This window comes from Polistes dominula, unplaced genomic scaffold, assembly GCF_049000335.1.
Source record: "Polistes dominula isolate Pdom_NZ unplaced genomic scaffold, Pdom_raw_medaka contig_281, whole genome shotgun sequence".
NCBI lineage: Eukaryota > Metazoa > Arthropoda > Insecta > Hymenoptera > Vespidae > Polistes > Polistes dominula.
Window position 1 is genome coordinate 26648 of NW_028301067.1, and position 72089 is coordinate 98736.

The following is a 72089-nucleotide window of genomic DNA, read 5'->3' on the forward strand; positions in this document are numbered from 1 at the left end:
TTTTAGGAGAGTTCGCCATTCAAATTTCCCCTTTCAATTCTGATTCTTTTTCAATCTGTTCAGCATTTTGAAGTCGAGTAGAGCTTCTCGTAAAATACTTATGTTCATGAGTTTCCATTTTCACCATCTGTTAAGAAAGCCATTTAACAGTATCTATTCTCATTATAGCCTATCCCGTCACTACTACGATTATCAGACTTGAATTCAATTTCCCAGAAAGGCTTGTTATATATCCCTGTCATAAACGACTCACAAGTCTTTGGGTCGTAAATATCAATTATTTTATCATTTAAATAAACTTCTAGACCCTTTTCTACTAGTTTTCTTAATGAGAGCAAATTTACCGATAGATCTTTAGCATATATGACATTATGCAATTCGCGCGTTTCTCCATTCTGAAAGTTCAATTTTACTGTACCTATACCATTTGCTTGCAAGTTCGCCTGAGAATTTCTATTAGCACATCTAATCCATTTAATGTCTGATTCATTTAATCTTTTGAAAATCAACTTAGAATTCGACAGATTCTCTGTAGCACCAGAGTCCGCGATAAACCGTTCTAGTGTATTATTTCTGTAATTAAAATTGAAGTTACCCGGATATTGCTGACATTTTTCTACACACAGAACATTACCTTTTTCATTTGACTCACACTCGAGACTCTCACCTGAAAAGGTGCTGGCACCTTGACTACCTCCTTGGCCATCTCTTCGGCCACCACGAATACTAAACCTGCCTCTCTTTGCTCCACGACGACCTAGATTAAGCTTGCGCTCACCTTCAGATTTAGACCTACCCTCGTGCTCACGTTTTTGACTAAATTGACCTCTAAATCTGCCTGATCTGCCTCGGTAATGAGTGCTAGTATACCCGCGGCCCTTACGGTTCGGTGACGAACCACCTTGCTGTCGATGAGCTGGTAATCTAGCTAACGAACAATGTTTAGTTATGTGACCAGGTTTATCAAATACAAAGCAGTTGGTTCTCTTTACTTCTCTACATTTCGATGCCAAGTGTCCTGGTCTTTTGCAGTTCTTGCAGTAGCTCTTAAATTCCCTTTGTCGTGACTCAGTCCACAACGCAGTGGTTGTTAAATGTTCTTTGGATGACAGCCTTTCTGTCTCCTCTTTAGTGAGAAAGTCCTTCAATTGAGCATATGTTAAACCACTTCCCTGGTGGCTTTTTTGAGGAAGTCTACACCTTGCACACTTTGTACCGACTTATAAACCGCGTTGTAAAATGTATCTCTTTTCTCTAGTTCTGATATTTTTTCAGATCCAGGAAGGTCGTCAAATGTTCGTACAATCTCTTCAAATCTATTACAAAAATCTTTAAATCTTTCTTTGCTTGGATTATATTGTATGTTATACAGCCTTTTACGAATAGAACAATTCGATACGGTGTTTTCAAGAGCCTTTAAGTCTTTTAATTTAGCAAGGATCTCAAGCAGACTTTCAATGTTTCTCACTTGATCAAAATAAAATTTATCGACCCTTTTTCTTATTATATCCTTTACTTTAAAAATATCGAACTGTTTTACATTATCATTTTTATCTAGAAAAGGCTTAATGCTGCTGTCGATAACATACAATATATCATTTGCTCTTAATTCCGATCTAAGATCATCAAGAAAGTCATCAAATTTGGTTTTCTGGCAAAGTTTATATACACGGGGTATGCTATGATCAGGATTGAACATTTGAAGACTGATTACCTGGGCCGAATTCCGACTATTATTATCATGACATCCTGTCTGAGCAGTGTTTTGATTACTAGAATTTATTGTTTCACCAGCGTGTGATTTATTACTCAAAAAATTACTCGATTCTAAACCTGAGTTCAGACCGGACCTTTGCAAAGTTAAACTATCTATTGCTTCACTATTAAGTACTTTCAAAATCTCATTTCTAATCGCTGTACCAAGGTTAACTTCATTTATTTTCACTGGTTTTCCGTGAGTATGAACAATACTCACCGGAGCACCAGAAACCCTATCACGACCATTATCTTGAGTAGCTGTACTACTACTTCCAACAGAAAACTATTGAGCTGTCGAGACTGCATCGTATAACTCCGAAGCAGACTCTTCAACTGTAACGATAGTGCATTTATTTTTGAGTTTGCTTTATTTCAGCTACTTGCTCCTGTAACCATTGATACTTTTGTTTAAACTCTTCAGCCCTTTTCTGACTTTCGGCCACTGAGTTTTTAAGCCTTTAACTTGTCTATTGAGAGCATCGTATTCTTGCTTGTGTTTGTCAGTAAGCTTTTTGAATACCTTGTCTTGCCTCTCAATTTTCTCTCGAAGAGTTGCAATGGTTTCCCTTTAGATATTAATTAGGTTCCTCATAACATTGACCTCTATATTGTCAACCGCATCTGAGGTACTCTCGGGGTTTTGTGCAGGAGCAGCCGCGTTTACCAATGCCTTCGTTGTACTATCTCCTCTGTCCTTCTGTTGAGAAACTAAATATTGCTCAAAATTAGATATCTCAATCAAACATTCTGTTTGATTTACACTCTATTATATTATACCGTGGCTTTCAAATAACGATTTTACCTGATCCGTGAGACTAAGTATACATCATGCCTTAAAGCGCATGAGGAAGCGGTACACACAATTACTTTTCTCACCCATCAGTAAAATCCCATTCCAAAAAGGACAAGATTTATTTTTCCCTTTTTTTTCTTTTTTTTTCTTTTTTTTCTTTTTTTTCTTTTTTTTTATTTTTTATTTTTTTAAATATTTTTTTTTATTTTTTTTATTTTTTTTAATTTTTTTTTTTTTTTTAATTTTAGTCCAACACATTTAAAACAAAGGACTTACTTGATGCAACTGGACTATTTGTCTTTGAGACCTCCATTATTACATTTGCTGCTCGTGGGCCTCTTAATTCTTTGTCCGACACCTCTAATGACGAATCATTTTGTAACGACCTGCTTGAGTCATGCTGGCTTCGACCAACATCCACTCTGACCGTATTACCTTGTGCGTCTGATAGTACTGACAGAATCAAACTTTGCTCCTCAATGTTTATCTGGTCTATATTTACTGCCCAGCAGTTTTCGCTATCATCTTCAAGCAAGAAGCCATGTTCTTCTGCAGTGAGCCATGCAACTTGGCTTTGACTACCAACTTTCTGGAGCAAGGTTCTCGACAAATCAACTAATTGTCCCAATTTCGCTAAAAAATACGTATTCAATTAATTTGGTGCACCTTTTAGTTTTGTTCAAACCAAGTTTCAAACATGTTTATGAATCGATTCCAGCTTTTATTATTATCATTCTTCTGTATTTAAACCGCTATACATCTAAAATGTATCAATTTAGCTACATATCTAAAATGTGCCTGCTTCCACTATTTCAACTATAGTGACATACAACTACAATGTATCTATTTAGCTACACGTCTAAAGTGTGCCTGCTTTTACTATTCCTTTTTTTATTAATGGTTGAGCCAATGAGAATAGCTTTGCGCGGCCTTTTCAAATTCTCCCGCTCTGCTAGTCTTTGTATAACTGAATATACCATATGTTGCTCGGAGAGGAAGTGGCAACATCGCAACCATACTATGCGACTATCTTTCTCCCTCTCTCTCGCTCTTCAACACATCCTATACTACCTTCAGAGCGGAGAAGAGAAGCACACTTGCGTCTCTCTCCCTCCAACCCCACGACCCAAGATGGAAAGAAGAGGAGAGGCAACTTTACCCCCTCTGTCTCTCTTTCCTTCTTACATAGTGCGTTGCCATGCTCTTCACGACAAGATCGCCTTGTGTTTACACGCAAGGGCGTTGTTTTTTCCCTTTACTTTTTATTTTAGTTTATTTTATTTTAATTTTTTTTTTTTTGAATTGCAACACGATTTTAAGAGAGAGATGAAAGAATAAAGATTTACAAGAGCTCAGAGTCTTGCACACCTTTTCTACCTTTTTTCCTTTATATATATTTTATTATTAATTTTCCAAGCACACTTTCGATAAGAAACAGTTATCGAACATGTATTTACTTTTTTTTAATATATATATTTTACTATTAATTTTCCAAGCACACCTTCGATAAGAAACAGTTATCGAGCATGTACTTACCTATTTTTTTAATATATATATTTTACTATTATATTTTTTTCAAACAAACTTTCGATAAAAACAGTTATCGAATATGTACTTACTTTCACCTAGACTGGCCAGTAGCCCTTGACTACCCTGTTCTTTTGTCTCACCCATGTTCGCGTTTTCATTGTTCTTGCCACCTTCCATTGTTCTTTGCGTATTCTTATCTCCTCGTGCCAACGCTGTACAGATACGTGGATTTCTGTCGGTATATTTTCCCTTTTTTTTTGCTGCTTCTGAAGTAGTTGAAGCTGAGATTTTAGCAGGTTTTTACTTCTTTTCCTTACTCAATGGAACACTGGTGCAAGTACACACACGTGCAAACCGGCGATAACTAGGTTAGATTTCTGTCTTTCAAAATTCACTATTAAACTAATTAACTTTCGTTCACTTGCGCAGTGTAAGCGTGTCTGGGGCTCATAACCTGTTAAGGTATGGCTGATAAATAAGACAACGCAGAGTTAATATTAAAAGTAAGATATATTATAAGAAACGGTGGAAAAGAAAGAACTGTTGAACAAGCCTAGAGCGAGACCGAATACAGAATAAGGAGAGGGCGCAATAGCGCCCTGTAATAAGGGACTGTGCGGCCCATAGGAGAAGTAGGGGTAAAGAGTAGGGGCAGCGGAGTGAGAAGACATACCGTCTCTTATATACGCTATTCTTAACATTTAGCAATTCTGCACTGTATTACACAATTCATACCTTATGTATACGGCCGACACTTTAAATTCATAACCGACAACAAACCTCTCGTGTGGCTAGATTCAGTAAAAGATAAAACTTCCAGACTAGTGCATTGGCACCTGAAATTAAGCGAATACGATTACGAGATAATACATAAACCAGGAAGGGTGAACGCGAATGCTGACGCACTTTCGCGAAACCCAGCAGAACCTATAGTCCCCTGGGACACAGTCGGAAAAATTTCTAGAATAATGCAACTTTACCGTTATAATCATGGTCAAGGACTTTGTAAGAATTCCGATGGAATAATTGTCCCCATTCAACCGACATCCCTACCGCCGAGCTGTGGAATCAAACCCGTGCTACTTGGGAATAGTAACGTAAACATAATCGCCCCTATCTATACCCGTTCGAAGCGTAACACCCCCTCCGCCTCACATACCGAAGAAGAACGTCCCTCTCCCTCTCATCCAACGAAAAAATCAACCATTAAGGCCAACACGCCTATCGAGAGCATCCATGACCCCTCCGACCATCCCCTCTCTTCTCCTGTCCAATCTCCACCACAGTCACCACTGTCTTCTAGATCTCCATCCCCCTCTTCTTCAATCTCCTTGGACTCAGACAAACCCGAACCACGTCCCGTGTCTCGCCACGCAGCTCTGACCTTTCTATTTAAACTTATCGATTCCAGAGATTTTTTGAAATTCAGAAAAGATAACTTAGTAATATTTGTATCATACCAAGGCAAACCGCTTGATAAAAGTGCCTTGGAACTCCATGAAAGCAAAATACTGCCAGTATACAAAGACATCATGCCCGAAAGATCAAAAGTAACGAACACCACGAAAGAAAAGAAACATATATCACTACCGTTAGCCTACCCTTCAACCAAACAAAACATAGTTGAGGCGTTGAAATTGCTATTCAATGTAGTCACTGAATTAGGGATAAATTCAGTTAGTATTGCAAAAACGAATTACATTGGTGATCTTCCGTGGAGAACTATAGAGAACAAACTCAAACAAATATTTTCTGAAACCGACTAAGCCGTAATCATTTGCAATTCATTGCTTCGTACTCCTTCAGAGAACGAAAAAATCGCTATATTACAAGAATATTACTCATCCCCTACGGGAGGTCATAAGGGCGTGAGCAAAACATACTGCCGCATCTGAAACTATTATTTTTGAAAGAATATGAAAGGAGATGTAAGGAATTACATTAACAAATATAAGACCTGTCAAATGAGAAAAATGACTCGAGTAAAACCAAGAAGGCCAATGATTCTCATGGATACTCCCGGTCGTGCTTTCAATAAAGTAGCGTTAGACATCGTAGGAACAAAACACACTCCATACGAATTGGTGTTCGCTCAACTCGCCCGTCTGCCAAGCTCTTCCCCTCCTTTAGAGGAAAATGTAGATGTCACTTACGCGCAATATTTAAACGACCATTTCGACGAAATGGATAGATTGCAAAACCTGGAGGAGGCAAAGATCAAAAGCAAAGCATATTACGATAGAAAAGTTGTATCACAGGAATTAATAGTTGGTGATGATAACTTGCTATTAGCAGTAAAGCAGGGAAAATTCGGCAACACTTACAATTGTCCCTTTAAGTTGATAGAATTGTTAGAAAATAACAATGCGACCATAGAAATCAAAGAGAGTAAAACTAGGAGATTACACGTTGACAGATTAAAATTATATAGAAACTAAAATTCAAATTTATATACTTTACACACTATGGTATTCGTCATTTCTCTAATCCTGACTAAACTCAATTTTTATAAAAGTTACTTTCAAAATAAACTACTCTGAGACTAGAGAAGCGACGAACCCCACCCGCTATAAACCTCAGACTCTCTCCGTAAGCGAATCGTTATCATATACGAATGCCAAGCCTCTCCTCGATCATAAATATGTAATAAGTACGATATCATGTATTAGAAAATGTTGCGTCACATCGCTCTGGTTCTTGCCACCACAAACATCGCAGAAGAATTCATCGGATTTGATCGCAATATTCAGCCCGACGTTTGAACGCCAAACGCACCCATATTTAACTGCTCCGAACCATCGAATACAAAGTTATTCGTTACACTTGATGCAGAATAATGGCTACGCTGCAGAACACGGATGGAATGGACTAACATCTAACCCCATAGATGTACTCTAGGGTGGGTCAGAAAAATGACTTTTTTTTTTCAAGTGCCACGCAAAAATGGGTTGCTAGACACCTTAAAAGAATTCTCACCCAATATGAGCTCTTAATTTTAATAGGAAGATCCTCCGCATCGTTGTTTTCTTTTTTCAGTCCAATAGATTAAAATTCATACCTTATTATTTATTGATTGTACAGAAAAATGGTAAAGACGAATTTTGTAGGAAATTTAATGTTCTATAAAAAGGGTATCTCATACTTTTTTCGTAAACCTTACCATTTGAATGATATTGAAGATTTTAATTAGATGATTTTTAGACAAATCTCATTTTTGTTTATGAATTTTATAACTCCACAATATATGACTATTAAAAAGTGCACAATACAAATTTTTGTAGGAAATTACTTGCTCTATAAAAATGGTGTCTTTTGTTCTGGCGAATAAATTATGCGTTCAAAAGATATTCATAGGCAGAAATCAGTACACATGAAGGTTTGATGATATATATATATATATATATATATATATATATATATATATATATATATATATATGTGTGTGGGGAGTGTTGAATATCAAAGAGTAAACACAGATAAGTAGGCAGGCAGCGAAAGATTATTAAAATAAACAAAGACGGTGTCTGGACTGGTCTTTGTAAATGAAGAAGTTGTGTGTGCAAGTCGGTATGAGCTAGAAGGTTCTCGAGCGATATCAGTAATTTGTTTATTAGACCGAGCTGGACGTTAGGAAAATTCGAGAACGATTCGAAAATGTTTTGTGCCTCGGGCATGCAGGGTGGGGGAGAAACCTCATAAGGAGAGGACGGTCACGCGTGAGGAGCGTTTTTGATGGAGTAGCGTAGAGAGAATCGAGCGATGATAGCGAGCGATTCGATACGAACGTGATTAGCGAGTGAAGAGTGAAAGAATAGCGAGTGAGTAGTGACTGTGTGAGGTCTAAGTGAGTGTGAGAAGTTGCAAAGCGTAATTATATTGTAACTGTAATAAACAATAACTTGTGAAAATAAAGAATATTTTTTATATCTCAAATAGTGTAGGCAACACGGGGAGATTAGCCCCGTTTTTCAATTACAGCAGTAAAGCGCATTATGCGGCATAATGTTCAACGTTGAATGTTTCAACTAGAGCATGGCATCGCACAATCGAGCACTGTAAAAAGTGTTGCTTTCGCGTGATGCCTGCAATCGATACCAACTCAGTAGCAGAAAATAACCAAGTGTTTTTTCTTTAAGTTGGCATTGATCAAAATTGTATGTATATTATCGTTAGTAATATTGTTTATTATTGAAAAAATTCTTAAAGCTTTCTTCTCGTCGTTGTTTTTTGGAAATAATAAAAAGTTAATTCAGACTGTTAAAAAATAAATATAAGTATTGATAAAGGTATAAACATTAACTATTTTTTTTTTTTATATTCTACACATAAAATGTGAATACAATTTCATTTTAAAATACAAAACTATAAATAAATTTATGAAAAAACAGAAGGGAAAAAGTATAGAGACAAAGGAAGGGAGAAGGGTGAGAATAATGGCATGGAATGTAGCAGGGATAAGGAACAAGGAGAAGGACTTTTGGGAATATTTGGAGAAATTTGATATATTGGGACTGCAAGAGACGTGGTTAGACAAGAAGGGGTGGGAGAAGACGGAGGATTCATTTCCAAGGAATTACAACTGGATAGTGCAAGAGGCGAGGAAGGATAAAATGAAGGGTAGATACAGGGGTGGAATGATTGCTGGAGTAAGAAAGGATTTAGAGATTGTGAAGGCAGAGGCAGGTAAGGAGGGAATGATACAGCTTGAGATAAGGATGGCGGAAGAAGAAATTTGGCACATAATAATTGTATACAACAGAGGGGGGAGAGAGGAAAAGCTGAGAGAAGTGGAGGAATGCATAGAAAGGAAGGAAGAAAAGAAGTTGCTAATAGTGGGTGATTTCAACGCAAGGATTTCGGATAAAGGAGGAACATGCTGGATGGGGGAAGAGGAGAAAAGAAAATCAAAGGACAGGGTGATAAACGCACAGGGGTATGAATTGCTGAAGATGGTAGCGGAGTACAGTCTGGGGATACTGAACGGAAGTAAGAAAAATGATGAAAAGGGGGAATGGACTTTTGTAAGCAAAATAGGAAGCAGCGTCATAGATTATGCGATAACGGATGAAGAAATATGGGATAAGATAGAAGAAATGCAAATAGGAAAGAGAACAGAATCGGATCACATGCCGATAGAAATAAGGATAAGGGAAAAAATAGTGGATAGTCTAGAGGAAGGAAAGAAAAAGGAGAGGATTGAAATAGAAGACTGGTCAGAGGAGGGAATAAGGAAGTTTAGAGAAAAGCTAGAAAGTGTAAAGTTTGGTAAAGAAGGAGTGCAGGAAGAGTTAGTAGAATTGATAGAGAAAATAAAGAATGCAGTAACGAAAAAGAGAATAGAATCAGGTAGATGGGGAGAGGAAAGGAAAAAATGGTGGGATAGAGAATGTAGAGAAAGTAAAACGAGCCTGAATAGAAAATTGAGAGGATTTAAGGAGGGAAAAGTTGAAAGGATAGAATATGTTGAGGAAAGGAAAAGACACAAGAGAAAATGCACAGAGAAGGAGGAGGCATATAGGCAAACAGAAATTAGGAAGGTTATGAAAATAAAAGATGAGAGGGAGATTTGGGGATACATCAGAAGGGAAAGAGGTAAAAGAAAAAGGATAAAAGAGAATATAACAATAGAGGAATAGAGACAACACTTTATGAAGCAATATGAGGGGACGGGTGAGAGGAAACGACCGGAGAGAGGGATAGAGATAGAAGGAGAGGATACGAAGGAAATAGAAATAGGAGAAGTGGAACAAGCAATAAGGAAACTGAAGAAAAAGAAAAGGTCCGGGTGTAGATGGGATAAGAAACAAGATGTGGATATATGCGAGTAGGGAGGTTAGGGAGAAATTAAGAAAAATCATAAATGATATATGGAAAGGTAAAGGGTGGCCAGAAGAATGGAAAGAAGGAATAGTATGTCCAATTTTCAAGAAGGGAGATAGAAAAGAAGTAGGTAACTATAGAGGAGTGACATTGATGTGTACAGCATACAAGATATATGCAGCGATAGTGGAAAAGAGATTAAGGAAGGATGCAGAAAGGTTAAAATTAATTCCAGAAACACAATCAGGATTTAGAAAAGGTAGAGAGGGAATAGATAATATATATATTTTGAAGACGGCAGTAGAAAAGGAAATAAACAAAGAGAAAGGAAAGCTTTTCGTAATGTTTGTAGATTTGAAGGCAGCCTTTGACAGGGTAAATTGGGAGAAATTGATGGACTATTTGGAGAAAAAGATGATGGGTAAAGATATAATTTACAACGTAGGGAAGATATATGAAGAAACGAAGAGCAGGGTAAGAGTAGGGAAGAAGATAACAGAGGAGTTTTGGACTGAGAAAGGTGTGAGGCAGGGGTGCCCATTGAGCCCACTCTTCTTTATTATATTTATTGCGGACATAGAGGAATATTTACGGAGAAGACAGGAGGAAGGAATAACGATAGGAGGGAGGAGAATATACACCTTGGCGTACGCAGATGATCTGGCGATAATAGCGGATACGGAGGGGGAACTAGAAAAAATGATGGAAAGCGTGGGGAGATATTGCAAGAGGAAAGATCTGGAAGTAAACACGGAAAAAACGAAGGTGATGATGTTCAGTAAGAGAAGGAGCAGAAAGAAAAGAGAGTAGTTCTATAATGAGAAAGAGATAGAGGAGGTAAGCGAGTTCAAATATCTAGGATACACGTTTAGGTACAATAACAAGGAAGAGTCGCATATTCAGGAAGTAAGAAGGAGAGCAGCAGCAGCTATGGTACAAGTATGGAGCATTGGAGAGAGGAAATTTGGTGGAGACTTTAAGAGGAGAATGATTATGTTCAATGCGATGGTAAAGAGTATATTCATGTATGCAGGGGAAATTTGGGGGATAGAGGGGAGGAAGGAGTTGAAAAAAATACAGGAGAGGTACTTAAGGAATATACTAGGACTGGATTTAAGTGTACCGGGATATTTGATAAGGGAGGAAACGAAGGTGGAAAGAATAGCAGTGGAAGCAGGAGTAAGGGTAATTAAGTATGAAGAAAAGATTAAGAGGGCGGAAAATGAACTTCCGAGACATTGCAGGAGAAAGATGGATAGGGAGAAATGGGAGGAAACGAGAATGGGTAGATTTAGGAAAAAAATGTATGAAAAAGCAGGACTAAACAGATGGGAAGCAGAGGCAAGAGATGATAACAGACAGAGTGTGGCAGAGATATGGAGAAATAAAGTGGTAGAAGAGGAAAGAAAGGAAAGGGATAAAAGGATAGAAGAATCAAAGTACAACAGGGAATATGGAAGATGGAGAACAGAAGAGATACCAAAATATCTGCAAGAAAAAAGTAAAGGGAAAAAATTGGAAATGATGGCAAGATTTAGATTAGGGAATGAATGGAGGACAAACAGATATTGGGTAAAAGAGGATGAGAAGATTATGTGCAGATTCTGTGGGATAGAGAAAGAGACAGGAATGCATGTGATGAAGGAATGTAACTATTCGAAAACGGAAGAGAGGATAGAAGTGTTGATGGGAGAGGAGGGAAAGGGAATGGAGTGGATGAAGGAATTATGTAGGAGGAGAGAGCGGTGTTAAGTGGATCTGGTAGTAAGAAGAAGTTAATAAAGGTCTACTTGTGTATAGGTGTATTTGTAAAAATGTATATTTGTAAAGAGGTATTATATTAAAACGGGTCGACGCACCCCATGTATCCCGAAAGGGAATCATTATTTTAAATAAAAAAAAAATATATCAGGAAAAATAGAAGGGAAAAATAAAGAAAATTTATAATATTATCAAATACATAAATTTAGAGAAAGTTATAACATAATTAGAAATTATTAAATATAATTTAAAGAAGAAATCTTGTTAACAAATGATACAGCCGGTCATTTTGACCAGTCGGTAGTTCTAGTGTTAAACATAAATATCATTAAATATAATTATATTATCAAATAAAAAAAATAAAAATAATTATAAAATATTTCTTTTTAATGTACCAGCAAGTTAGAGACGCATTTATCTGGCTCTTGAGGTTTAAATATTTAACAACTAAACGCATAGCATCATCACGTACGTTGTACTCCATCTTTTACCTGTAATGATTAATATAATAGAATGAAATATTTCTCGATGAATTATTCGGTGTTATTATCAAAAAAAAAAAATAAATCTCAAGGTCTAGTATAAAATTAATAATATTCTACAGAAATTTTTATTACAAGAAATTAAAACGCACACAAACTTTTATGTACAATGCGTAAGCTTGAATATCAGGATTGTGCAAAATTTTGATTTAACTGTATTATTATCAGTATTATAATGTATTTTTAATTATTTTAAGTATTATTATATTATAACTGTATAATATTGTAGTTAACTTCACTTTGAATGACTAATTTTTGTCATTAAAAGTCAAACAATGTGAGACTATTAAACAAATAAAGGCAACACTTCTTCTTCATATAAAAAAATATTATTTACATACTACTTGTTTTAACACAGTATTTATACAATATTCGTATGTATCAATAATTGTTTGAGTTTTGAACAATCAGTTTCGAATTTCTTGAAAGGAATCATAAGATAACAATAATTTTAAGATAACGTTAATGCAATAATTATTGTTTTTATTCTAAAGATGTTGCTTATTTGCACCATTACTTAGGTTTTTGAGATTTTGTTTAATAGTTTATTAAAGTCTTTGATATTGTTATGGAAAAAAAATCTCGTTTGAATAGTTAAAATTTGAATCATCCAGTAATAATCTAATTTGTCAGGTAGATTTTCTTTGTACTACATTTATTATTTACATAAAATTACTCAGTATTTGTCCTTTAATATTTTTGTTTAGACGATGCTAATCGAAGTTTAACACAGCACACTACGGTTACTAGTATAAACTACAGTTTATGTTCTGAACAGAATTATTTATAAATTTATAATAAATAAATGAAATGGTTGATGCTATCAAAATAATTAAAATTCGTCAAAATGTATTTTTAGGAAATTATTTCTCATAATTTTTTATTATTCGACATATTTTTTTCAACATAAATTAAATGATTAAACATGAAAACAATTATTAAGTGTAAGTATAAAAATTATCATTTAATATATTTTTTTTCTTACCGCAAACACAATAAATTATTATATTTTTATTTTTATTAGTATTATATTTTGACAAAATTTACACAATTTATATGAATTCATTAAAGATAAGGAAATAATAATAAAGTTGTAACATTAATTGTTTCGTGTGATTTGATATTCTTTAAATCCGTAAAAAATTCTGAAATAAAAGTTATATAAAAATCGTTTTTATTTTTACATATTTTTATGCAAAAAGTTATTATAACCGCATTCTATTTTTTTTTCTAATAATAATTTTACAAACCTTTGAGATTCTCTGCTAAGAATGGTCTTCTACTGAAAATATGAGCCAGATGTACTTCAGGAAATATTTCTCTGAATGCAGCTCCTTCTATTTGATAAAATTTTTTATAACGTGCAACAGATGTGCACATAAAAGCTATTGAGTATTCTTCATAACGTGCTACACTTTTCAAATCTTCAAATTTCTTTCGAATTTTTTTCCTCGGTATTACAATGTTCATTTAAAATTAAAACCTCACTTACCAAGTTTTCGCCAGTTATATAAATTTGTATACAATTTACTTGAAAAGATTATGGTCCTTTGTACATTGTATTGCGAAATACCTCAGCTGAATTTATTGTACATCCCCAAATATAACCATCAAATGAATGCCTATGTAGAAACACAAAATATGAATTTTTTTATAAATATGTTACGCCAAAAAATATTTTTTTAGAAAAATTTTAATCAAATATACAGGGTGGGTCACCACATTTTTCCATCTAGATCTACGTTATTATTATTACGCCTAGCGGACAATGTCTCACATGGAGTTGAATGGCTTTAAAAGGGGCTCATACTGATAGTACTTTTTGAAGTGAAAACTTCTTTAGAGTGGGAGTGATCTGAAAAGTAAATAAACGGAAACGGAGCTATGTAATATTACTCTATAACGAAGCTATGAAAGAGCTGCTATACTAAAAAAAATCTACGTATCGAGAAAATGAGACGAATGCACAGTTTCAAGAGTAAGATTAATTGTGGGGTTTATTTATTATAATATTATTACTATATATAGTAAAGGTCACCGGTATGGTCTCTGGATGGAATAGCAGATAAAAAGTGCACTTTTCACAATTCAAGCAAAAAAAACCGAACGCTAAATGCGATAGTTTTTTTTATTTTTTTTTTTTTTTTTATTTAAAATAATGATTCCCTTTCGGGATACATAGGGTGCGTCGACACGTTTTAATATAATACCTCTTTACAAATATACATTTTTACAAATACACCTATACACAAGTAGACCTTTATTAACTTCTTCTTACTACCACATCCTCTTAACACCGCTCTCTCCTCCTACATAATTCCTTCATCCATTCCATTCCCTTTCCCTCCTCTCCCATCAACACTTCTATCCTCTCTTCCGTTTCCGAATAGTTACATTCCCTAATCACAAGCATTCCTGTCTCTTTCTCTATCCACACAATCTGCACATAATCTTCTCATCCTCTTTTACCCAATATCTGTTTGTCCTCCATTCATTCCCTAATCTAAATCTTGCCATCATTTCCAATTTTTTCCCTTTACTTTTTTCTTGCAGATATTTTGGTATCTCTTCTGTTCTCCATCTTCCATATTCCCTGTTGTACTTTGATTCTTCTATCCTTTTATCCCTTTCCTTTCTTTCCTCTTCTACCACTTTATTTCTCCATATCTCTGCCACACTCTGTCTGTTATCATCTCTTGCCTCTGCTTCCCATCTGTTTAGTCCTGCTTTTTCATACATTTTTTTCCTCAATCTACCCATTCTCGTTTCCTCCCATTTCTCCCTATCCATCTCTCTCCTGCAATGTCTCAGAAGTTCATTTCCGCCCTCTTAATCTTTTCTTCATACTTAATCACCCTTACTCTTGCTTCCACTGCTATTCTTTCCACCTTCATTTCCTCCCTTATCAAATATCCCGGTACACTTAAATCCAGTCCTAGTATATTCCTTAAGTACCTCGTCTGTATTTTTTCCAACTCCTTCCTCCCCTCTATCCCCCAAATTTCCCCTGCATACATGAATATACTCTTTACCATCGCATTGAACATAATCATTCTCCTCTTAAAGTCTCCACCAAATTTCCTCTCTCCAATGCTCCATACTTGTACCATAGCTGCTGCTGCTCTCCTTCTTACGTCCTGAATATGCGACTCTTCCTTGTTATTGTACCTAAACGTGTATCCTAGATATTTGAACTCGCTTACCTCCTCTATCTATTTCTCATTATAGAACTACTCTCTTTTCTTTCTGCTCCTTCTCTTACTGAACATCATCACCTTCGTTTTTTCCGTGTTTACTTCCAGATCTTTCCTCTTGCAATATCTCCCCACGCTTTCCATCATTTTTTCTAGTTCCCCCTCCGTATCCGCTATTATCGCCAGATCATCTGCGTACGCCAAGGTGTATATTCTCCTCCCTCCTATCGTTATTCCTTCCTCCTGTCTTCTCCGTAAATATTCCTCTATGTCCGCAATAAATATAATAAAGAAGAGTGGGCTCAATGGGCACCCCTGCCTCACACCTTTCTCAGTCCAAAACTCCTCTGTTATCTTCTTCCCTACTCTTACCCTGCTCTTTGTTTCTTCATATATCTTCCCTACGTTGTAAATTATATCTTTACCCATCATCTTTTTCTCCAAATAGTCCATCAATTTCTCCCAATTTACCCTGTCAAAGGCTGCCTTCAAATCTACAAACATTACGAAAAGCTTTCCTTTCTCTTTGTTTATTTCCTTTTCTACTGCCGTCTTCAAAATATATATATTATCTATTCCCTCTCTACCTTTTCTAAATCCTGATTGGTTTCTGGAATTAATTTTAACCTTTCTGCATCCTTCCTTAATCTCTTTTCCACTATCGCTGCATATATCTTGTATGCTGTACACATCAATGTCACTCCTCTATAGTTACCTACTTCTTTTCTATCTCCCTTCTTGAAAATTGGACATACTATTCCTTCTTTCCATTATTCTGGCCACCCTTTACCTTTCCTTATATCATTTATGATTTTTCTTAATTTCTCCCTAACCTCCCTACTCGCATATATCCACACCTCGTTTCTTATCCCATCTACACCGATTTCACACAAATCAATATATATATATATATATATACTTTGTAGTTGGTTCTTCTTCGTGTTTTAATTTATGGAAAGACTACTGCTAGAGGATGTATATGTAAAATGGCATCTGCTTTATTGACTAAAAGGTTTAAAACATATTATTCAGGCTCGGGAAAAATTATAAAAGTAACTGGAAAACTCAACTTCAGCAGTACTGAAATTTTTAAATGCATGAGAGGCACTGTAAAAATTATCAATGTTTATCAAAAGTATTCTTAAGTTAAGTATGTAGAATTGAATTTATAATTTTTTTTTCTTTTATTACAGATGTAAATACTGAAAAATTTGGTGATTCGGATAAGTGCAAAAATTTGCTGAAAAAGTTGGGAAATGGCTTTCTGGATATAATGACCGAGAGCATGGGCGAAAACAAAGATCTCTCTCGACCCAAATTTTTTCTATTTTTCTATTTTAGATTTTTTTAATTTAAAACTTAACTATAAGTTAAAGAAATAAATTATTTTCAACTTGTAAAAATTAAGTCTTTATTCATAATATTCACTTTAATAAGAATTATCTAGACTAATAAAAATTTGAAACAGACAGGCAGTTAAATTTCTATACAATTATCAAATAACTGTTCTAATTAAGTAATTAAATTATTTCTAAAAACTTATCAACTATGTAGTTTATAAAAGAAATATAACAATAACATAATTATTAATAATAATAATAATAATAATAAAATATTATAAAAATATTATTATTATTATTTTTTTTTTTTTATTATTTCTCTCAGATTTCTCGGGAATATTAACATATCAGACAGGACTCTTGCCAGGTCTGACAGCTTTAATCTCCTGGATTTAGGAAGGCTCTGGTTATGTTGCATGTTTTTAATATAACCGCCTTTTGTATTTCTTGGTGTATATTTGGGTCTAGTTGTAGTTGTGTGAGATGTGATTTAAAATTATTCGGTATAATGCCTGTTTCTGATATAATGAAAGGGATGATGTATACCTTTTTTTGTTTCCATATTCTGTGTATTTCTTGTGCCAGTGGTGTGTGTTTTTTTATTTTTTTCTGTATTTCTGTGTGATGTTGATGTCGTTTGGTACTGAGATGTCTATTAGGTATGTTGTCTTGTATTCTTTCTTTGTAAATGTGATATCCGTTCTGCTGTATTTTACTGTTTTGTCTGTGTGCAATGTTGTGCCCCAGTATAGTTTGTACTTTTTGCTATCTATTATTGTTGTTGGTGTGTATTTTTACTATTGTGTTGTAGTGTTCTACAGTTTGTATTTGTTCACTATTGTTTTATGTATGATTTTTACTGCCGTGTTGTGTCTTTCCGTATATTCGATGTTTGCTAGTATTTTACAACCCCCTGTTATGTGTTCTATTGTTTCGGCTACTAATTTACATTTCCGGCATTTATTATCTTGTATGTTTATATCTTTTATTATGTATTTAAGGTAGTTTTGTGTTAAGATTACCTGATCTTGGATTGCGATTACGAATCCTTCGGTTTCTGGGAAGAGGTTTTCTTTTTTAAGCCATTCGTATGTGTCGTTTTTGTTTATATTTTCGTCTGTAGTGGTGTAGTAGTTTTTTCCGTGTAATTGTCATGTGGCCCATGCGTTTATTTTGCTTTGTGTATGGTCTATGTCGTTATAGTTATCTATGTCTGTATTGCTTGTCGATAGATATAGTGGTGTGTGATTTTTGTCGACTTTCGTTATTGCTTTATGTATTTGTGTTTCTTTTGTGTGGAAGTATTTGCGGAGATTTTTTGTCTATTATGTAACGCTTTTATGTCCGTTATTCCCCTACCACCTTCTTCTCTACTTATTGTTAATCTCGCTACACATGATTTCGGGTAGCTTTAGGTACTTTGTCAGGTGTGTTCTCGTTATTCTATTGGTGTCATCTACATCTGTGTTTGACCAATTGATGATTCCGAAGGAATATGTAAGGACTGTTATTCTGTATGTGTTTATTGCTTTGACGAGGTTTTTTGAATTTAGTTTGGTTTTAAGTATTTTTGTGTGTCTTTGTAAGTATTTTTTAATTTCTGTGTTGTTTATCTTAGTATTTTGTTCAAAGCCGAGGTATTTGTAAGTTTCGTGTTTTTCTATGTTTTGTAGTGTTTCGTTCTGTAATGTTTTTTGTGTATCGTCTGTGATCCATTGTCCTCTTTCGATATGTGTTGTCTTACATTTGTCTATTTCGAATTGCATTTTTATGTCAGATGTGAAATTTTCTGTGATTCTTAAAAATGTATTTGTGTTCCTGTTGCTGCTTATAGTTTTATGTCATCTACATACATTAAGTGGTTTATTGTGTACTGCGTTTGTCTGTTATTTCTGATTTGATATCCATATTTAGTTTTGTTTAATATTGTAGATAATGGGTTTAGGTACATTTTGAACCATAGGGCACTTAATGTATCTCCTTGGAAGATGCCCTTTTTAATTTTTATTTCTTCTGTTCTTATGGTATCCGTTGGTGTTTTAATTATAATTCTGGTTCTCCATGTTGACATGGTGTATTTTAGGAATTGTTGTGTACGTTTATTTACTTTGTATATTTTTCAGAATTTCTAATAGCCATGTGTGTGGTATTGAGTCAAAAGCTTTCTTGTAATCAATATAGCATGTGTGTAGGTTTCGTTGCTGCTTTCTTGCTTGGTTCATTATTATACTATCTATGATGAGTTGTTCTTTACATCCTTGGCTATTTCTTCTGCATCCTTTTTGTTCTTCTGAAATTATATTGTTTTTTGTGAGGTGTGTATCGATTTGCCGGCATATTGTACTTATTATTATTTTGTATAATGTTAGTAGGCACGTAATTGGTCTATAGTTTGCTGGGTTTTCAGTGTTTTGATTTTTGGGTTTAGTGAAAGTGATCTCTTCGGTTAGGAAACTCGGGAGTTCTTGGTGGTACTCTATTATTTTATTTATCAGCTGTGTTAGGTATGGATGTGTAGTTGTAAATTTCTTGTACCAGTAGTTTTGTATATGATCTGATCCTGGGTGTTTCTAGTTATGTGTGCTGCGTATTGTTTTTTTAGCTCGTCTTCTGTTATTTTGTATTCGACTTGTTCTGGCATGAATTTATATTTCTGCTTCTCGTCTGTTATCCATGTTGCATGTGTGTTGTGTTTTGTTGTATTTGACCATATCTGTGTCCAGAAAGTTGTTATTTCTTTTTTAGTTGGTTGTATAGGTCCTATTTCTTGTTCTGTGTTTAGTTTTCAGTAGAATGTTCTTTCACTATTTAAGAATGTTCTGTTTTTGATTTTCGTCTTATATGATTCGTTGTATCTTTTAAGTCTTGCAGCATATACAGCAAGTTTTTGTTTCAGTGTGTTCAGCTGTTGGTTAACTGTGTAATTGAAATTATTTATGTCCATGAGTATGTTGATGTATTTTGTTTAAGTTTTTTGACGTATTACCTTTCATTGCTTGTGTTAGTCTACTTATGTCTTTTTTCACGGTGTGTATTTTTTTTTCTAGTCGGATTTGCCATTTCGGTTTTTTATGTTTAATTATGGTTTTTTGTTGGTTGTTTGGTGTCTCTTCTGGTATTTTTTGTTTATTCTGTTGTGTTGTTGTGATAGCTGCTGCATATATTATCATGTGTATGTCTTGTATTGTCGTATGTTCATTTAGGTGTTGTGCTAATGCGTTGTTTATGGGGTTTATTACATGTGTTGTGTCTTTTTTTTTATATTAGTTTTAGTATTCTATTTCTTTTAGCAGGTTCACTGTTTTTCCAGATTATTATGTTGGTTTGTAGTGCTCTTTGGATCTCTATTGTATCATTTTGATTTGTGTTTACTTGTATCTGTCTTTCTCGTGTCTCTTGTTTAGTGTTGTGTTGTTGGGTGTTCCTGTTTGTTGTTGGTTTTGTTTCGTCGTTTATTTCACGTTCTGAGTCTTGGTGCTGCTGATCTTGTTCTGTGGGGTGAATGTTCGTTGTGTTTTGGGTTGTTGGTTTGCTTAGTTCGAGTGCTACTGCTTCTTTGATTATTTATAATTTATTATTATTATAATTATTATTATTGTTATTATTATTATTATTATTATTATTATTATTATTATTATTATTATTATTATTATTATTATTTGTTATGATTTGCAGTTTACTGCAACTACTATTAATGGGCCGATAATTTGAATAATACGTAGCCCATTGCTGGGCCCATAAATCAGCCGATGATCAACTACCATTAATGGGCCGAGGTTATCATTTGTATATTCAGCCGTCCATAGGCCATTAGAAGATTCCAATGACTGGCCGTTAGTTGTCATCCTTCGCCCGGTGATGGGCCATCCGAGGGTCGGTTTTAAAACTTTGTATGGGCTTAACCTTTTTACTTCTTCGTTCCTTTGTTTAATTAATTCCGCTGCCCGTTCCTTTTCTAATTACTCAGCATTTCTTTCTTCATTAATTTTCTTTTCTTTTTTATTAATTTCATCCATCATGAGTCCGACTTTTTCTCCGAACAAATTAATTTCACCGCGAGTGCCCGTTGCCATTTCTTATCACTATTCAAACGAAAGAACGAACTCGGATCCCACTTCTGACACCAATTTTGTTACGTCCTAGAGGACGAGTTTAAGTAAGTAGTATAAGTAATGCCTGTTTAAGGTCAATCTGTTTCACCGAGTTTAACCGGGACCAGGATAGTTCATTTTTCCGTTTTAAACAGTGAACCAGTTTAAACAGTTGAATAACACAATAACTCAAAAGACGAGTTATTTATCGTTGACTAATTAATAGAATTGAATAATGTTAAAACAACGAATAAAGAGAGCTGGAACGCTAGTGGCGAATGTGAGGTTTACTAAATAATTATAAGTAGCAATTGAACTATAAGTGACTGGTAAAAATATAAGTGAAGAGTGAAAACTATAAGTTGCTGAAAAACTATAAGTCACTGGTGAAAATTGTAAGTGACGAAAAAAACTACAAGTGACTGGTGAGAAAAAGTGCACGCGTTTATAATATTTTATTGCAAGGAGGTATGGTTATTCTCCAGGATTTCGGTATGGGTTGCTTTCCTGCGTTGTAGTTGTCATTTTAACGTTAGGTTTCATGTGTTGTAATATAGGCGGGGGTGCTCGATACTATGAATGCGAAGGAAATCTTCGGAGAGGTTTTTATTTATATGGTTGTGCCTTTACGTCTATGCATCAGTTCAATTTATGAGATAGCCAATAGGTCCATGTAAAGGAGTTGGAGAGCGTTGGTAACTATTGAAATCTTTTAGTCCTACACATGATGAGTCTCATATTCAATTCTTTTCCTCGATATTTGTTTATTCGTTTGTTACTTTTCCGCGCTGGTTAAAAAATGAGGTCTATTAAAAAGGAAATATTCCTGGGGCAATGGATGTTGGTGCAACGGAAAATCTTAGTGCAGTGTCGGATTTTATACGTGGCTTTGGAGACAAGAGGGCACGTGCGACACTGGAGGAAGAATGGTATTCTTTGTTCTAGGAAATAGGTTTTTCAGGAGATAATTTATGATCATGGTATGTGCCTTGCAAGGGACAATCCTTCCAATAGTTCATTTTAATATAGAGAGTGAATATGGAGCAATGCAAGTAATAATTAATCTCTTATACGTACTACTTATAATTATTTCTACTGTTATTCATGTGAACAACTGGAATGATGTCTCGCGCAATTGGATCTATATTACTGCGAAAAATTTGGGTAGACGAATCGTGGCGGAACGTCACATTATATTGCAGTTAAGTGTGCCCAAATGCAGTTGGACATAATATCACTGTATACACAACAGTTTGTAAAAATACTTGAAATGTAAAAACAATAAACTATAATCAAAATGCTTTCATTCAAATTCTTTCTGTAGAAGAATTACATTTGTTATTCATTAATACATCATAAATTATAGAAAGTAAATGTTAATTCAAATATTCGAAATACAAATAGATATTGTTTATATAATTTAGTTTATTCGTATTCGAACTGTTCTTTATATTTAGATCAAATATAAATAGAAGAAATATGATATTTTTGTTCAAATAAATTATATGCAGATTACAGGATCTGTTTTTTTTTATGCAAAAGTGCAAAAAAAAGTGTATTGTTGCGATCTTGTCTTGTCGTTTTTTTCAATTTGATTTTTTCGATTTTTTTGATCCTTTTTTCGACTATGCTAATGCTATTTGCTATGATTCTGTGTGATGCTGCGATGCTGCTCTGATGCCGCTATGCGACTATGTATGTTATAACTATCCTAATACTGCATACCGAGTAGTAGATATAAATTTTCGAACTTTAAACTTTTGGATGCAACAGTGCATAAATAGCTGAGTGAGCGAGCTCTGCGCTGCAATCGAAACAAAAACAAGATCGAGAAACATCGAAAATTATATTTACATATCTAATTATCGTAAATTATCGTTCAAGTTGAATTTACGATCGTACAATGGTTGAAATTATGTGACGTGTATGATAATTATCGTACGAATGGAATCACTGGTATAGTCAGTGAACAGTGATCCCAGAGACTTTAGTTCGTCTGATCGACACAGGGGCGTAAAATTATCGTACGCGGCAGAAAATTATCGTACGCCCCGGGAAAATTTGAAATCCGAGAAAAATCCAACAATTTCTCGGACAAAATTTTCAAAATGTGGAAAAAGTGTCCAAGTTCCAACTTTTTCAAAGTTGATGACCTTTTTTTTTTAGTCATTTCATAGTCATCAAAATTTGTTGACTAAAAAAAAAAAAGGTCATCAAGTTTTCGAAATTCGAAATGAGTCGTACACCACGAATTTTGGATCGTACAGGAACTCAAATTATCGTACGCGTACGATAATTATCGTACGAATGGGATCGCTGGTCCCTTTGTACTGGCCCAGCAGGCTTTGCCTCAGTGCTGTCAGATCGTGGGTAAATCTTACCCTCTCCCTGTGCCACTGGGATTGCACACAATGAAAGTTTTCCATGTCCGTGTGTTTGGGATGTCGAAAGAAGTTGAGTGTAACCGAAGTTGGCGGGCACGCCGGAGTTGCACACTATGAAAGCGACTCGTGTCGATGTGTTCGGACACTCGTGTTTCGAGTTAACTTAACAGCCTCGGCCAGTCCCACGTACTCAGCCTCAGTTGATGATAAGGCAACGGTCCTCTGCTTCTTCGAGTCCTAAGTAATGGCCCCTCTGCTAGGGATGAACGAGTGTCCCGTATAGGATCGCCGGTCTATTGTACATCCAGCCCAATCTGCATCCACGTAACCTGTCAATGGCCTTCTCGATGGACTGAAATGTAGACCCAAGTAAGCCGTTCCCTTCAAGTACCTAAGAACGCGCTTTGCCGCCACCTAGTGGCGTTGTCCGAACTTGTTGTTGAACTGGCTCAAAACGCTGACAGCATGTGCGATGTCCGGTCTTGTTGCTACAGCCAAATACATCAGGGACCCTATCAACTCCCGATATGGGAGGCTCTTCTTCTCCCCGTTCTGGGGTCGTTCCAGCTCCGTTAACTTGGTGTTTATGTCCAGTGGAGTGCCAACGGGCTTCGACTCGCCCATTCCGAAACGCTCCAGGATCTCGAGCACGTACCCCTCCTGACGCATGCTTATTCCGCTGGCCGTTCGCTGGAACTCTATGCCCAAACAGTACTCCGGTTCCCCAAGATCCTTGACAATGACTCTTCCCCTTGCTCGAGTCTGTATATGCACGAGTCCGACTCGGTGGGTCTCGCTCCAAATCTTCTCAGGACGTCATCCAGTCTTTAATGCCAACTTCTCACGGCCTGGCGTAATCCATATAACGCCTTTTTCAATCTACAAACCTTGTCCCCGGTTTGCAAAGGCTTCAGCATGCTTCTTGCCTTTATTCCAATGTCGCTCCTCTCGGTCTCTGTTTCGCCGGTTAGCTCGAGCGCCTTGGACAACGAACTCGGCACCTCCATGTAGATTTTCTCTTCTAATGCCCCGTTCAAGTACGCAGACCGCATTTCCATCCCCTCGTTCGCCGCCAGAGCCACCAACAAGCGTATAGAGCTCAAACGTGCGACTGGTGCGAAAGTCTGGTTAAAATGAATGCCTGGCTTCTGAGCGAATCCTCTGGTTACGACCCTTGCTTTTCTCCTAATCAGCGTACCATCAGGATCGTACTTGTTCCGTAGTACCATGCGAGATCCGATGACCTGTCGACCCGCAGGACGTTTGACCAGTTCCCATGTGTCATTTCTCAGAATAGACCTGATCTCGCTCGCCATAGCGCGAAACCACTTCTCGGCATCTGGACCTGAAATAGCCGCCCTCATGGGTACTTCGGCCAACGATGCATGCTCAGCATCCGCTTTGTCCGGCTTCCTCTAGTCGCACATGGAACATTTTCCGAGGTCTTCCCCTTCTGCCGGTCCTTAATATGATCGGCCTTCCGGGATCTCGTCTCGGTGTTGCCGCCACCTCGACCACGCTGTCCTCGTCAGCATCGTCCTCAACTGCGCCTTCCTCACCGACGTCGTCCTCAACCGCGCATTCCTCGTCGACGCCGCCCCCCTCGGTCTCCACCGACGCAGGACCCAACTGGATTTCGACATAGCTGGAATCCGGGACCCCAGCACGCTCCAGATGCAAGTCCGATTCCTCTTCCGGGGCGAAATCCATGCTAGCGGACTCTGACGTCGCCTCGCGAGTACCCTGAGTCTCGATATCTCTTGTTATTATGACGCTTCTTTCTTCGGGACGCTATACTCTGTACCCTTTGGCATCTACTGCGTATCCCAGGAAAATTCCCTTTTTGGCTCGAGGTTCCAGCTTCCCCTTTCCGGGCGATCTATCGAGATAAAGCACGTTAGCTCCGAATTCGTGGAAATAACTTACGTCAGGCGTTGTTCCGATCCACAACTCGTGCGGTGTCCGACCGTCAAAACTTTTTGTCGGGCACCTATTTCGAATATAGTTAACGGTCGAGACCGCTTCGGCCCAAAAAGACGCCGGCAGTCCGGATTGTATGAGGAGGCACCTCGCCATCTCGACAAGAGTCCTATTTTTCCGTTCGGCGATACCGTTCTGCTCTGGGTTGTACGCCACGGAGAGACGCCGCTGAATTCCATTCCTCTTCAAGTACTGATTGAACTCTGAATTCACGAATTCTCTCCCGTTGTCTGATTGCAGGAACTTTATTTTTCTATCCATTATGTTCTCCACCGAGGCCTTATATTCCCTAAATGCTTCAAAGGCATCGCTTTTGTTTTTCAGAAAACGTAACTCGCACCACCTGGAATATTCGTCGAGGAACGTGATGTAATACCTGGCTCGACTGTTAGATTCCACTTGCATTGGTCCACATATGTCCGAGTGAATAACCTCCAACAGCTCGCGATCACCCTTCGGTTTTGCTGAAAAGACTGCTCTAGTCATTTTGCCTCGAATACATGCCCCGTATCGCTTTGTATCTTTCGGCCCTCTTAAGATCTTGTACGTTGAGGTGATCTAAGCGGCGGTGCCATGTCTCCAGTGTGTTTATTTGTCCTGTGCAGTCGCTTCGTTCTGCTATTGCGTTGCATTCAGCCTGTTCCTGTTCGCGTACGTAGTATAAATCGCCGATTCGATTCACCTGCAACCTCACAGTACCGTCACGGTCGATTACCGAAACGACATCTTTATCGAACATAACCTCAAAACCTTTGTCTGTTATCTTTGCGACCAATAATAGATTAGTGCGAAGATTCGGAACGTGAAACACGTCACTTAACCACCGATATTATGGGTGGTGGTAAGGGTGGCGGTAAGGGTGGTGGTAGGAGTGGCGGTTGGGGTGGGGGTGCACCTTTCCAAAATTTGTTGACTAAAAAAAAAAAAAACAAGGTCATTAGGTTTTCGAAATTCCAAATGGATCGTACACCATGAATTTTGGATCGTACAGGACCTCAAATTATCGTACGAATGGGATCGCTGTCAGTGAAGCCGGATTGCGAACATTTCTACCCGTTCTCTCGAGCCCAGCACACCTCGCACACAGCAAAATTTACGTATCGGTGTATCGGAAAACTGAAAGAAGCCAAGGGAAGCCGAGGTAGCTGCGCGACAGAGCAGAAATAATACCCCCTTCACGCGCCATTGAGAATTACATGGACATAATACACATTTAAACAATGAGATAAACAATGTGTTAAACAATGTGTTTTGCATTACCTGTTGAAGGGACAGAAACAAGGGTTAATGCGCAAGCTCAAGCATATGAATATATGGCTGTATATATGGATTATATAAAACGGGTAAAATGGAAAAAAAGATCATTTTGTTTCTTGCATAATGTCATAGTATTTTGTTTAATGTAATAAAATATCCATTTAGGTTGACAGATTAGAGAACGTTATTGGCTGGTATCATAGTCATCCAGGTTTTGGATGTTGGTTATCTGGTATTGATGTGGCTACACAACTTATGAATCAAAATTATCAAGATCCATTTGTCGCTATTGTAATTGATCCTGTGCAAACTATTTCTGCGGGTAAAGTTTGCTTAGGAGCATTTAGAACCTGTCCAAAAGTGCGTATCAAAAGTTATATAGAATTATGATTCTAATACATCTTATACAGTTGCATGCAAAATTATCCGACCAAACATAATTTAATCATCTAGTGTGGTTTACAAAATGCAGAATGAAAACTCAAATATATCATTGTAAAGCGTTTTATTAGGCCATCGAAATATGTCATGTAAATATTGTTTATACCTATTAACAATTATTTGTTACAAATATGACAATTTCTGGTTTTTTATAAATATCCGGTCATGTTCTACAAAGGTATTATTAATCAAGGTAGAATGTAATTTACTTAGCTATGTTTACGTTATCAGTCACAAATCTATGTAAACATTGAGTTCGTTGTCTTTTCTGTATTGTACGATCAGTAACACTTAGTCAAAATGCTGAAATGCACGTCTCTTTATACATTTGTAAATTATTGATTAAATTACACAATGAAGGAAAAGTCTTCCGTGAAATATGAACAATTTTTGCTATCGGAAATTCGACTGTTAACAATACTATTATTAAATTTAAGACAACAGGTACTTTAGAAGCTAAATGCAATCCTGGGCGACCAAAAAAAACATCTAATCGTGTTGATAGAGTAATTAAAAGAAAGGTTTATCTCAGACGTAACAAAGATTGCTGCAATCAATGCACGCGAGTTACGCGAAGATAATTTGGCTGACATTAGTCAAAGTACTGTGTAACGAAGGTTGACAGAAGTGGGACTTTTCGGTCCCACTATTGTTGTTAAAAAACCACTTATCAGTTAGAAAAATAAGAAGTACAGATTGGAATTAGGAGATATGTTCGACCACCAAAAGGTACTAGATATGATTCAAGATATCAAATACCTACTGTAAAACACGGTGAAAAAGTAGTATTATGCTATGGGATGCATTTTCTTGGAAAGGCGTTGGCCCAATCTTTAAAATTGAAGACACAATGGACTCTATTAAATATAGAGATATCATATAAGATATGTAATTCTGCCTTATGCACGTCAAAACGTTCCACCAGGATGGATATTTCAGCAGGATAATGAGACGAAACATCAATTAAAGCTCCTTCAACAGTTTTGTCCCAGAACAAAGTCCGAGTTTTATAGTACCCAGTGAACACAAGACCTTCATATGATGTCATACGTACGTCATAAAGTCATCTTCAAATTTTTTCGTACACATGACGGAACCCATAGAACACAAGACCTTAAAATGATGTCATACGCATGCCATAAAATCATCTTCAAATTTTTAAAGTGAAAAGTGACTTTATTTATGACCTCAATATTAAGTCATATGTTCTGACATAAAAATGACGTAATAATTCAATCATATTCTTACAGCAAAAAACGAAAGGTTGAATTTTTTTTTTCAACTTCGTATTTTGATACTATAAATTAAGGGCTCATTCTGGTTTCTACGCCGAAAAAAAGGCTATTTTCACGATTTTTTTTTAGGCTTTGTAGAATACATATACATATGAAAGTTGTTGGGTATGATAAATACACTCTAGAAGTACAAGAAAAAAAATTTTTTTTTATTGTTTTTAACGTTTTTTGACATCCAAAATGGCTGACAAACGTGAACCCGTCAAAAAAAGGTATGCTGTTGGCGGGCATCGAAATTTGAGAACGGGTGGTCTAAAACAAAAAAATTAAACGGTTTTAAATTTAGTATGACAATGGCTATCGGGTATGCTAAAACTATCAATTTTTATGAAAGCAAAACAAAATGACAGCCATTTTTCGAAAAAAAAATCGTTGATTTTTTTCGCAGTTTTTTGTAAAAAAAAAAATAGTAAAAATTAATATTTTGACTTGGTTGTAGCATGCGAGATAGCCATTCATGTGTAGAGTATGTGGTTAAAATTTCAGAAGGATCGGTTGAGTAGTTTCGGAGATATCATGCCCGCCAACCGAAAAAACATTGTTTCGAGAAAAACGCGTTTAAAGTTTCTTTTAACAAATTTTTAAAAAGTCTGATTCTACCTTATTCTGCGATGCCGGCACCATACAGTATGCCTTCTGCTTCTTCAAAATACTCATTTTCTTCAACTCTAACCTTTTTTCGTTGTGTCCTGGCCTCTTTTAAAGATTCTCCGCTCAAACGATTGGCTGAACGCACACGCGTGTTGTCGCGGTGACTAGCGTAATTGACTGCGATAGGGCCAAGTTTTATCTCCAAAACGTGCATTATTTTTAGTATTGGATCAAAACCTTCGTTAAATATACAAGCTGCCAATTGACAAGCTATTTCCACAATTTTTTTACCATTAAATAGATGTTTAGGCACCATAGCCCAAACGCATTTCTTGAAGCACTCATTATTATTTTAAGTGTTGCCACCTAAACATCTTTCAAGCAATTCTGGTTTTGTCAGGTCTTCGTACACTGGCTTTAATACTTCTTGGACATCTTTAGCGAGAGGAGGAGGATGTTTATAAGTATCAAGGGTTTTAGCTGCCTCAGCTTTACGATACTTACACCAGTTGCTAGAACAGTATGTATGTTGCGGGTCATCATCAGTAGAAATTTTGTGATAGTACCCCGCCCAAATTTCCTTTCTCATGTTCTCAATTGAATTTTTATTTCTTTGAACAGCTAACCCATAGTTAGTTGACAATTCCTTCATCAACTTTATAGTCAATCGTTGAGTTTTAATCACTGGAACACTTTTTTTAATAACTTTTTTCTTTTTTACAACTTTCTTCGGTCCTTTTTTTGCAGAAGGTTTCTTGGCTTCCGCTTGTTTCAAGGCTTTTCTCTTTTGAATCAGTGCTTTTCGTGCTTCATTAGCACGGTTGAAAACTCGTTTATCAACATGTAAAACACACTATAATTTTTTTATAACAAAATCTTCGCCGTAGGGAAAAACATTTAGCAACATTTGAAAAGTTTTCGTGTCGCCATCGCTGATATAAAAACCATATTTTACGGAGAACTTCTTGAGTGATCGAAGAAACATCTCCACGATACCATCAACCTCCATCTTCCCGGCACTACCTTCATGGTTTATCGTACAATGCGTTTTATGCTGTTCGTACCAGGCAAGATAGTTTATTTCTTTCACTTTTTTTTTCCACATCTCACATCCCTTACAGTAAGTTGACCTTATAGAAACGTCGACAATTTTTCCACTATATTTTAAAATTAGAGAAACTATTCCAATCAACGAAGAGAATCCTCTTTTGGCCCAAGAGCCGTCGCCAGAAACAGACAGAATATCCTCTGGTTCTCCTCGTTTCTTGTTTTCGAGTTGCTCTTCGGTGACGGCTTTATGCGACACTACATTAAAAACAGCATTGACCGCGATTAGTATAGAGTTAACGATTCCATAATATGCAGAGATACTTAAACCTTTTCCGAGGTCCATAAGGTTGCAAAACATATTTATACCATGCACACCAATACCAAGTAGACGCATCACAAAAACAAGGCGACGATTCTATGGCCATCCTAAACTTTCCTTTTAGTCTCTGCATAGAGTTTTCCTTTCCAAAAAAAAGAATATAGCGAAAAAAACTGAATACTAGTTTTGTTTTCCTACACCATTCTGAATAATATGCAGAGACATTTCCACTTAAACAACCGTTTATGGTTTGTCTCCTCTCTCTGTAATATCTCTGTGTTTGGGTCGCAAAATAATATACTTAGACTGTTCGGATCGTTCTAAAATTTTTGTATGATAATTCTACATATGTCTACTTTCGAAAAATGCAAAAAAAAAAAATTAATTTTTTCAAAATTATAAACCAGAATGAACCCTTAAGTATATAATATTGTAAAAATTTTTTTTTGGTTTGGTTAAAAAATTTGAAATAATTCTGAAAATTGTTTTTCATAGGATAGCATAGGATAGAAAACTTTCAGCCAAATCGAAAGTGGTCGGGGTCAAAAGTGACTGATTTAACGTGGAATGCCATATATATATATATATATATATATAAATATATCATCAAACTTTCATGTTTACTGATTTTTGTCTCTGAATATCTTTTGAACGCTTAATTTTATCGCCAAAACATAAAACACCATTTTTATAGAACAGTTAATTTTCTACAAAAATTTTTATTGCGCATCTTATAATAGTCATTTATTGTCGAGTTATAAAATTCATAAACAAAAATGAAATTTGTCTAAAAATCATCAAATTTAAATCTTCAATATCATTCAAATAGTGAGGTTTACGGAAAAAATATAAGATATTTTTTTTGTAAAGCATTAAATTTCCTACAAAATTCTTCTCGAACATTTTTCTGTACAATCAATTAATGATGAGGTATGAATTTCATTCTATTGGACTGTAATAAAAATAAAAATCTGCGATGCGGAGGATTTTCCTATTAAAATTAAGAGCTCATATTTGGTGAGAATTTTTTTAAGGTGTCTAGAAAACCCATTTTTCCGTAGCACTTGTAAAAAAAAATAATTGATTTTTTTTACCCACCCTAATATATATATATATGTGGGATTCCCCTTCTCCTGTTAGTCTTCCTAAAGGATATCTAACGAGTAAAAAGGAAAGAACTCCGCGGTGTTATTAATAGGTTGATTGTAGAAAGAAAAACCTCTCTTCACGGATATGCAATATATTTAATATAAAGGAGTAAAAATACAGAGATGATAAAACGCCTTCTTTGCTCGGCTACTAAACGATGACTGCCTCTTGTTTCTTTTCTTTAATCAACTTCTTTGTGCGACGCTCTCGCTATCGATATTCAACTATTTATTTTACATTGTTTATCTTCGGCCTGATTATACCCGATACCCTCTAGCCCACTCATGCTTCAGAGTTCTCACTCACATTCTCGCACCCCACATATATATACTTATCTTAAAATAACTTTTCTTAATTTATAGGATTATTTAAATCCTAATAAGGAGAAATCAGAATAACAAACAATACCTTTAGAAAAAATCGAAGATTTTGGTGTACATTGTTTTCAATATTATTCTTTAGAAATATCATATTTTATATCATCATTAGATAGAAAATTGTTAGATTCTTTATAGAATAAATATTGGGTGAGCGTTCTTAGTTCTTCCAGTCTATTAACAAATACAGATTATACTACTGGACAAATATTGGATTTATCTAATAAATTAGAAGAAGCTGAAGTGACCGTAAAAAGAACGATTAGAGGTGATAATTCAGCAACAAAACTTACACAAGCAGCACGTGATAGCTCTAAAACTACAATTGAAACTATACATGGTTTAATGACACAAATGATTAAAGAAAGATTATTTAATCAAGTTGGAGCGAATAAAATAGATTATGATTAAATTACTTATTCACATTCATCATAAGTTAATTTTAAGTGAAAAGAGAGAGCCAAATATAAATGCATTTGCAATACAAGCAATGTAATTTATACTGTTTTTCTATTTTAAGTTGTAATTTTTCATATTTTGTTAAGATATAAATGTATATGCTTACAAGACTGTATACTTAAAAAAAAAACCTGGTGTATCCAAAATTTCTAATATTTTCACATTTTTTTATCTGTTCGAAAGTATGTACATAGTGTAAAGTTTTAACTCAAGCTTTATATATCACCGTAATGACCGGATTCATCCGGATCTCCGAATTTTTCTAAACCAAATAAACTAAAATTAGTTAACACATCTTCTTTCTGTTAAAAATAGAATATCCCGTTAAAAAAATATAAAAAGGATGTTATCATGATTATTTATCCGACAATAATTATTAAATGTTTAAATCAAAGAAACCGAATAAACTATTTATTACATTCTCGATCAAATAAAATTTTATGGCTGAGAAATTGTTAAGGTCGGCGCTACATGTAATCGCCTAAATTTTGACCGTTTTTCAGAGGCTTATTTAAAATAAAAGGAATAAATGAATCGTCTCAAAACTCAGCATGTTTATTCATTACATATTAAATTATAAGAATCTGATATTTTTTTTCAAAATGGCCGCTGTAATAACTAAACTCCTAAGGCCCTCGCGGCGAGACGCATCAATCATCGTGATTTTTAACATCAGTTACAGCACTCTAAAATTTAAAAAAAGGGTCGGAGCGTGTTAATATAACATGTATCTTCTAGTTGAACTAAGGAAAAACTAAAAAGTCAAAAAATCGTAAATTGGCACGATTCAGACAAAAAGAGTCTGATTTTTGACTCTTTTTTTTAACGATTCTATGGTCAAAAATGGCAATTTTTTTATTTTACTTGTATCGCCGGCCTTAACAAAACATGACGATAAGGTTTCAGAAAATCTTCCAAAAACCTTCTGTGGGACGAGCGCCTCCATGCCAAACATTTGAGGCATTTGTAAGAAGTATTTATCGTTAGCCCTGGATACTTCAATTGGTTAAAAAGCAGTTAAAAAAGCCCGGAAAGCAAAAAATCCGAGGTTCGATTCCGATGGTCCTAGTCAGTCTAGCGGTCCAATTTTTTTCACGAATCCCACACATGGGGCTCAGCCGGGATGGAGGGTCTGTTTCGTAATATATTCCACAGTCTTACAACGCCACGAAAAAAAACTTAAACTGTCAGAGTAAAGAGTTTAAAGAGAGTTTTGATGTTGGATGGCAATATAACATTCGGGGTTGAATGTTGTTAAAAGGGGGTGGAATGTGGGACGTGCGCCACCATGTCAGACTTTCCCGGGCATTCGTGAGAAGGATTGGTCAGTGACCCTGGCTAGGGGGAATCTAATTTGTTTTTTCTGAATAAATTTTAAAAATGTTTCCTAGAAACCTTTCGAAAAATATAGTGATATGGTTTTAAAAAAATCTTTTAAAAACCTTTCTTAAAATCTCTTGCAAGTTTCTAAACGCAGACATTTCTCCTTGTAGAAAATTTTTTTAGAAACCTTTTTGAAAGGATTAAAGCTTTTCAAGAAAAGTTTTAGAAAATTTTTAGAAAGTTTTTATGTTATGTAGGCTATATCCTGTTAATTAGTTGCTACTTAAACTTATCGAGAAGCATACGTATGGGTGACTTCCCAATGTTTAAGACCGCGATTTCGAAAATAGCCTACTTATTTTTCATTGTAAATCAACCTAACTACGCTCGATATTCCGTAAAATATTTAAATAATTTAATTAATGTCACTGAAACACATCCAGGACAAGAAAATGATTTTAATAATGGATTTTTTGGAGTAAAAAAATCCGATAAGCCATTCTCAAGAATACAAATAGATATTACTCTGAAGCAAACGATAAATGCTGATGCAGCTAAACGACTAAGTGGAATTGCTCATTTTACTAATTCTATCGCAGCACGTCAACGCTGGTCGAAAAGTCACAGTATAAGAGCTGCTTTAATTTCACATGTTTTGGATATTTGTGGGTTAAGGTACTTACAAGATATAACGGCAGAAATACAACCTAATAGAATCCCAATCTATGGTAAACAAATTGCCGATTTTGTTGAAATTTTAGAAAAAAATTACAATCCATTTGATCCTAATTTAGATACAAAAAATCTTTACAATATTGCTACTTCTAAGCCTGTTTCTCCTGACGTTGCTGATTTTTTACTAAATATCGAAGAAAATGGTGAGGATTCAAGAAAACAGTTTATCAGTGAATGTGCCGAGGATAAGAGTAGAATTGATAAGCCTATTAAAAAAAATCGAGTTTCAAATTTCGCCGAAGAGCTAAAGGAAAAGAATTTAACTCTTGTGAATAAAATTGTTGAGCTGCGAATGCAAAGAGACTTATTTGGTCAGATGTTGGGTATTTCCCTTACCCACAAGGTTGAAATCGAGAAAGTCTTGTCATTCCCACTTACCCCGATGCCAACGTCTATGTGTCATCCAGATGGTTCAATTTGTAAAACCGACAAAGCACAATTAGCAAAATTGATGGAGAAGAAATTAGAAAACACGATTGATCAAAAGCCGTCATCTTTTCATGTCAGTATCATTGATGGTTTTTTCATGTAGCATCTCATGAAAGATGTACCACAAACTTTTAATGGTATCTCTAAAAGTTTCTTTCTACGATCTCATAGATGAAATCTATTCAAATTGATGTGGTCTGTGACCAATACTTTTCACCTTCTATTAAAATAACGGCGAGAAGAATCAACCACCCTAGTATCAATTGGTCCTAATCAAATTCGGACACATAATTTCGCAGCAGAACTTAAGAACATAGAACTTAAAATAGCTCTAGTTAACTTTTTTATTGATCACTGGGATAGTGAAGACATGGTACCTTTTATTGGGAATAAAAATATTTACGTCAGCTACAAAGTTATACGAAGTATTGAAGAATCATTATCATGTGAAGAACACGAAGAAGCCGATTCTTGGATTAATTTTCATATTTGTCAAATCGATTTCGACACAAAAGTTGTTATACGCTGTTCTGACACTGACATGTTAATTATACTACTACGAAATATGGATCATTTGAACGCATCTTTGAAAATTTGGATAAATTTCGGTGTAGGAAATTATCAGCGATACATTAACGTTAATAAATTATACCAAATCTTTGGTGATTCTTTATCCAAAGCTTTACCATGCTTCCACGCAATCACAGGGTGTGATTACACGCCAGCATTTTTTAGAAAAGGTAAAGTTAGGCCTTTTAAATTATTGGAAAAATCTAAAGAATACCAATCAGCTTTTGGAAACATAACTACGAATGATGAAGAGTTACTTAAAAGTACATTTGTAACCCTTGAAAAATTTATTTGTCAAATGTATGGGGTTACCAATTCTTCAAATGTCAATAATGTTCGATTTCGTTTGTTCTCAAGTACTTTTCATTATAAAATTTCCGATGAGAACTTTGAAAAAAACTTTCGGAACTTTGACTCATCGAGTTTGCCATCCGGTAAAGCAAAATTGCAACAGCATTTATTAAGGGTTCGCTATGTGACTAAACTTTGGAGAAATGCTCACTTAAAACATCCAATTTCTTTACCTCCAGTTGCTTCCGGTTTGATCATCAACGATGATAAATATGTTTTTGTCTGTTTTGTGGGAGAGCAATTACCATCATCAATTGCAGATATTATTATTAAAAGTAAGTATGAAATAGAACATCTATCAATAATAACTAAAGTATCATATAAGAAACGAAAAGAATTACGCTAATTGTACGATCCGAAATGATCGTACGGTAACTAATTGTAATCAAACCGCGCGCGTCCGATTTTATCGACTAAGATTCTAGTTCGATATTCATTACGAATATCGAATAACTCCAAGCGACTGTCGAAACGCTAATGATAGCCACGACCACCTCTCACATCCCCACCTCACACCACCCCCCTATACGCCCCCTATTGGACCAACTCAAAAGGATTCTCATTCTATTCTTTGGCTGGACGCCTGTGAATATACATCTAAGTAGAAGCGAGAGAGCAAAGAGTTAAGTAAATTAAGTTGAGGAGTTAAGTCGTGGGAGTTTAAGTCGTTACGAGAGGTGAGAGGGAACGTAAGCGAACCTAACGGGAGGTGAGATCGTTTCATTATATTTGTTTCACATTGACGGTAATTTCTCGTGTGGTAACGCCACGTGGTGGACTCTCATTAATATAATTAAATATCATCCAGGGTTTTTATGCCGCAAGGCTTTTCCCTGACGAGCCAATAAAGCATTGCATTTTTATTTGCGCTCAACCACGTGTTTGATTAATTTTATTTCAATCCTTCTTTCCTTATCCCTAGCCACTAATTGCCAGAGGACTTCTAATCGAGAAATCTATGCCATAACACTAATGTTAATTGATTTTGCTACAGATGATAGTATATTAAATGACAACGACGACTCCCAAGACAATGCCCAAGACGATGATATCAGTAATTCTGACAATGAGAGCGACGACGATAATGATTATGAAGATGCATCCTCTTTTGTAACACTATTATGGACTGAAAAATAAAAAAACTTAAATACCTCATAATAATGATTTGTAATTCGTGTGTAGTTACCAGAGCATGTTAAAACCTTTAAGAATACACCTTTTTTTTCCTCCTTTCTAACTTAGTTTTACTCTAATTTCTCTCTAACTACAGCATCAGACTGCAATACTTTATATAAGTTTGTCGTTCTTATTCTAGGTTTGACAAGCGAATACAAATTTGGCAAGTAAATTTTAGGTTTCTGTATACTTATATAACATAATATTAAAAATACATGAATACCAAGATACTTTTAATTTTATATTAAAAAAAAAAAAAAAACATGTTTGCAGATCACACGTGTTAGAAGTGAAACTTTCAAAAATCTAAGTTTCAAGAGAATGTGAGGAATGCACAGTTTTAAGAACAAGTTAATTGTAGGATTTATTTATTATAATATTATTACCATATATAATAAAGATCACCGGAATGGTCTATGGGTGGAATAGCTGATACAAAGTACACTTTTCCAAATTCAAGCAATAACAATGGAACACTGAATGCGATGGTCATAGATAGACATCGAAATCCTAGGATGTTGTTCATAGGGAGAATTACAATTTGTCGTAAACTAAGTAAATATAAAATATCCTTTTTGTGAAACTCAAATAGATGATTGTTTTTCTGTGATTTTGAAATATCTTTATCATGGGTAAGCACACACAAGTATTGTTTAGTTTATCGCAACTATGTACTACCTTTAGATGCTTGAAAAAAAAAACAACAATTTTTTTTCATTAAGTATGTGTGTGATTTGAAAAAATGAAACGCGTTGATGTAGTAGGGAAAGGAAACGAACGTTGTGGTGGGAAAAAAGAAAAAAAGAGACAAAAATATACGATTGAACCTGCGAGAGAATGAGACAGAATACAAATACATAGTTTTTCCTATTCTCGGTCTTCTCTTTATGCTCTGCTTCGTAGTTATCGCTCCTGGATTTATATGTGTGTGTTTGTGTGCGACTGCACTCTACGAAGCGTGGACACATATAGAATAATATTGATACTATATCTGTTTGTAGGTAGGAGCGATAGAAGAGTAGAAGAATAAACAGAAGTAAGCACGTAGGTACTCGGCAAAAGTATAAGGTACAAACGAATCGACGGTGAAAATAAAGAAAGAAGGTGCGTGGTCTGTTTTTTTTTTTTACCAAACGTGTAATTTCTTTTTTGTTTAAAAATGTTTCTATTTTATTGAAAAATTAATATTAATAAATTATTTATTTATTTTGCAAATATTATAATTAACAATTATAAAATATATAGAATATAATAATTGTATTGTCTGCAATATATTACAAAAAAAAAATTATTACAAGATACATCAGAGAAACAGAATTGAGAACACTGTAGAATACAAATGTAGCTGACAAATTCCATTCAAAAGCAAGGAAATTAATGTCACATTTTAAATCGCATATAAGAAAATTATACCTATTATTAATAATAATATTTGCGTATTTAAGTATTTTATACTAATTTTTCAATAAAATAAAAAAAATTGGAATAAGTACGCAGAAAAAGTCATATTTTAGCAAAAAAACAACCCTAAAAGCCAGAAAAAAATAACTTAAAAGGTGTTTAAAGTTCATGAATTTACTTTTTTTTTAGACATACCCCATAGTCTCTCGATCTGAAACTAAAAGAACACCTATGGAGTTAACTAAAAAAAGCAGTTGTCAATGTCGATCATAAATCGAAATGTATTATTGAAGTGTGGTCAAAAGTAAAAGTCGCTTGGAAAAAAATTAAGCCTAAAAAGAGCAAAAATTGAGTAAATAGCATGCTAAGACGCAAAAAAGCCGTATTGAAAGCTAAAAGAGGGTATACGAATTACTAAAATTTCGTTCTACTCTGACACAAAAAATTGATCAAATCAAGGATTAGTTAATATTCTTTAATTTTGCATAAATAATGCAACATATTTAAATTATTTTTATACTATATAAATAACAAAAGTCACATATAATGTGTTACACATTGAAATTATTTCTGTACTTTGTGAATTACGAAAGCAATGTAAAAATTTAAAAACAATGAAAATATTTGATGAATTGTTCGAGTTACTGTATATATAGATATAATACATCATAAATTATAGAAAGTAACTGTTTAATTCAAATATTTAAAATACAAATAGACATTGTTTATATAATTTAGTTTTTGCATATTCAAACTGTTGTCTATGTATAGATCAAATATAAATACAAGACATAGGATATTTTTGTTCAAATAAGTTATATTCAGATTACAAGATCTGTAGGTAAAATATAATTATAACATCAATATAAATGCATTAATATCGTAAAAAGTGCAAATAATTCATACTTTTCATTTATTTTTGCAAATTTCTCATTATGGACGCTGATGTATTTTTATGTTTTTTATTATTTTAAGGTTAATAATGAATTTAAATAACAAAAAAATGTTTATCCTACTACAGATTAAAAATTGTTAATTTCTTTTAGTTACAAAAGTAAAAATGCATTATACATAAATATCTATATTTCTTCTCTCTCTCTCTCTCTCTCTCTCTCTCTCTCTCTCTCTCCCTCTCTACATATATATATTTCTTATTTAATTCTATCCTTATCAGTGAAATATATTTTGACAATAGAAAATAAAAATATACAATTTCGCGATTACAAGCAAAAAACAAACCAGAAATGAAAAGAAATGTTGACAATTAACGATAAATCATATAATATAACGAAAAAAATTAATACTTTTATTTTAAATAAATAAATATATTGTTTATTTTAATTTAGAATTTATTGAATATGAAAATTCGCAGTAAAAAAGGTAAATTTTATATACGTAATAAGAAATGTGTAATTTATTTGTTTAATTTTTTAGCTTTTTTTAAGAGTCGTAATAATATAAAATTGAATAGAAATTCACAATTAATTAAATATACTATATTTGATGAAAAAGATAATCTAGATGAAGCTTTAGTTTTTACACAGGCAATCGAAAAAAATGAAAACTAACCAATCAGCTTGCAGAATTTTGGCGTCATATTTATATTGACAGCACTCTTAGAAACATTGAGATCGTTTAAAAGAAAATAACGGTTAAATCCATCTTGAACGGGCCGTAAATGCAGTTGTTTCTCCTTTTCGTGAATATGTTTACTGCACATTATAGACAACATTTTTAGTCCTTCGTTGATATATATGATAATACTTTGTTATTTTATAGAGTAATCCTGTTTTAGGCTGGACTTTGAACATGAAATGTAGAGAAGTGCTGATATTCCCAACGTGTCGAGGTATGTGCCAAATCATTTTCTGTCTTATTGTTACGATATGATCGTTCTCCTACGCTTTTCTCCTTCTTTCTTCAATTTTGTCAACAACAGTTTTCAAACAACGATTTTTAGTTAATAGTTCTTTTTTGAATGAGGGACTAAAAGTAATTTCTGCCTTATAATCAGGTTTATCTTCCTAAATTCGCTCTGCCGCAAGCAAGATTAATACTGGAGTAAAATAAGTCAGGTGTACGTGACAGCGGCTGGCAGTGTTAACATTATATCCTGTTCTTGAAGCTGTTCGCATATGAAAATAGAAATGAAAGATATAAATACGCAGTTATATATGCATATGCATGTATTAGGGGGACCGAAAAGAATCAAAACTTGTCTTTGATTAGGAAATAAATAATATATTTAAAAATATTTCCCATCCTGTTCTAACACTTTACGCCATAAAAAAGGCAGTAGTTCGATATTATTTTGAAAAATGGATCCTTCATTAAAAACCTTATCGAAGTAGGTTTTCACTTCTCCAACATTGTTAAAGGTTTGATCTCTTAATCTACGTTCTAACGAATTGAAAATGTAATTCGATATGCAGAGATCTAATGAAAAGGGTGGATGAAGTAAAAGTTCCAATCCAAGCTCCGTTATTTTTTTCTGTGCTACATCTGCAGCATTTCGCCATGCTTTTTTCTTGATGAAGGATCCTGTTTTTTCCATTGACCAAAACAGATCCTTTTTTTATTAACTCATGTTTCATTCGTTCGAGTTGTTCGCAATACATTATAGTTGTAACGGTCTGACCAGGCTCGAGCAATTCATAGTGTATGATTCCAAAAATATCCCACCACAGACAAACAAGTATCTTCTGTATTGTTAGTGATGGTTCAGGTGTCGAAACAGATGCTTCTCCCGAAGAAAGAAATTGTTTTTCTTGTACAAAATATTTGCATACCACCCACTTCTCATCTCCAATAATCAGTCGTTGCAAAAACGGATCGGCTTCATGCCGAGACAAAAGAGACGCGCAGATGGTACGCCGTTGATCAAACACCGCCTCCATCAATACTTCAGGAACCCACACTCCTTTCCTCCACACTCTTCCAATGCTATGAAGATCTCTATGAATTTTCATCACTGAACAGTCCATCTTCAATGATAATTCCTTAACTGTTTGAAAAGGATTTGAATCGATCAACTCCCTTAAAAACTCCAACTTATCAGAATTTTTCATTTCTGGGGCATCTTCAAGAATCCTATTTCCATTTCGAAACTTACGAAACCATGCATAACACTTCCATAGTGTCAAAACATCCCCATAAGTATCGTTAATTTTGTTCACTGCTTCGAAACAGTCCATTCCTTGATCGAACAAATATAGCATATATTGACGTAAGTCTGCTTCTTCTATTGTTGGCCTTGACATATTTCCTCCTTGGTAGAACAAGAATTTGTTAACCGAAAAATACAATTTACAACCAAGATTGAACGTAACTAAATTTCCGTGTTTACAGGACCGTGTACTGTCACAAACCAAATGGAAATGAATTCATTGAAGAAATTTTGATTACATTTGATCCTTCTAATACATGTAAATATAAAGATAGGATTGAGTAAACATACTCCTGTAAATTTAAATTTTTTTTGATAAAGTTTACAAACTAAATCAATCTAGTTCAACTTTAAACTAACGTAATTTCAAATATTATTATTGTTAAATCTATGAAATATTGCAAATAAAACTAGTACGAATTATATTCGAAAAATAAACTATAATTTATGAAACCTGTTTGAATTGTCTGTTTACTGTTTTAATAAATCCTAAACGCAGTTTTTTTGAAAATAACTGGCCAAAAAATCAATTATTTTATATGTATAAGAGTAAAATTTAAAACATTGCCTGCGCGAAAAAGTTAAAAAAATACAAAAGTAATTAAAATTTTTATAGCAGTATAAAATACAACGCCGCTCGAATTAACCCTAGTTAACCTATTTAGGATATTACAAAAACATAAAAACTATGATCATCATTTTTGTTGTCACAATTTTGTCTTCCATATGATTAGTATAAAAATTTTATAGTTAATTCTTCCTACATAGTACGATAAGTTTTGTAATCTTTCAGCGAAAAATTTCGTAAATTATTTCCATAAAATCTTTCAGAAACCTTGCAGGCATCATTCTAAACTATTGTGAAAAGGATTCATAAAAAATTTTACAAAAATATTTCAAGAATATTTTTAAAAAATTTTAATTGAGGAGTAATTGAAATGTATAAAACTATTTCCTTGAAACCTAGCAGAAATCATGTTAAAAGATTTCATACAATATTTCAAATAGGTTAGTAAAAATTTTATGAAAAATATATCAAAAACATTTCAAACATATTTATAGAAACTTTTAAGACCGGCGATAAATGTAAACGCCTAAATTTTGACCGCTTTTCAGAGGCTCATTTAAAATGGAATGAATAAATGAATCGTTTGGAAACTTAGCATGTTTATTCATTACATATTGAAATATAAGAATCCGGTTTTTTTTTTAATTTTTCTCAAAATGGCCGCTGTAGTCACTAGTCTCCTGAGGCCCTCACGTCGAAAGGCATCAATCAGCGTGATTTTTAGCTTCAGTTACAGCAATTTGGAATAAAAAAAAAGAGTTAAAGCGTTTTCGTAAAACATGTATTTTTTAGTTGAATTAGGAAAAAACAAAAAAGACAAAAAATCGTAAATTGGCACGACTAAGACAAAAAAGTCCGATTTTTGACCAATTCTTTCGACGATTTTTTGGTCAAAAATGGCAATTATTGAAAATTTTTGTGGCATTCTTAAAATTCAACTAAAAGCTAGTACTATGAAGAAAATGTGTGCTAAATTTCATAAGAATCGGTTTAGAAATGTTTAAGTTATCTATTATGCCAGTTTTAAAAAAGTCGTTTTAAAAACGCGTTCAAAGTTTAGCGTTCGCGTCTAGCGCCGAGTTGAGGCCGAGCATTTAAATGAATTTTTAATCGATATATAATGCGAATTTCAATCTAAAAATTTAGGGAGATATTTGTGAGAAATTAAACTTACTATTTATAAAAAAAAATCGATTTTTTTTTATTTTACTTGTATCTCCGGCCTTAACAAAACATTACAAAAGGGTTTCAGAAAATCCTCCAGAAACCTTCTGAGGGACGAGCGCCTCCATGCCAAACTTATGAGGCATTCGTAAGAAGAATTTATCGGCAGCCCTGGATAGTTCAAATGGTTAAAGAGCAGTTTCGCCAGAAAAGCGAAAGATCCGTGGTTTGAATCCCATTGATCCCGTCGATCCCGTCAGTCCTGTCAGTCCAGCGGTCCAATTTTTTTCACGAATCCCACACAGGAGGCTCAGCCGGGATAAAGGATCTGTTTCGTTATATGTTCCAGAGTCTTAAAACGCTACAAAAAAAATCTTATGTGCAGATCACACGTGTTCGAAATGAAACCTTCATAAATCTAAGTTTCGAGAGAATGAGACGAATGGACAGTTTTAAGAGTAAGATTAATTGTAGGATCTATTTATTATAATATTACTAGGGGTGCCCCGGCCACGCGTTGCTGTTGCTAATAAATATATAGATAGATCTGAATCTACGCACATAACATTTGTCTTCTTTTTCTCTTTTTTCTTAATATCCTTTTAAAGGAAAAATAATTATGGTGGGTCACCTTTAACACTCAGAAGTATAAGAAATATACGAAAAACTATTCTCATACCTACCGAATATACACAAAAAATTTCATATAAATCGGTCAAGTCGTTTCGAAGAATAAGAATAACAAACACTGTGACAAGGGAATTTTATAGAAATAAGATTACTATACATAATAAACGTCACTGGTATGGTCTCTGGGTTGAATAGCTGATAAAAAGAGCACTTTTCACAATAAAAGCAATAAAAACGGAATGCTGAATGCGATAAATATAAATAGTCACCAAAATAGTGGGATGTTTATCAAAGGAAATATAATTTGTCAGAATTTAGGTAAATATAAATAATCCTTTTTTTGAAACTAAGGTATAAATTTTTTTTTGTTAGTATGGTTTTCTATTTCCCGTTTTCAACTACATTCTTGCGCTATATAACAAACATTTTAGGATAGATGAAATAAAGACGTTACGAAAAACATGTGGAAAATACTGCTGGACTGAACGAAGTTCTGGTAAAATGCAATAAAAGATCTAAAAAATATATTCTTTAGAAATGTTTTTTTAACTCTACAACCTGCCACACTTCGAGATCCTTTATTATTTTTACCATATCTCGTCCTTATTCTTTGGACCAAAAACTTATCTTTTCAAATACTCTCGTCTAAATAACGATCTGAACAACGGAAAATCTAAAAAATGCATTGAATCTTATCGCTCTCTCAGCGTATCGAGCTGTGTACACTACGAGTCTGAAATTCAGGCCCCGTGGTAAGCTCCACCGATTCACGCTGGATGTTCAACATCTTTAAAATGTTTTCATTTTATTGAAAAATTACTATAAGTTTCTTAAATACGTAAATATCACAATTTATAATATAAATTTTATATACGCATGGGTCAGTACATCTCTTTGGATATTTTTCATAAAAACATATAAAAATCAAATTTAATAGACATATTTTGTCTTTATGCATCAAATGTATTTTTTAAAGAAGCAAAATAAAAATATAACAGTAATTTACTTGCTTTTGAATGGAATTTGTCAGCTGCTTCTCATTTATTCCACAGTTTTGGAAGAATATTTAGGCTAATGCAGTATTGAGAACAGTGATCCCAGAGACTTTAGTTCGTTTGATGGACACAGGGGCGCAAAATTATCGTACGCGGCACAAAATTATCGTACGAATGGGATCGCTGATTGAGAATGCCGCGTGGCATCGTGACGGTGAACTTGTAGACGCTACATTGATCTTTTGTTGTTTTTTTTTGTGCTGCGCGTCTCGAAGTGCGTCAGTTGGTTATAGTACAGTCAAAATAGCCCTGAAATCAGGTTTTTGGCTTATACAACTGAAAAAATATGGAAATAATAAAAAAAATGCTTACAAAACTGTGGACAAAGTAAAAAAGTTCTCAACCACCGGGAAAGGGGTGACAAAAATAAAAAACTACCCCAAAATACGACTTTTAGATTATATGTTGAAAATATCAAAAAAAGTTTTAAATAAAAGTTGTAGAGCATAAAATTTTAGGCCTATCTCTTATTGGCCACTTTTCCTCTAAAACGCACCCTTTCACCCCTACGACGGTTCAAAGTACTAAAAAAATGAAAATTCAATAAAAAATATAATAATTGGACTTCAATAATTTTTTTTTTTAATTATCTTTAAAAAATTACAAAGAACAATCGTAGTGGAAAAAATTTTTTTTTTCATCCCTTCTAATAAAAATCAAGGGGTAAAAACGGTTTTTGCTACATATTTCGCTTAAAACAAGTTATTTAAAAAAATTTTCTTTTTCATATGAATTTTTAACTTATTTTTTAAATTTTGGGGTTTAATTTATATTTATAGATATTTACCTGCAGGAAATATCCCAATTTAAAGACAGGTAATTAGTCCCTTAGTCCTACGCCTTTGTAGAAAGTAACAGAAAATGAAGCTATCTTGCTCTTACTCATTGTGAAATAGGTCGCTATGGCACGCATGCGCAAGCTCTTAGCTTACATGCGTGCAAGAGAGATAGACAATCTATTGTTGGCTTCGTCCCAATGAAAACTGTATAACGCGAGAAAACACTTTTTTTATAGCTCGAGAATCTCGCACGCATCCGTGACATAGCGTGATAGATTTTTGAAAATATCTCAAAAAGTAAGCGAGATCAAGCGATTTCTTATTAATTATGTTTTGCAGACAATTTTATTTGCTAAAAAGAAGGTCCAGTACTAAAATATTTTATCTCCCTTACTTTTCGAGATATTTCTAAAAAATATGATTACTCTCTTACCTGATACTTTTTATTAAGTTTCACCACTACAAGGACAGCGCAAGGTCTTGCCCTCTCAGATTTTGTTCAAATATTTCAGGATGATAGATTTTGCTTCCCTTTTTACGAATATATATGGTTATAGGGGCCACTACTCAATAATTTTTGAGATATTTGCAATTAAAAATGCTTATGATGCTATCTAGTGTTTACTTTTACTTCTGAAGTAAGCAATGATATGTAATAGGTTTAGTATAATGACGACGATTCGGAGATTCGTTCCAATAGTGGCCGAGTCTTTTAGGGTACGAATCTTGGGAGGTAAGTTTTTTTTTTTCTATCTTATCTCTATAAAATTCCCCTGTCACAGTGTTTGTTATTCTTATTCTTCGAAACGACTTGACCGATTTATATGAAATTTTTTGTGTATATTGCGTAGGTATGAGAATAGTTTTTCGTATATTTCTTATATCCCTGAGTGATAGGGGTGACCCACCATAATTATTTTTCCTTTAAAAGGATATTAAGAAAAAAGAGAAAAAGAAGACAAATGTTATGTGCGTAGATTCAGATCTATCTATATATTTATTTGCCACAGCAACGCGTGGCCGGGGCACCCCTAGTAATATTATAATAAATAGATCCTACAATTAATCTTACTCTCAAAACTGTCCATTCGTCTCATTCTCTCGGAACTTAGATTTTTGAAGGTTTCACTTCGAACACGTGTGATCTGCACATATGATTTTTTTTTGTAGCGTTTTAAGACTGTGGAACATATAACGAAACAGACCCTTTATCCAATCTGAGCCTCCTGTGTGGGATTCGTGAAAAAAATTGGACCGCTGGACAGACAGGACCGACGGAATCGACGGGATCGATGGGATTCGAACCACGGATCTTTCGCTTTCCTGACGCAACTGCTCTTTAACCATTTGAACTATCCAGGGCTGCCGATAAATTCTTCTTACGAATGCCTCCTAAGTTTTGCATGGAGGCGCTCGTCCTACAGAAAATTTCTGGAGGATTTTCTGAAACCCTATTGTCATGTTTTATTAAGGCCGGAGATACAAGTAAAATAAAAAAAAATCGATTTTTTTTTTATAAATAGTAAGTTTAATTTCTCACAAATATCCCCTTAAATTTTTAGATTGAAATTCGCATTATATATCGATTAAAAATTAATTTAAGTGCTCGGCCTCAACTCGGCGCTAGACGCGAACGCTAAACTTTGAACGCATTTTTAAAACGACTTTTTTCAAACTGGCGTAATAGATAACTCAAACATTTCTAAACCGATTCTTATAAAATTTAGCACACATTGTCTTCATAGTATTAGCTTCTAGTTGTATTTTAAGAATGCCACAAAAATTTTCAATAATTGCCATTTTTGACCAAAAATTCGTCGGAAGAATGGGTCAAAAATCGGACTTTTTTGTCTTAGGCGTGCCAATTTACGATTTTTTGTCTTTTTTGTTTTTTCCTAATTCAACTGAAAAATACATGTTTTATTAAAACGCTTTAACCCTTTTTTTTTTATTCCAAATTGCTGTAACTGAAGCTAAAAATCACGCTGATTGATGCCTTTCGACGTGAGGGCCTCAGGAGACTAGTGACTACAGCGGCCATTTTGAGAAAAATTAAAAAAAAAACCGGATTCTTATATTTCAATATGTAATGAATAAACATGCTAAGTTTCCAAACGATTCATTTATTCCTTCCATTTTAAATGAGCCTCTGAAAAGCGGTCAAAATTTAGGCGTTTACATTTATCGCCGGTCTTAAAAGTTTCTATAAATATGTTCGAAATGTTTTTGATATATTTTTCATAAAATTTTTACAAACCTATTTGAAATATTGTATGAAATCTTTTAACATGATTTCTGCTAGGTTTCATAGAAATAGTTTTATACATTTCAATTACTCCTCAATTAAAATTTTTTAAAAATATTCTTGAAATATTTTTGTGAAATTTTTTATGAATCCTTTTCACAATATTTTAGAATGATACCTGCAAGGTTTCTGAAAGATTTTATGGGAAAAATTTACGAAATTTATCGCTGAAAGATTACAAAACTGATCGTACTATGTAGGAAGAATTAACTATAAAATTTTTATACTAATCATATGGAAGACAAAATTGTGTCAACAAAAATGATGATCATAGTTTGTATGTTTTTGTAATATCCTAAATAGGTTAACTAGGGTTAATTCGAGCGGCGTTGTATTTTATGCTGCTATAAAAATTTTAATTACTTTTGTATTTTTTTAACTTTTTTGCGCAGGCAATGTTTTAAATTTTACTCTTATACATATAAAATAATTGATTTTTGGCCAGTTATTTTCAAAAAAACTGCGTTTAGGATTTATTAAAACTGTAAACAGAAAATTCAAACAGGTTTCATAATTTACAGTTTATTTTTCGAATATAATTCGTACTAGTTTTATTTACAATATTTCATAGATTTAACAATAATAATATTTGAAATTACGTTAGTTTAAAGTTGAACTAGATTGACTTAGTTTGTAAACTTTATCAAAAAAAATTTAAATTTACAGGAGTATGTTTACTCAATCCTATCTTTATATTTACATGTATTAGAAGGATCAAATGTAATCAAAATTTCTTCGATGAATTCATTTCCATTTGGTTTGTGACAGTACACGGTCCTGTAAACACGGAAATTTAGTTACGTTCAATCTTGGTTGTAAATTGTATTTTTCGGTTAACAAATTCTTGTTCTACCAAGGAGAAAATATGTCAAGGACAAGAATAAACGAATTACACTTACGTGAATATATGCTAAATTTGTTCGATGAAGGAATGGATTGTTTCGAAGCAGTGAAAAAAATTAACGATACTTATGGGGATGTTTTGACAATATGGAAGTGTTATGCATGGTTTCGTAAGTTTCGAAATGGAAATAGGATTCTTGAAGATGACCCACAAATGGAAAATTCTGATAAGTTGGAGTTTTTGAAGGAGTTGATCGATTCAAATCCTTTTCAAACAGTTAAGGAATTATCATTGAAGATGGGCGTTTCAATGGCGACAACTCATAAAGATCTTCATAGCATAGGAAGAGTGTGGAGGAAAGGAGTGTGGGTTCCTGAAGAATTGATGGAGACGGTGCTCGATCAACGGCGTACCATCTGCGCGACTCTTTTGTCACGGCATGAAGCCGATCCGTTTTTGCAACGACTGATTATTGAATATGAGCAGTGGGTCGTATGCAACTTTTCTGTACAAGAAAAACAATTGCTTTCTTCGGGAGAAGCATCTGTTTCGACACCTAAACCATCACTAACAATACAGAAGATACTTGTTTGTCTGTGGTGGGATACTTTTGGAATCATACACTATGAATTGCTCGAGCCTGGTCAGACCGTTACAACTATAATGTATTGCGAACAACTCGAACGAATGAAACATGAGTTAATAAAAAAAAGATCTGTTTTGGTCAATGGAGAAAACTGGATCCTTCATAAAGAAAAAGCATGGGGAAATGCTGCAGATGGAGTACAGAAAAAAATAACGGAGCTTGGATTGGAACAATTACCTCATCCACCCTATTCATTAGATCTCTGCATATCGAATTACATTTTTAATTCGTTAGAACGTAGATTAAGAGATCAAACCTTTAACAATGTTGGAGAAGTGAAAACCTGTTTTGAAAAGATTTTTAATGATATAACCACTTATAAAAGTAGAATCGCAATGCTGCCTAGTTTTTGGAATAAGGTGTTATTAAATAATGGAAATTATTAGTAGGTATAATATTTATTTCGAAAGCAAAAAAAATTTTGATTAATTTCGGTCATCTTCTTACATGCATTTGCATATAGAGCTGCGTATTTATATCTTTCATTTGTATTATCATATGTGAACAGCTTCAATAACTGTATATAATGTTAACACTTTACCAGCCGCTGTCACGTACATGTGACTTTTTCTCCAGCATTAATCTTGCCGGCAGCAGAGCGAATTTGGAAAGGAAAACCCGATTATAAGACAGAAATTACATTCAGTCACTCATTCAAAAAGGAACCATTAACTAAAAATCGTTCTTTGAAAACTGTTGTGGACAAAACAGTAGAAATGAGGAGAAAAGGGTAGGACAAAGATCATATCGTAACAATAAAATGGCGAAAATGTTTCGGCGCTTACCTCGACACCTTGGGAATATCAGCACTTCTCTACATTTCATGTTCAAAGTCCAGCCTAAAACAGGATTACTCTATAAAATAACAAAGTATTATCATAAATATAAACGAAGGACTAAGAAAGTTGTCTATAATGTGCAGTAAACATATTCACGAAGAGGTGAAACAACTGCATTTACGGCCCGTTCAAGCTGGATTTAACCGTTTTTTTCTTTTAAACGATCTCAATGTTTCTAAAAGTGCTGTCAATATAAATATGACGCCGAAATTCTGCAAGCTGATTGGTTAGTTTTCATTTTTTTCGATTGCCTGTGTAAAAACTAAAGCTTCATCTAAATTATCTTTTTCATCAAATATAGTATATTTAATTAATTGCCATTATTTATTCAATTTTATATTATTTCGACTCTTAAAAAAAGTTAAAAAATATAATAAAATAAATTAAACATTTCTTATTACGTATATAAAATTTTACTTTTTTACTGCGAATTTTCATATTCAATAAATTATAAATTAAATTAAACAATATATTTATTTATTTAAAATAAAAGTATTAATTTGTTTCGTTATATTATATGATTTATCGTTAATTGTCAACGTTTCTTTTCATTTCTGTTTTGTTTTTTGCTTGTAATCGCGAAATTGTATATTTTTAGTTTCTATTGTCAAAATATATTTCACTGATAAGGATAGAATTAAATAAGAAATATATATATGTATATGTAGGAGAGTGAGATAGAGAGAAGAAATATAGATATTTATGTATAATGCATTTTTACTTTTGTAACTAAAAGAAATTAACAATATTTAATCTGTAGTAGGATAAACATTTTTTTGTTATTTAAATTCATTATTAACCTTGCCATAATAAAGAACATAAAAATACATCAGCGTCCATAATGAGAAATTTGCAAAAATAAATGAAAAGTATGAATTATTTGCACTTTTTACGATAATAATGCATTTATGTAGGAGAGTTTTAAGTGTAGCAGAGGTAGACAAAAGCTAGTATTCAGTCCTTTCTGTAGATCTCATTTTATTTGAAAAATAGAAATCTATCCAGATTAAAAGAAAAGATTAGGTGGGCCATAAAACCATAAACGAACCTTGAGGGTTATTAGGATATTGGTGTTATAAAAAACCATATGTGCAGTGTAGGGACCCTTTGATGAATTTCCGATATGCGATGCCATAAAAAGGTGTAACATTCCGATGTGCTAGATTATGTTTCTGTATGCATAGTTCCCACTGCCGAAAATCATAGGATGTACCTGTCGGTGGACTATGGGGTGGATCCTTATGCTATTGGTCAGTAAGATTTGTAAGCTTCTTCCCTCTCAAAAAGGGGTGTAGGTGATTTCTGATATAAAAGACATGGAAAGGAATAAGAAAGCAGAGTCTCGGTGGTAGAAGCAATGGAGTGTCAGTCGTAGAAGTAGAACAGTAGCAGTCGTAGCCGTAGTTAGATATCAGTTGTAACAGTCGCAGTTTTATCAGTTGTAACAGTCATAAGAATTCAGTCGCTCATCTAAGTTGTAACCGTAAGATTGTGAAATTAATATTGTACCTTTTCTAATACCTGTTTTAAATAAATCTTATTAGTAGGATTAGACTGGGTGTATGTTCACCTCGCACCTCTCACCCTAAATAAATTAAATCCCTACATTTATATTGATGTGACAATTATATTTTAGCTACAAATCCTGTAATCTGAATATAAATTATTTGAACAAAAATATCCTACGTCTTGTATTTATATTTGATCTAAACATTAACAACAGTTTGAATATGAAAAAACTAAATTACATAAACAATGTCTATTTGTATTTTAAATATTTGAATTACACAGTTACTTTCTATAATTTATGACGTATTATATCTTTATATACAGTACTTTAAACAATTGATCAAATTTTCTCATTGTTTTTAAATTTTTATATTGCTTTCGTAATTCACAAAGTACAGAAATAATTTCAATGTGTAACACATTATATGTGACTTTTGTTGTTTATATAGTATAGAAATAATTTAAATATTTTGCATTATTTATGCAAAATTAAAGAATATTAACTAATCCTTGATTTGATCAATTTTTTGTGTCAGAGAAGTACGAAATTTTAGTAATTAGTATACCCTCTTTCAGCTTTCAATACGGCTTTCTTGCGTCTTGGCATGCTAGTTACTCAATTTTTGCTCTTTTTAGGCTTAATTTTTTTCGAAGCGACTTTTACTTTTGACCACACTTCAATAATACATCTTAAATTATGATCGAAATTGACAACTTTTTTTATCTGTAAACTCCATAGGTGTTCTTTTGGTTTCAGATCGGGAGACTATGGGGTATGTCTAAAAAAGTAAATTCATGAACTTTAAACCACTCTTTAGTTATTTTTTTCTGGCTTTTAGGGTTGTTTTTTTGCTAAAATATGACTTTTTCTGCGTTCTTATTCCAATTCCAATTTGGTTTACTTTATTGAAAAGTTAGTATAAATTACCTAAATACGCAAATATTACTATTAATAATAGGTATAATTTTCTTATATGCGATTTAAAATGTGACAGTAATTTCCTTGCTTTTGAATGGAATTTGTCAGCTGCATTTGTATTCTCCAGTGTTCTCAATTCTTTTTCTCTGATGTATCTTGTAAATATTCTTTTTTGTAAAATATTTCAGAAAATACAATTATTTTATATTCTATGTATTTCATAATTATTATTTATAATATTTGCGAAATAAATAACTTATTAATAATTTTTCAATAAAATAGAAACATTTTTAAATAGAAAATAAATGACACGTTTGGTAAAAAAAAAAACAGACAACGCACTTTCTTTCTTTATTTTCACCGTTGATTCGTTTGTACTTTATTCTTTTGTCGAGTCCCTACGTGCTTACCTCTGTTTATTCTTCTACCCTTCTATCGCTCCTACCAACAAACAGATATAGTATCGAAATTATTCCATATGTGTCCACGCTTCGTAGTATGCAGTCGAACATCGACACACACATATAAATCCACGAGCGATAACTGCGAAGCAATGCATAATGAGGAGACCGAGAATAGGAAAAACTATGTATTTGTATTCTGTCTCATTCTCTCGCAGGCTCAATCCTATATGTTTGTCTCTTTCTCTCTCGTTATTTAGTATAGCAGCCGTTTTATAGCTCCGTTTCCGTTTATTTACTTTTCAGATCACTCCCATTCTAAGGAAGTTTTCACTTCAATAATATTTTATTGATTATAAACACCAGTAATCAACCAAGATTGTGTCATTACTAATAGCCAATGCTTGGCCGAACGCTGGCAGATGGTCATCGGCCGATCTACGGCATTTCTTCCATCGACGATGACTTTGTTCAGAAAAGCGCGATTTGAAGCTCTCAAAAAACTCGCGAATCCTGAACCGTCGGACGCTCTGGTTTCCCACGCTCATGTTCCTTGCTTTCTTCCGCAATTTACCACCTTCGGTCACGCTTACTCGCCCAGAGAAATCATCGAACAACTCCCTAAATTTGACAACAATAATTTCCAAACCGATACCTTTATCAGAGCTTGTCTACAGGCCGCTGAATCATTGCAAAATTATCCCGTCGGGGAAATAATAGCCGCCTTGAGAAGTATACTAACCGGAGTCGCGGACGATATATGTGCTACAGATGAATTTGAAACTGTCGAAGCATTTGTCAAGAAAATAAAAATTAATTTTAAACCGTTTAAATCAACACTCGAGTGCATCGCCGAATTATCGTGTTGGGAACAGGGACGTAACAAAAGTCTAATCCAATACACCCATAGAGCCCACCTGATGGAAGCCGACCTAAAGAATTCCCTTCGAGACAATCCTATGGAAATAGCCATCATCAAACAGTTGCAGTGCAACATAAAACAGTTTATTACAACCGCTTATCACCCTCAATCTAAGGGATCGCTCGACAGATCTCACCAAGTTCTACTAGAATACTTAAAACCATATGTAAATAGTAAAGGTAACGATTGGGATTCCTGGTTAAACTCAGCCATGTTTTCCTACAACACTAGCGTACACGAAGGAACAAAACACACTCCATACGAATTGGTGTTCGCTCAACTCGCCCGTCTGCCAAGCTCTTCCCCTCCTTTAGAGGAAAATGTAGATGTCACTTACGCGCAATATTTAAACGACCATTTCGACGAAATGGATAGATTGCAAAACCTGGAGGAGGCAAAGATCAAAAGCAAAGCATATTACGATAGAAAAGTTGTATCACAGGAATTAATAGTTGGTGATGATAACTTGCTATTAGTAGTAAAGCAGGGAAAATTCGGCAACACTTACAATGGTCCCTTTAAGTTGATTAATTGTTAGAAAATAACAATGTGACTACAGATCTCAGAGAGAGTAATACTAGAAGAGTATACGTCGACAGATTAAAATTATATAGAAACTAAAATTCAAACTTATATACTTTACACACTCCTGGTATTTGTCATGTCTCTAATCCTGACTAAACTTAATTTTTATAAAAATTACTTTCCAAATAAACTACTCTGAGACTGGAGAAGCGACGAACCCCACCTGCTATAAACCTCAGACTCTCTCCGTAAGCGAATCGTTATCATATGCGAATACCCAATCCTCTCCTCGATCATAAGCATGTAATAAGTACGATATCATGTATTAGAAAATGTTGCGTCACATCGCTCTGGTTCTTGCCACCACAAACATCGTAGTAGAATTCATCGGATTTGATCGTAATATCCAGCCCGACGTTTGAATGCCAAACGCACTCATATTTAACTGCTCCGAACCATCGAATACAAAGTTATTCGTTATACTTGATGCAGAATAATGGTTACGCTGCAGAATACGGATTGAATGGACTAACATCTAACCCCATAGATGTACTCTAGGGTGGGTCAGAAAAATGACTTATTTTTTTTTTCAAAAACTACGGAAAAATGGGTTGCTAGACACCTTAAAAGAATTCTCACCCAATATGAGCACTTAATTTTAATAGGAAGATCCTCCGCATCCTTGTTTTTTATTTTTTTTTCAGTCCAATAGATTAAAATTCATACCTCATTATTTATTGATTGTACAGAAAAATGGTAAAGACGAATTTTGTAGGAAATTTAATGCTCTACAAAAAAGATATTTTATACTTTTTCTGTAAACCTCACCATTTGAATGATATTGAAGATTTTAATTAGATGATTTTTAAATAAATCTCATTTTTGCTTATGAATTTTATAACTCGACAATAAATGACTATTAAAAAGTGCACAATACAAATTTTTGTAGGAAATTAACTGCTCTATAAAAATGGTGTCTTATGTTTTGGCGAATAAATTAGGCGTTCAAAAGATATTCAGAGGCAGAAATCAGTACACATGAAGGTTTGATGATATATATATATATATATATATGTTGAATATCAAAGAGTAAACACAGATAAGTAGGCAGGCAGCAAAAGACTATTGAAATAAAGAAAGACGGTGCCTGGACTACTCTTTGTAAGTGAAGAAGTTGTGTGTGCAAGTCGGTATGAGCTAGAAGGTTCTCGAGCGATATCAGTAATTTATTTATTAGACCGAGCTGGACGTTAGGAAAATTCGAGAACGATTCGAAAATGTTTTGTCCCTCGGGCATGCAGGGTGGGGGAGAAACCTTATATGTAGAGGACGGTCAAGTGTGAGGAGCGTTTTTTTTTCGGAAGAGTGTAGAGAGATCCGAGCGAAATAAATTATATTCAGATTACAGGATTTATAGGTAAAATATAATTATCACATCAATATAATTGCATTAATATTGTAAAAAGTGTAAATAATTCATAATAAAATTTATACTTTTAATTTATTTTAACAAATTTCTCATTATAAGCGTTGATGTATTTTTATGTTCTTTATTAATGAAAGACTGAAAATAAATTTGAATCACAAGAGAATTCGTATCCTATTACAGATTGAATATTGTTAATTTCTTTTAGTTACAAAAGTAAAAATGCATTATACATATATATCTATATTTCTTCTGTATATATATGTATATATTTCTTATTTAATTCTACCCTTATCAGTGGAATATATTTTGACATTAGTAACTACAAATATACAATTTCCAGATTTTAAACAAAAAACAAACCAAAAATGAAAAGAAACGTTGACCATTAACGATAAATCATATAATATAACTAAAATTAACTATTCCTTTTATTTTAATTGTATAAATATATTGTTTAATTTAATTTATAATTTTTTCAATATAAGAACTCGCAGTCATAAAATTTATATTTTATATACGTAATAAAAAATGTGTAGTTCATTTTATTATATTTTTCATGAGTATGTTTATTGCCCAATATAGACAACTTTTTCAGTCCTTCATAGATATTTATGATATTACTTTTTTATTTTATAGAGTAATCCTGCTTCAGGCTGGACTTTTAATGTGAAATGTAGCAAAGTGTTGATATTCCCAAGGTGTCGAGGTAAACGCCGAAACATTTTCGCCGTTTTATTGTTACGATATGATCTTTGTCCGACGCTTTTCTCCTTCTTTATTCTATTTTGTAAACAATGGTGATCAAAGAACGATTTTTAGATGATGGTTTCCTCTTGAAAGAGTGACTGAAAGTAATTTCTGGCTTATAATCAGGTTTTTCTTTCCAAATTCGCTCTATTGCCGACGAGATTAATGCTGGAGTAAAAAAAGTCACGTGTACGTGATAGCAGTTGGTTAACATTATATACTGTTCTTGAAGCTGTTCACATATAAAAATAGAAATGAAAGATATAAATACGTAGTTATATATGCAAATGCATGTACTAAGGGAACCAAAAAGTAATCAAAAATTTTTTTTGCTAGCAAAATAAATATTATGATTATAAATAAATTCCATCCTCGTCTAACACATTACGCCATAAACAAGGCAGTTGTTCAATATTATATTTAAAAACAGTTACTTCGTTAAAAAACTTTTCCAAGTAGGTTTTCACTTCTCCAACATTGTTAAAGTTCTCACGTCTAAAATTAGTTTCTAATATTGTGAAAAGGTAATGCGACGACAAGAGATCTAATGAATACGGTGGATGAGGTAAAAGTTCCAATCCAAGCTCCGTTATATTTTTCTGTACTACATCTGCCGCGTTTCGCCATGCTTTTTCTTGTTGAAGGATCCTGCTTATTTCATTAACCAAATCAGATCCTTTTTTTATTAACTCATGTTTCATTTGTTCGAGTTGCTCGCAATACGTTTCAGTTGTAACATTCTGACCAGGTTCGAGCAATTCATAGTGTATGATTCCAAAAGTATCCCACCACACACAAACAAGCCTCTTCTGTATTGTTAGTAATGGTTCAGGTGTCGAAACAGATGCTTCTCCCGAAGAAAACAATTGTTTTTCTTGTACAGAAAAGTTGCATACTACCCACCTCTCATATCCAATAATCAGTCGTTCCAAAAACGGATCGGCTTCATGCCGAGACAAAAGAGACGCGCAGATAGTAAGCCGTTGATCGCGCTCCGTCTCCATCAATTCTTCAGGAACCCACATTCCTTTCTTCCACACTCTTTCCATGCGATGAAGATAATTTCTAATTGTTCTCTCTGTACAGCTCATTTTCAATGATAATTCCTCAGTAGTTTGACGAGGATGTGAATCGGTCAACTCCTTCAATAACTCCAACTTATCATATTTTATTTGTTGGGCATCTACAAGATTCCTATTTTCATTTCGAAACGTGCGAAACCATGCATAACACTTCCATATTGTCAAAACATCCCCATAAGTATCGTTAATTTGGTTCACTGCTTCGAAACAGTCTATTCTTTGATCGAACAAAAATAGCATACATTGACGTAAGTCTGTTTCTTCTATTCTTGTCGACATATTTCCTCCTTAGTAGAACAAGAATTTGTTAACCAAAAAATACAATTTACAACCAAGATTGAACATAATAACTAAATTTCCGTGTTTGCAGGACTGTGTCTCGACACAAACCAAATGTAAATGAATTCATCTAAGAAATTTTGATTACAGTTGGTTCTTCTAATACATGTATATATAAACATGCCAAGCCTTCGTATCAATCAGTCAGTCAGTTGGGTAGATAATAAAAAGAAAATGGTATCCAATAAGTTTGTTCAATGATATTAGGTCAGCAATAGCACGTGCAAAATTTGATGGTAATAATAAATTAAGGCCCATGATCGAAAGAAAAGAACACTATGTTAGGGAATGCGTTAATTTAAATTTGGTTAAGTTAAGCTGGGATTCTTCAAATAAACAGATCGCTGACTATTTCACAAAGACATTAATCTTTGAAACACATAAGTATCTTACAGATTTGATTATGAATAATGTACGATCCGAAATGATTGTACGGTAAATAATTGTATTCAAACCGCGCGCGTCCGATTTTATCGTCTAAGATTCTAGTTCGATATTCATTACGAATATCGAATAAATCCAAGCGACTATCAAAATGCTAATGATAGCCACCACCACCTTTCGCATCCCCACCTCTCACCTCCCCAATATACGCTCCCTGTTGGACCACCTCAAAGGGATTCTCATTCTATTATTTGGCTGGACGCCTGTGAATAGAGATCTAAGTAGAGGCGAGAGGGAAAAGAGCTAAATAAAAGAGTTTAAGTCGAGGGAGTTCAAGTCGTTACGAGAGGTGAGAGGGATCGTAAGCGAAGCGGACGAGAGGTGAGATCGTTTCATTATATTTGTTTCACATTGACGGTAATTTTCCGCGTGGTAACGCCACGTGGTGGATTCTCATTGTTATATTCTAATATCATCCAGGGTTTTTATGCCGCAAGGCTTTTCCCTGACGAGCCAATAAAGCATTGGATCTTTATTTTGGCTCAACCACGTGTTTGTTTAATTTTATTCTAATCCTTCTTTCCTCATCCCTAGCAACTAATTGCCAGAGGACTCCTAATCGAGAAATCTAGGCCATAACTGTATTATCATCAAAGGTGACTAAAATGAATAATAAGTTTTGTGGTTCGATGAGAGTTCGTTGCTATTAGCCTAAATTTTTATTTTATGTTGGTACACTCTTCATATGAACGTATGTGAAGTTTTATTTCAATCTGTTAATTCATTCTTTGTGTTGGAATATTAGTCAAAAGATAAATTTATGCTTATTATATCGGGTGTCTGTTGCGTCTATCGGTATTCCGGTGTGCCTTACTCGGGGGTACTTGGAATGCTGACGGAAATGTGTCAGCGACTTTGTTGTAAGCATAAGATATATAGCCTGCAGGGTGTTGGCAGCGGGTATAAGTAAGTCATAATGTAACAGAAGTAGGTTGCCAATAGTGTAACCAGCGGACAGTAAGAATGTAACCGTAATTGTGTAACCATCATAGAAAATAAAGCTCTAAAACTATTTTTCCATTTTTTTTCTTAATACTCTGTTTACAAGTTATTTAGTATCGACGTGTTACAGTATTTTTTTACGATGGAAAAAATCAAGTATCGTGCAGTGATTGAATTTTTATTTTTGGAAGGATTAAAGGGAAAAGAAATTTATAAGCGAATGTTAAAAGTGTATAAGGACTCTTCGCCTTCAATTAGTACAGTAGAAAGATGGGTTGCTGAATTTAGGCGTGGTCGTACAAGCCTTGAAGACGATCCATGTCGAGGACTTCCAAAAACAGCAACAACACCGGAAATCGCAGAAAAAATACAGGATATTGTATTGGAAAATCGTCGAGTTTCTAAAAGAGATTAATTAGAAGCCCTAGGCATCTCAGAGGCCTACTCTGGGTAGTGTAAGCATTATTTTGACTGAAGTATTGGGTTTCAAAAAACTGTTTGCACAATGGGTGCCGCATTCGGTAACAATGAAACAAAATCACATTCGAATGCGACTTTCTCATCAACATTTAGAACGTTTTTAAAAGGATAAAGTGGATTTTGTGCGTTGATTCATTACTATTGATAAGACTAAGGTCTATAACCATGATCCTAAATCCAAACAAGAGGCTAATGAATGGAACCTGGTTCTTCGGCTCCGAAACGAGTTCTCGTCCAGAAATCAGCCAAGAAGGTGTTAGCATCAGTTTATTGGGATGCGAAAGGAATTTTGTTTGTGGATTACTTGCAAACAGGTAAAACAATAAATTCCGAATATTATTGTAACCATTTAGACCAGCTAAACGAAAAAACTCGTTTTGAAAAAAAGACCCGGTTAGCGGATGAAGAAAATCCTTTTTCATCAGGAAAATGCACCGTGTCACAAGAGCATTTTGACAATGGCTAAAATCCATGAATTAAACTTCGCAATATTGGAGTATCCACGGTATTCACCAGATTTGGCCCCTAGCGACTTCAATCTGTTTCCAGACCTAAAAGAAATCATGCGTGGAAAGCGTTTTTCATCAAATGATGAGGTCATAACAACTGTGGATGCGTATTTTGCAGCCCTTCCAAATTCTCACTTTAGGGATGGAATTCATAAATTGGAGTCTCATTGGAACAAGTGTATTGATGTTCCGGGAAATTATATTGAATAATAAAATGTATTTCAAACCATAGAATTGTGTTTTTCTTATCGAACCGTAAAGCTTATAGAACAGCTCAGTATAGTACATTATATATACCATAATATACCAAATTATATAAATGTAACATATTTAAACTATTTAAAAAGAAATAATTAATAAAAAAGAAAAATCATGTATGCAGATGTTGGAATATATAACTTAGATTTATAACGAAAATCAATCTATTTGGTTCTCTTCTTTTTTATCTAGAAAACCATAGTTTATTTCAACACGTATAAGCTTGCATGCTGTGGAGTTCGGATGACGTCGATAGATGTCACCGATATAGAGAGCGAGTCGTATGCCTAATATGTATGGACCTTTGATCCTTTTTCTTAGTCTATTAGAAACAGCACTTCGGTAAAGACGTGCCATTCCTTGTGCACTTAAATATAAAAGTTTTCTGGTTAAAATTATATTTTTTGTTTATTTTCATTTAGAAGAACCCAATAATCCTACAGCAGATTACACGTGTTAGAAGTGAAACCTTCAAAAAACTAAGTTTCAAGAGAATGAGACGAATAAATATATAACAAAGGTCACCTACCCGTATGATTAGTGGGTGGAATAGCTGATAAAAACTACACTTCCAAATTCAAGCAATAAAAATGGAATGCTGAAGGCAATAGTCATAGATAGACATTAAAATCGTAGGATGTTATTTAATGGGAGAAATATAATTCTTTTTTTTTTTTGTACATATATTTACAACTGACCGTATATTAGGTCAACAAGCAAATGTGCTGAATTTATTATTATTATTTTATTATTATTTATTATTATTCACGTGTGCGAAGTAGACACTCATTAGTGCCTCTTCGTTAAGTAATTACACATTGAGGTCCAGGAGTTTTTTCCTCTTTAATCTTCTAGTTTCGTGTTCACTTTGCAGCAGCTGTGATGCCAGGTTATTAGAGTGAATTTCTAGTCTGCTAAAGTATAGCATAGCGATTGTTTTAATTTGCTCTATAATACTTTTGACGTTTAAGTCAGAGTGGAGTGTTTTATTACTGACGTACCACGGCGCTGCAGTCAATATTCTTAAGGTTTTGTTTTGTAATCTTTGTATTATATTTACATTTGATTGTTTGGCACATCCCCATAGTTGGATTCCGTAAGTCCAAATCGGAACAATTATCGCTTTGAATACAATCAGTTTATTTGTAATGTCAGTTGAGATTTTGGTCCTAGCAGACAAAACATTGTCATTAATTTCAGTTCAGCTTGTTTTCTTTTCATTGAAATTTGTTTTTTCCACGTTAGTCTCTGGTCAAGATGCATACCTAAGTATTTAACTTCTGTTTTCTGGTCTATTATGTTATTATTCATCATGACCACCGGAAATGTTATCCTCCCGTTGGTAAAAGAAACGTGTACCGTCTTGCTTTCGTTTATTTTTATTTTCCAAAGCTTTGCCCAGTTTTCTATCTCGTTCAGCGATTTTTGGAGCAATCTGACTGCTTCAGCCGGATCTGGGTTAACTGCTAACACTGCGGTGTCATCAGCAAATGTGGCAGTGACGACATGATCTATAGTAGGTAGATGTGCAGTGTATAGTTGGTACAGGATTGGTCCTAGAACACTATCCTGTTGCACTCCTGCTTTTATCTGATATAGTTTTGAGAGAGCACTGTTGTGGCTAACTTGGAAAAACCTCTCACTTAGGTATGATTTTATTAGGAGATAATAACCCACAGAACATAAAAACTTTCTAAAATCTTTCTAAAACATTTCTTGAGAAGCTGTAAGTCTTTCAAAAAGGTTTCTAAAAAATTTTTTTACAAGGTGAAAATGTCCGCGTTCAGAAACTTGCAAAAGATCTCTAAACAGGTGTTTAAAAGATTTTTAAAAATTTTATCACCATATTTTGCGAAAGGTTTCTAGAAAACATTTTTAAAATTTTTTCAAAAAAGACAATTGAGAGCTTCTCCAGCCAGGGCTCCCCGACCAAATCCTTCTCACGAATGACCGAATTTTTTTTTCGTGGCGTTGTAACACTGTGGAACATATTACGAAACAGACCTTCCCCATCCCGGCTGAGCCCTCTGTATGGGATTCGTGAAGAAAATTGGACAGCTGACTTGAAACTGGACCGACGGGTTTCAACCATGGATCTTTCGCTTTCCGGGCGCGACAGCTCTTAAGGGTTCATTCTGGTTTATAATTTTGAAAAAATTAATTTTTTTTTTTGCATTTTTCGAAAGTAGACATATGTAGAATTATCATACAAAAATTTTAGAACGATCCGAGCAGTCTAAGTATATTATTTTGCGACCCAAACACAGAGATATTACAGAGAGAGGAGACAAACCATAAACGGGTGTTTAAGTGGAAATGTCTCTGCATATTATTCAGAATGGTGTAGGAAAACAAAACTAGTATTCAGTTTTTTTCGCTATATTCTTTTTTTTGGAAAGGAAAACTCTATGCAGAGACTAAAAGGAAAGTTTAGGAGGGCCATAAAACCATAAACAAACCTAGGAATTATCGAGATATATTAGTGCGATTATAACCTTTTCTGCGGTGTCGGGACCTTTGAGGAGTGGCAAATTCGAAATTATGGAATCGTTGACTCTATACTAATCGCGGTCAATGCTGTTTTTAATGTAGTGTCGCATAAAGCCGTCACCGAAGAGCAACTCGAAAACAAGAAACGAGGAGAACCAGAGGATATTCTGTCTGTTTCTGGCGACGGCTCTTGGGCCAAAAGAGGATTCTCTTCGTTGATTGGAATAGTTTCTCTAATTTTAAAATATAGTGGAAAAATTGTCGACGTTTCTATAAGGTCAACTTACTGTAAGGGATGTGAGATGTGGAAAAAAAAAGTGAAGGAAGTAAACTATCCTGCCTGGTACGAACAGCATAAAACGCATTGTACGATAAACTATGAAGGTAGTGCCGGGAAGATGGAGGTTGATGGTATCGTGGAGATGTTTCTTCGATCACTCAAGAAGTTCTCCGTAAAATATGGTTTTTATATCGGCGATGGCGACACGAAAACTTTTCAAATGTTGCTAAATGTTTTTCCCTACGGCGAAGATTTTGTTATCAAAAAATTAGAGTGTGTTTTACATGTTGATAAACGAGTTTTCAACCGTGCTAATGAAGCACGAAAAGCACTGATTCAAAAGAGAAAAGCTTTGAAACAAGCGGAAGCCAAGAAACCTGCTGCAAAAAAAGGACCGAAGAAAGTTGTAAAAAAGAAAAAAGTTATTAAAAAAAGTGTTCCAGTGATTAAAACTCAACGATTGACTATAAAGTTGATGAAGGAATTGTCAACTAACTATGGGTTAGCTGTTCAAAGAAATAAAAATTCAATTGAGAACATGAGAAAGGAAATTTGGGCGGGGTACTATCACAAAATTTCTACTGATGATGACCCGCAACATACATACTGTTCTAGCAACTGGTGTAAGTATCGTAAAGTTGAGGCAGCTAAAACCCTTGATACTTATAAACATCCTCCTCCTCTCGCTAAAGATGTCCAAGAAGTATTAAAGCCAGTGTACGAAGACCTGACAAAACCAGAATTGCTTGAAAGATGTTTAGGTGGCAACACTTAAAATAATAATGAGTGCTTCAACAAATGCGTTTGGGCTCTGGTGCCTAAACATCTATTTAATGGTAAAAAAATTGTGGAAATAGCTTGTCAATTGGCAGCTTGTATATTTAACGAAGGTTTTGATCCAATACTAAAAATAATGCACGTTTTGAAGATAAAACTTGGCCCTATCGCAGTCAATTACGCTAGTCACCGCGACAACACGCGTGTGCGTTCAGCCAATCGTTTGAGCGGAGAATCTTTAAAAGAGGCCAGGACACAACGAAAAAAGGTTAGAGTTGAAGAAAATGAGTATTTTGAAGAAGCAGAAGGCATACTGTATGGTGCCGGCATCGCAGAATAAGGTAGAGCCAGACTTTTTAAAAATTTGTTAAAAGAAACTTTAAACGCGTTTTTCTCGAAACAACGTTTTTTCGGTTGGCGGGCATGATATCTCCGAAACTACTCAACCGATCCTTCTGAAATTTTAACCACATACTCTACACATGAATGGCTATCTCGCATGCTACAACCAAGTCAAAATATTAATTTTTACTATTTTTTTTTTTACAAAAAACTGCGAAAAAAATCAACGATTTTTTTTTTTTCGAAAAATGGCTGTCATTTTGTTTTGCTTTCATAAAAATTGATAGTTTTAGCATACCCGATAGCCATTGTCATACTAAATTTAAAACCGTTTAATTTTTTTTGTTTTAGACCACCCGTTCTCAAATTTCGATGCCCGCCAACAGCATACCTTTTTTTGACGGGTTCACGTTTGTCAGCCATTTTGGATGTCAAAAAACGTTAAAAACAATAAAAAAAATTTTTTCTTGTACTTCTAGAGTGTATTTATCATACCCAAAAACTTTCATATGTATATGTATTCTACAAAGCCTAAAAAAAAATCGTGAAAATAGCCTTTTTTTCGGCGTAGAAACCAGAATGAACCCTTAAATGGGATTTATTGGCCAATAGTAGAAGGGTCCACCCATCAGGATCTCCCGAAGGAAAATCTTATGTTTCTGGGAAATGGAAACAATGCATAAAGAAGCATGATCTAAAATATCGGAATGTTACTTTTCTTATGGTATATCGCATATGTTTACATAGGAATCTGAAATTCTTCAAAGGGTCCCGACACTATATAAAGGGTTTTCATCGCACCATATGTTCCTTTGATCATTGAGATAGTTTGGGAATTTATGGCCCTTTGGAATTTCTTAATCTATACGTAAAAAATACCTTATATCTGCTGCCTATCGTATTATATGATATTTTATTTCATAGGCTTATCGCAGGTTCTGTTTCACAGAAATTGAATATTATAAAAAATAACAAATATAAAGTTTATCGTCTACAAAAGATTTGTGGTACTGAAAAACATCTTGTAAACTTGTCAGTTGCACCACCGTGGCTGTCTATCTCTTTTGCACTCTGAACTGTCTCTCTCTAACTATAGCATTATACTGCAATACTTTTCATAAGTTTGTCGTTCTTATTCTAGGTTTAACAAGCGAATAAACACTTGGCAAATTAATTTTAGGTTTCTGTATACTTACATAAAATAATAATAAAATTACATGGATACCAAGATACTTTTAATTTTTTATTTAAAAAAACGAAAAATTGCATATGGCAGATATTTAGCAATGAGAAAAGTGCATAGCAATAAAAAATTTATGTTTGATAAATCTATCTAAAGTCAATAAATAGAAAATAAGGCTTCTCAACATTCTTTTAAAATCTAGGATTATTACCTGTACAGGTAGGATGCGCACTAGTAAACGTAAGACCTACGGCCAACCAAGTAGTGCAGGTTCTAACCGAAAGATCAAGAAGAACGACATATCAAAAAATCAGCTTATCCCAAATTATTATTTTTCCGACGCTGCTAGCTCCCGGACTAGCTTGTTCTAACGAGACTCTAATTAATGAATTCCATCCCTAAAGTGTGAATCTGGAAGGGCTGCAAAATACGCTTCCACAGCTGTAATGAACTCATCTTTTAATGAAAAACGCTTTCCACGCATGATTTCTTTTATGTCTGAAAACAGATTAAAGTCGCTAAGGACCAAATCTGGTGAATACCGTTGATGCTCAAATATTTCGAACTTTAATTCATGGATTGTATCCATTGTCAAAATGCTCTTGTGACACGGTGAATTGTCCTGATAAAAAAGAATTATTTTCTTCTGCAAACCGGGTTTTTTTTCAAAACGAGTTTTTTCCTTCAACTGGTCTAAAAGGTTACTATTGGAAGAATATTTAGGCTAATGTAGTATTGGGGGTGCCGCGTGGCGTCGTGACGGTGCACTCGTGGACGCTACATTGTTCTTCCGTTGTTTCCTTTGTGTGCTGTGCGTCTCGAAATGCGTGCGTTGTTAGTTATAGGACGTCAACCGAAATGCGTGGACGTAGCGTTTCTTATTCTTAGTTTTTCTTTTGTTCTTTTATGTAATGCATATTATTATATCTGAAATATAGTTGTTCAGTATCTTAACCAAGAGTGTTGGAAATCATTAGATAGAATTTTCCAATAGGTTATGGGCCCAGCACGCTTCCACTGCGCTTAAAGTGTTATTTTCTGGGTTATGATACGTGCGCGTTACTTGTAAGAGAATATTCTGTAGTGTTCCGTAGTGTGTTTTCTCGGCTGTGTTTTATTGTAATATAGAACAAAATGGCAGATAGGGAGAAATATAGTCTTACAAAATTCGATGGAAAAAATTTTGCTTTATGGAAATACAGTGTATCGTTCTTGCTTGAAGCAGAAGATTTAACGAATTTTGTCAAAGGAACGGACGCAGAGCCAGAAAGTAAAACGTCAAAGGAATGGAAAGATTGGAAAACGCTTCGTGCTAAAACGTCGGGTATTCTCCTTAGCTCGGTGGGAACGTCCTTACATGGAAATTTGATAAACTGTGACACGCCGAAAGAAATTTGGGAAAAACTAAATACGCTGTACGGGGATACCAGTGAAGATCTGAAGCAGAGCAACTGGCAAGCATTCTACAAATTTCGAATTTCTGATGGTGAATCGGTAGCATCGAGTATTGAAAAATTCGAAAGCATTTGTAGGAAATTAGAAAATGCCGGAGATAAGCCTTCCGATAGCGCGGTTATGTCGAGACTCCTAGATAGTTTACCGTCGAAGTTTTCTACATTTAGAATGGCATGGGAGAGTACAACTGCAGGAGAGAGGAAGAAAGATAAATTAATCGCAAGAATAATCCGAGAAGATAAGCGGCTCACATCGGTCGAAGCAGAAGAATCGTCGTTAGCGTTAAAGGTGAGAAATATGAATTTGCAGCCCAGGAGGTCTAACGATAAGGCAGTTTCTAGTAATCAAGCTGGGAAAAAGAAAAGTAAAGCCAGAGTGGATGAAATGAAACAAAATTTTCGTGTAATTATGCCAGAAAAGGGAATTGGTATCGTGAATGTAAGAAAAGAATTGTGATAAAGAAAATGAAAAGAAATCGGATAAGCCGTCTAATCTTGAAGAAAATATAGTCGCGGCGTTTTCTTTGGAAGCAACAAATGAAAAACAATCGATATGGATAGCAGACTCGGGGGCGTCGATGCATTTGTCGCCACATAAAGAAATATTTCGAGAATTGGGACCGGCCGATAAGATAAGATATGTGAAAGTGGCAGGAGGCGAAACTTTATCCGTGGCGGGTATGGGGACAATAGATATCGTCGCGTATGTGGACGGTAAAGAGGAGAGCCGCCAACTTTCAAATGTTCTTTTTGTTCCGGATTTGGAACAGAATTTGTTTTCAGTGGGAGCGATTACTGAAAGAGGGTTCTCATTTCATGTTATCGGAAAGCGGTGCGAAGTTCGAAATAGTAGCGGTGCTTTATCTTCAGTGGGAGAGCGCCATGGACAATTATTTAGAATGCTATTTAAAACGAAGAAGTCTATGGAATGTTATTTAATACAGAAAGCTCGTTAAAATTAGGACGAGCGATTAGGCCATATAATGTGAACGCATCAAGAAAACTGATGAAATGAAAGCTGTAAATGGTATGAAAATTAAAAATGGATCACAGTTTTTCTGTGAGGCTTGTACGCTGGGGAAACAGGCACGAAAACCTTATTTCTCAAGTAGGCGGGTCAAGGCAGATAAACCGGGCGAGATGATGCATTCGGATGTGTGTGGCCAAATAAATGTGGAGTCTGCAGGTGGTTCGCGGTATTTTCTACTGTTTAAGGATGATTGTACAGGTTTTCGAACAATTTATTTCCTACGGAACAAATCGGAGGTTCTAAATAAATTTAAGGAATTTGAAGCTCTTGTCCACAGGCAGACAGGTAACAAGATAAAAATTCTACGTTCGGATAATGGGAGAGAATATATTTCGAAAGAATTTCGAGATTTTCTACAATCGAGGGGAATATCACGAAAAATCTGCGCCGTACGTTCCTCAACAGAATGGACGATCCGAGAGGGAAATGCGAACTCTTGTAGAAAGTGCAAGGTCCATGTTGGTTTCAAAAGGCTTACCAAAATATTTGTGGGCGGAAGCGGTAAAAACGGCAGCGTACATTCTTAACAGGACTGTTACAAAACAGTTGGATGAAATGACTGCATATGAAAAATGGACTGGACGAAAACCGGAAGTACAACATATGAGAATTTTCGGAAGCATCGCCTACAAGAACATTCCCAAGGAGAGTAGGAGGAAGTTGGATAGTAAAGGTCTTCGTTTGGTTTTGGTTGGCTACGAAGGCGATTCTATAATTATAGACTATGGGACAAGAAATCACGGAAAATATATAGCCTGTGATGTCACCTTTAATGAAGAAGCTGCAGAAAATTTTGATGAAGAGTCCTGTAAACGTTTTTCTGTAAACTTGGATTTTGGAAATTATAATGAATCACTTGAAGAGGACGAAGAAGATTTTGAGTCGGCTGAATCATCAGGTGAAGATAATGACGAAGCATCTCCAAGTGTAAGTAACCGTCAACAGGATGAAGTGCAACAAACCGGTAGACAATTGCGCGATAGAAGAACATTACGTGTGCCAGACCGCTATAGTGAGTTTGGTTATGCCTCCATAGCGGATGTAGTGCCCCAAACGTATGAAAGTGCGGTGTCTAGTGTAGAAGCAGTGCAATGGAAATGTGCGATGAATGAAGAAATGAGTGCACTTCGTAAAGATAAAACATGGACACTAGAAAGATTACCAGAAAATAAAAAGACTGTAGCTTGTAAGTGAGTTTTTACTAAGAAACTGGACTCGAACGGTAATGTGCAGCGTTATAAAGCTAGGTTGTGGCAAAAGGCTTACTAACGAGAAGGAATTGATTTTTCTGAAACTTTCGCGCCGGTGGTTAGATATGAGTCTATTAGAATATTATTGGCGATCGCGGCGAGAGATGATTTGGAGTTAGCACAATTTGATATTAAAACTGCTTTCCTTCACGGTGAGTTGAAAGAGCTTATTTTCATGGAGCAGCCACAAGGTTTTGTCGATAAAGTAACCACGAGCAGTTTGTAAATTAAATAAGAGTTTGTATGGGCTGTACGATCCGAAAGGATCGTACGGTAATTAGCAGTATTCAAAATTCGCGCGCATCCACCTCATCGATTAAAGGTCTAGATCGATACTCATTGTGAGATCGATCAACTACTAGTAACTACCGAAGCGCCCCTCTAGTCACCCCCCACCTCTCGCCTCCCCACTTCTTACCCCCAGTCCGTACGCCCTGCTGGGACAGTACAAAAGGACATTCTTACAGTCCATTATAGAAAGCCTGTGAATACATATCGAAATCAAAGGAGTTAAGTTAAGTTAGTTAAGGAACGTAAGCGAAGCGAACGAGAGGTGAGATCTTTCCATTATATACATTTTATATCGACGGTATTTTCCCGCGTGGTAATACCACGTGGTGGACTCTCATTTTTATAATTAAATAACATCCAGGGTTTTTATGCCGCAAGGCTTTTCCCTGACGAGCCAATAAAAAAAGGCATTGTTTCTTTGTTTGGCTCAACCACGTGTTTTATTTTACACCTCAATCTAATCCTTTATTCTCCACTTCATAGCATATAAGTAATGATCAGAGGAATTTTATTGAAGAATCTTTTGGTCAGAACATTTTGGTGCAATCCTGTAAGGTGCGAGTTCCCGACTTCTGATTTACGAAGCAGTGAATAGACTATACCACACCGGGAAACCGTTAGAGAACAACGAAGTCGAGGGAGTCCGCCATCTTGTGAACGTCTACACCGTTCAGCGGAGGAGATCACGAAAAATCTAGAAGCGAGATAAGTAGTTTTAATTACCCGTGCGTACGCCTATACGTACACACCCTCATTTACTAATATTTTAAGGGAAATGCGTCTTCGAACCCCGTAGAAGTTCGCAATTTCTTTTTATGCATTAGCTATTTTTTGTAAAATTCAATCTAATATGAAAGACTTAATTTTAAATTTGAACGGATACACGATATATAATCGAATGTTATTCTCCATCTCGGAAAACGCTTTATTCTCGTACAAAGAACGATAAGATTTCGGCGGCTTCACCGCCACGCCACCTTCCTTTATTTGAACGGTCGACTAGAACGAAGACGCCGTGACGTCATCGCCGGACATCCCATCTATCGGATATAGTAGCGACAATCGTATACCCCCTCCAACGGCCTCTTATACTATACATAGGTATACCCCCTCCAACAATCTAGCCTCAGGGGCGCACCACGCGATCGAGAACTCAACGCGCGGTATTCATTCATATAAAGGGGATTTTTATATATTACCGTAAATTAATTTGAGTGGATTTCGAAAAGTAGAATAATTAATAACGGTTCGTGATGGCATGCAAAAACAGCTCGGACAGTCGAACAAAAACGGCTAGTTTTAGAATTGGGTTTAACGCACGTCGAAAATTAATCAATGAAGGAAATCTAAATAAGCAGGAAATAAGAAGGCGTTACGAACGACTTGACCACTAGTAGAGAAATACGAAACCTTGTATGAAAAGTGCGTTACTGCTATCAACGAAGCAGGAGGAGTCGATAGTTTAACTCAATCATAGAGAGATATTGCGCGATCGGAGACAAACTTCTTCAAACGATACGCACAGTTAACAACCCGAATAACGCTGACGAAAGCAACGATTACGAAAACGCGTAACAAATACCATTACGGCGCATTGAGATCCGAATTCGACGGGAATATAGGGAAATGGATCCATTTAAATCCAGCTTTTTAACCCTCGTAGACACGCGTAGTGATATATCGGATTTAGAAAAACACGTATACCTTCGCGACTCCCTTCGCGGCGAAGCCCTTCAATCGATCGAGCATTATCAATTAACTGGGGAAAAATATAAGGACGCGTGGGGAGCTTTACTGAAGGCGTTCGATGTGCCACGGATACTATTAGTTCGGGTAATCGACGCGTTAATCGACCCGACCGAAGGCCGGATCAGCAAAGGACGTAACGGATTCTTGAACGAACTGCGTTCTCACATCTCCACACTCGAGACATATAATGTAAGTTCGGTGGTCTGGCCAGTACGCCTCGCTGAACGCGCGTTACCCCGAAATGCTACAAGAATGGAATAAACAGATAGATTCCGACGAATATCCGACTATCGAGCAATTCTTTAATTTTTTAACCCGATATGCGCGTGCGTGTGCTCCACTGAAAACGTCATCAACGTCCGCGAACCTCGAGCCCCGCGCAAAACGTGGATATCCCGAAACGATGACTTTACGACCGCGAAAGCGACAGGATACAACACGCGTACGTTCCATACTCAGACTCTGGCTATTGTGTTCTTTGCAAAAGAGTGAAATTTTCTATACCGGTGCCCCCGATATTACGACATGACGATACAGGACAGACTGACAACGATTCAACAGTACGAATTATGTAGATTGCTTACGGAAGCACCGGGAACCATGTAGAACCTCGCGTTGTCGGATA

At 34.8% G+C, this 72089-nt stretch overlaps 1 protein-coding gene and 1 pseudogene across 2 annotated transcripts; one reads left to right on the top strand and one right to left on the bottom strand.

The window, feature by feature from the left end:
- Positions 1–23450: 23450 nt before the first annotated feature.
- Positions 23451–23837, bottom strand: LOC149031355 (uncharacterized). The gene is made up of 2 exons (XM_089176263.1): positions 23647–23837; positions 23451–23565 (listed from the first exon to the last, which is right to left on the bottom strand). Exons 1-2 carry the CDS (start codon positions 23835–23837, stop codon positions 23451–23453), a joined length of 306 nt encoding a protein of 101 aa, XP_089032389.1.
- Positions 23838–26437: 2600 nt separating this feature from the next.
- LOC149031356 (COP9 signalosome complex subunit 5 pseudogene) lies at positions 26438–32569 on the top strand (annotated as a pseudogene). The gene is made up of 3 exons (XR_016177839.1): positions 26438–26536; positions 26616–26810; positions 31658–32569. The product of XR_016177839.1 is annotated as a COP9 signalosome complex subunit 5 pseudogene (transcript).
- Positions 32570–72089: the final 39520 nt, after the last annotated feature.

Bases quoted from the DNA above. Each gene is read 5' to 3' on its own strand.
- LOC149031355 (XM_089176263.1), bottom strand. From the start codon at position 23,837: ATGGGCGAGTCGAAGCCCGTTGGCACTCCACTGGACATAAACACCAAG. The intron at 23,566-23,646 runs GTTCGGACAACG...TCTACATTTCAG, and splicing joins TTGAGCCAGTTCAACAACAA to TCCATCGAGAAGGCCATTGA.